This window comes from Stegostoma tigrinum, chromosome 34 (assembly GCF_030684315.1).
Source record: "Stegostoma tigrinum isolate sSteTig4 chromosome 34, sSteTig4.hap1, whole genome shotgun sequence".
NCBI classification, from domain to species: Eukaryota; Metazoa; Chordata; class Chondrichthyes; order Orectolobiformes; family Stegostomatidae; genus Stegostoma; species Stegostoma tigrinum.
Window position 1 is genome coordinate 29,472,872 of NC_081387.1, and position 69,492 is coordinate 29,542,363.

Sequence of the window (69,492 nt, forward strand, 5' to 3'; positions counted from 1 at the left end):
GGGGCTGAAACAGAGGGCGGGAAACAGAGGGCGAGAAACAGAGGGCGAGAAAGAGTGGGGCTGAAACAGAGGGGCTGAAACAGAGGGGCTGAAACAGAGGGGGTGAAACAGAGGGGCTGAAACAGAGGAGCTGAAACAGAGGGCGAGAAACAGAGGGGCTGAAACAGAGGAGCTGGAACAGAGGGGCTGAAACAGAGGGCGAGAATCAGAGGGGCTGAAACAGAGGGGGTGAAACAGAGGGGCTGAAACAGAGGGGCTGAAACAGAGGGGCTGAAACAGAGGGCGAGAAACAGAGGGCGAGAAACAGAGGGCGAGAAACAGAGGGCGAGAAACAGAGGGGCTGAAAAAGAGGGGGTGAAACAGAGGGGCTGAAACAGAGGGCGAGAAACAGCGGGCGAGAAACAGAGGGCGAGAAACAGAGAGCTAGAAACAGAGGGCGAGAAACAGAGGGCGAGAAACAGAGGGGCTGAAACAGAGGGGCTGAAACAGAGGCGCTGAAACAGAGGGGCTGAAACAGAGGGGCTGAAACAGAGGGGCTGAAACAGAGGGGCAGAAACAGAGGGCGAGAAACAGAGGGGCTGAAACAGAGGGGCTGAAACAGAGGGCGAGAAACAAAGGGGCTGAAACAGAGGGGCTGAAACAGAGGGGCTGAAACAGAGGGCGAGAAACAGAGGGGCTGAAACAGTGGGCGAGAAACAGAGGGGCTGAAACAGAGGGCGAGAAACAGAGAGCGAGAAATAGAGGGCGAGAAACAGAGGGGCTGAAACAGAGGGGCTGAAACAGAGTGGCTGAAAAAGAGGGGCTGAAACAGAGGGGCTGAAACAGAGGGGCTGAAACAGAGGGGCAGAAACAGAGGGCGAGAAACAGAGGGCGAGAAACAGAGGGGCTGAAACAGAGGGCGAGAAACAGAGGGGCTTAAACAGTGGGGCTGAAACAGACGGGCTGAAACAGAGGGGCTGAAACAGAGGGGCTGAATCAGAGTGGCTGAAACAGAGGGCGAGAAACAGAGGGCGAGAAACAGAGTGCGAGAAACAGAGGGGCTGAAACAGTGGAGCTGAAACAGAGGGGCTGAAACAGAGGGGCTGAAACAAAGGGGCTGAAACAGAGGGGCTGAAACAGAGGGGCTGAAACAGAGGGCGACAAACAGAGGGCGAGCAACAGAGAGCGAGAAAGAGTGGGGCTGAAACAGAGGGGCTGAAACAGAGGGGCTGAAACAGAGGGGGTGAAACAGAGGGGCTGAAACAGAGGGGCTGAAACAGAGGGCGAGAAACAGAGGGCGAGAAACAGAGGGCGAGAAACAGAGGGCGAGAAACAGAGGGGCTGAAACAGAGGGGGTGAAACAGAGGGGCTGAAACAGAGGGCGAGAAACAGCGGGCGAGAAACAGAGGGCGAGAAACAGAGAGCTAGAAACAGAGGGCGAGAAACAGAGGGCGAGAAACAGAGGGGCTGAAACAGAGGGGCTGAAACAGAGGGGCTGAAACAGAGGGGCTGAAACAGAGGGGCTGAAACAGAGGGGCTGAAACAGAGGGGCTGAAACAGAGGGGCAGAAACAGAGGGCGAGAAACAGAGGGGCTGAAACAGAGGGGCTGAAACAGAGGGCGAGAAACAAAGGGGCTGAAACAGAGGGGCTGAAACAGAGGGGCTGAAACAGAGGGCGAGAAACAGAGGGGCTGAAACAGTGGGCGAGAAACAGAGGGGCTGAAACAGAGGGCGAGAAACAGAGAGCGAGAAATAGAGGGCGAGAAACAGAGGGGCTGAAACAGAGGGGGTGAAACAGAGGGCGAGAAACAGAGGGGCTGAAACAGATGGGCTGAAACAGAGGGGCTGAAACAGAGGGGCTGAAACAGAGGGGCAGAAACAGAGGGCGAGAAACAGAGGGGCTGAAACAGAGGGGCTGAAACAGAGGGGGTGAAACAGAGGGGCTGAAACAGAGGGGCTGAAACAGAGGGCGAGAAACAGAGGGGCTGAAACAGAGGAGCTGATACAGAGGGGCTGAAACAGAGGGCGAGAAACAGAGGGGCTGAAACTGAGGGGTTGAAACAGAGGGGCTGAAACAGTGGGGCTGAAACAGAGGGGCTGAAACAGAGGGGCTGAAACAGAGGGCGAGAAACTGAGGGCGAGAAACAGAGGGCGAGAAACAGAGGGGCTGAAACAGAGGGGGTGAAACAGAGGGGCTGAAACAGAGGGCGAGAAACAGAGGGCGAGAAACAGAGGGCGTGAAACAGAGAGCGAGTAACAGAGGGCGAGAAACAGAGGGCGAGAAACAGAGGGGCTGAAACAGAGGGGCTGAAACAGAGGGGTTGAAACAGAGGGGCTGAAACAGAGGGGCTGAAACAGAGGGCGAGAAACAGAGGGCGAGAAACAGAGGGGCTGAAACAGAGGGGCTGAAACAGAGGGGCTGAAACAGAGGGGCTGAAACAGAGGGGCAGAAACAGAGGGCGAGAAACAGAGGGGCTGAAACAGAGGGGCTGAAAAGAGGGCGAGAAACAGTGGGGCTGAAACAGAGGGGCTGAAACAGAGGGGCTGAAACAGAGGGCGAGAAACAGAGGGGCTGAAACAGTGGGCGAGAAACAGAGGGGCTGAAACAGAGGGCGAGAAACAGAGAGCGAGAAACAGAGAGCGAGAAACAGAGGGGCTGAAACAGAGGGGCTGAAACAGAGTGGCTGAAAAAGAGGGGCTGAAACAGAGGGGCTGAAACAGAGGGGCTGAAACAGAGGGGCTGAAACAGAGGGCGAGAAACAGAGGGCGAGAAACAGAGGGGCTGAAACGGAGGGCGAGAAACAGAGGGGCTTAAACAGTGGGGCTGAAACAGAGGGGCTGAAACAGAGGGGCTGAAACAGAGGGGCTGAATCAGAGTGGCTGAAACAGAGGGCGAGAAACAGAGGGCGAGAAACAGAGTGCGAGAAACAGAGGGGCTGATACAGTGGGGCTGAAACAGCGGGGCTGAAACAGAGGGCGAGAAACAGAGGGGCTGGAACAGAGGGGCTGAAACAGAGGGGCTGAAACAGAGGGGCTGAAACAATTGGGCTGAGAGAGAGGGGCTGAAACAGAGGGCGAGAAACAGAGGGGCTGAAACAGATGGGCTGAAACAGAGGGGCTGAAACAGAGGGGCTGAAACAGAGTTCGAGAAACAGAGGGGCTGAAACAGAGGGCGAGAAACAGTGGGGCTGAAACAGAGGGGCTGAAACAGAGGGGCTGAAAAATAGGAGCTGAAACAGAGGGGCTGAAACAGAGGGGCTGAAACAGAGGGCGAGAAACAGAGGCCGAGAAACAGAGGGGTGAAACAGATGGGCTGAAACAGAGGGGCTGAAACAGAGGGCGAGAAACAAAGGGGCTGAAACAGAGGGGCTGAAACAGAGGGGCTGAAACAGAGGGTCTGAAACAGAGGGGATGAAACAGAGGGGCTGAAACAGAGGGCGGGAAACAGAGGGCGAGAAACAGAGGGCGAGAAAGAGTGGGGCTGAAACAGAGGGGCTGAAACAGAGGGGCTGAAACAGAGGGGGTGAAACAGAGGGGCTGAAACAGAGGAGCTGAAACAGAGGGCGAGAAACAGAGGGGCTGAAACAGAGGAGCTGGAACAGAGGGGCTGAAACAGAGGGCGAGAAACAGAGGGGCTGAAACAGAGGGGGTGAAACAGAGGGGCTGAAACAGAGGGGCTGAAACAGAGGGGCTGAAACAGAGGGCGAGAAACAGAGGGCGAGAAACAGAGGGCGAGAAACAGAGGGCGAGAAACAGAGGGGCTGAAACAGAGGGGGTGAAACAGAGGGGCTGAAACAGAGGGCGAGAAACAGCGGGCGAGAAACAGAGGGCGAGAAACAGAGAGCTAGAAACAGAGGGCGAGAAACAGAGGGCGAGAAACAGAGGGGCTGAAACAGAGGGGCTGAAACAGAGGGGCTGAAACAGAGGGGCTGAAACAGAGGGGCTGAAACAGAGGGGCTGAAACAGAGGGGCAGAAACAGAGGGCGAGAAACAGAGGGGCTGAAACAGAGGGGCTGAAACAGAGGGCGAGAAACAAAGGGGCTGAAACAGAGGGGCTGAAACAGAGGGGCTGAAACAGAGGGCGAGAAACAGAGGGGCTGAAACAGTGGGCGAGAAACAGAGGGGCTGAAACAGAGGGCGAGAAACAGAGAGCGAGAAATAGAGGGCGAGAAACAGAGGGGCTGAAACAGAGGGGCTGAAACAGAGTGGCTGAAAAAGAGGGGCTGAAACAGAGGGGCTGAAACAGAGGGGCTGAAACAGAGGGGCAGAAACAGAGGGCGAGAAACAGAGGGCGAGAAACAGAGGGGCTGAAACAGAGGGCGAGAAACAGAGGGGATTAAACAGTGGGGCTGAAACAGACGGGCTGAAACAGAGGGGCTGAAACAGAGGGGCTGAATCAGAGTGGCTGAAACAGAGGGCGAGAAACAGAGGGCGAGAAACAGAGTGCGAGAAACAGAGGGGCTGAAACAGTGGAGCTGAAACAGAGGGGCTGAAACAGAGGGGCTGAAACAAAGGGGCTGAAACAGAGGGGCTGAAACAGAGGGGCTGAAACAGAGGGCGACAAACAGAGGGCGAGCAACAGAGAGCGAGAAAGAGTGGGGCTGAAACAGAGGGGCTGAAACAGAGGGGCTGAAACAGAGGGGGTGAAACAGAGGGGCTGAAACAGAGGGGCTGAAACAGAGGGGCTGAAACAGAGGGCGAGAAACAGAGGGCGAGAAACAGAGGGCGAGAAACAGAGGGCGAGAAACAGAGGGGCTGAAACAGAGGGGGTGAAACAGAGGGGCTGAAACAGAGGGCGAGAAACAGCGGGCGAGAAACAGAGGGCGAGAAACAGAGAGCTAGAAACAGAGGGCGAGAAACAGAGGGCGAGAAACAGAGGGGCTGAAACAGAGGGGCTGAAACAGAGGGGCTGAAACAGAGGGGCTGAAACAGAGGGGCTGAAACAGAGGGGCTGAAACAGAGGGGCTGAAACAGAGGGGCAGAAACAGAGGGCGAGAAACAGAGGGGCTGAAACAGAGGGGCTGAAACAGAGGGCGAGAAACAAAGGGGCTGAAACAGAGGTGCTGAAACAGAGGGGCTGAAACAGAGGGCGAGAAACAGAGGGGCTGAAACAGTGGGCGAGAAACAGAGGGGCTGAAACAGAGGGCGAGAAACAGAGAGCGAGAAATAGAGGGCGAGAAACAGAGGGGCTGAAACAGAGGGGGTGAAACAGAGGGCGAGAAACAGAGGGGCTGAAACAGATGGGCTGAAACAGAGGGGCTGAAACAGAGGGGCTGAAACAGAGTTCGAGAAACAGAGGGGCTGAAACAGAGGGCGAGAAACAGTGGGGCTGAAACAGAGGGGCTGAAACAGAGGGGCTGAAAAAGAGGGGTGAAACAGAGGGGCTGAAACAGAGGGGCTGAAACAGAGGGGCTGAAACAGAGGGCGAGAAACAGAGGCCGAGAAACAGAGGGGTGAAACAGATGGGCTGAAACAGAGGGGCTGAAACAGAGGGCGAGAAACAGAGGGGCTGAAACAGAGGGGCTGAAACAGAGGGGCTGAAACAGAGGGTCTGAAACAGAGGGGATGAAACAGAGGGGCTGAAACAGAGGGCGTGAAACAGAGGGCGAGAAACAGAGGGCGAGAAAGAGTGGGGCTGAAACAGAGGGGCTGAAACAGAGGGGCTGAAACAGAGGGGCTGAAACAGAGGGCGAGAAACAGAGGGGCTGAAACAGAGGAGCTGGAACAGAGGGGCTGAAACAGAGGGCGAGAAACAGAGGGGCTGAAACAGAGGGGGTGAAACAGAGGGGCTGAAACAGAGGGGCTGAAACAGAGGGGCTGAAACAGAGGGCGAGAAACAGAGGGCGAGAAACAGAGGGCGAGAAACAGAGGGCGAGAAACAGAGGGGCTGAAACAGAGGGGGTGAAACAGAGGGGCTGAAACAGAGGGCGAGAAACAGAGGGCGAGAAACAGAGGGCGAGAAACAGAGAGCTAGAAACAGAGGGCGAGAAACAGAGGGCGAGAAACAGAGGGGCTGAAACAGAGGGGCTGAAACAGAGGGGCTGAAACAGAGGGGCTGAAACAGAGGGGCTGAAACAGAGGGCGAGAAACAGAGAGCGAGAAACAGAGGGGCTGAAACAGAGGGGCTGAAACAGAGGGGCTGAAACAGAGGGGCTGAAACAGAGGGGCAGAAACAGTGGGCGAGAAACAGAGGGGCTGAAACAGAGGGGCTGAAACAGAGGGGGTGAAACAGAGGGGCTGAAACAGAGGGGCTGAAACAGAGGGCGAGAAACAGAGGGGCTGAAACAGAGGAGCTGAAACAGAGGGGCTGAAACAGAGGGCGAGAAACAGAGGGGCTGAAACTGAGGGGTTGAAACAGAGGGGCTGAAACAGTGGGGCTGAAACAGAGGGGCTGAAACAGAGGGGCTGAAACAGAGGGCGAGAAACAGAGGGCGAGAAACAGAGGGCGAGAAACAGAGGGGCTGAAACAGAGGGGGTGAAACAGAGGGGCTGAAACAGAGGGCGAGAAACAGAGGGCGAGAAACAGAGGGCGTGAAACTGAGAGCGAGAAACAGAGGGCGAGAAACAGAGGGCGAGAAACAGAGGGGCTGAAACAGAGGGGCTGAAACAGAGGGGTTGAAACAGAGGGGCTGAAACAGAGGGGCTGAAACAGAGGGCGAGAAACAGAGGGCGAGAAACAGAGGGGCGGAAACAGAGGGGCTGAAACAGAGGGGCTGAAACAGAGGGGCTGAAACAGAGGGGCAGAAACAGAGGGCGAGAAACAGAGGGGCTGAAACAGAGGGGCTGAAAAGAGGGCGAGAAACAGTGGGGCTGAAACAGAGGGGCTGAAACAGAGGGGCTGAAACAGAGGGCGAGAAACAGAGGGGCTGAAACAGTGGGCGAGAAACAGAGGGGCTGAAACAGAGGGCGAGAAACAGAGAGCGAGAAACAGAGGGCGAGAAACAGAGGGGCTGAAACAGAGGGGCTGAAACAGAGTGGCTGAAAAAGAGGGGCTGAAACAGGGGCTGAAACAGAGGGGCTGAAACAGAGGGGCTGAAACAGAGGGCGAGAAACAGAGGGCGAGAAACAGAGGGGCTGAAACGGAGGGCGAGAAACAGAGGGGCTTAAACAGTGGGGCTGAAATAGAGGGGCTGAAACAGAGGGGCTGAAACAGAGGGGCTGAATCAGAGTGGCTGAAACAGAGGGCGAGAAACAGAGGGCGAAAAACAGAGTGCGAGAAACAGAGGGGCTGATACAGAGGGGCTGAAACAGCGGGGCTGAAACAGAGGGCGAGAAACAGAGGGGCTGGAACAGAGGGGCTGAAACAGAGGGGCTGAAACAGAGGGGCTGAAACAATTGGGCTGAGAGAGAGGGGCTGAAACAGAGGGCGAGTAACAGAGGGGCTGAAACAGATGGGCTGAAACAGAGGGGCTGAAACAGAGGGGCTGAAACAGAGTTCGAGAAACAGACGGGCTGAAACAGAGGGCGAGAAACAGTGGGGCTGAAACAGAGGGGCTGAAACAGACGGGCTGAAAAATAGGGGCTGAAACAGAGGGGCTGAAACAGAGGGGCTGAAACAGAGGGGCTGAAACAGAGGGCGAGAAACAGAGGCCGAGAAACAGAGGGGTGAAACAGATGGGCTGAAACAGAGGGGCTGAAACAGAGGGCGAGAAACAGAGGGGCTGAAACAGAGGGGCTGAAACAGAGGGGCTGAAACAGAGGGTCTGAAACAGAGGGGATGAAACAGAGGGGCTGAAACAGAGGGCGAGAAACAGAGGGCGAGAAACAGAGGCCGAGAAAGAAGTGGGCTGAAACAGAGGGGCTGAAACAGAGGGGCTGAAACAGAGGGGGTGAAACAGAGGGGCTGAAACAGAGGAGCTGAAACAGAGGGCGAGAAACAGAGGGGCTGAAACAGAGGAGCTGGAACAGAGGGGCTGAAACAGAGGGCGAGAAACAGAGGGGCTGAAACAGAGGGGGTGAAACAGAGGGGCTGAAACAGAGGGGCTGAAACAGAGGGGCTGAAACAGAGGGCGAGAAACAGAGGGCGAGAAACAGAGGGCGAGAAACAGAGGGCGAGAAACAGAGGGGCTGAAACAGAGGGGGTGAAACAGAGGGGCTGAAACAGAGGGCGAGAAACAGCGGGCGAGAAACAGAGGGCGAGAAACAGAGAGCTAGAAACAGAGGGCGAGAAACAGAGGGCGAGAAACAGAGGGGCTGAAACAGAGGGGCTGAAACAGAGGGGCTGAAACAGAGGGGCTGAAACAGAGGGGCAGAAACAGAGGGCGAGAAACAGAGGGGCTGAAACAGAGGGGCTGAAACAGAGGGCGAGAAACAAAGGGGCTGAAACAGAGGGGCTGAAACAGAGGGGCTGAAACAGAGGGCGAGAAACAGAGGGGCTGAAACAGTGGGCGAGAAACAGAGGGGCTGAAACAGAGGGCGAGAAACAGAGAGCGAGAAATAGAGGGCGAGAAACAGAGGGGCTGAAACAGAGGGGCTGAAACAGAGTGGCTGAAAAAGAGGGGCTGAAACAGAGGGGCTGAAACAGAGGGGCTGAAACAGAGGGGCAGAAACAGAGGGCGAGAAACAGAGGGCGAGAAACAGAGGGGCTGAAACAGAGGGCGAGAAACAGAGGGGCTTAAACAGTGGGGCTGAAACAGAGGGGCTGAAACAGAGGGGCTGAAACAGAGGGGCTGAATCAGAGTGGCTGAAACAGAGGGCGAGAAACAGAGGGCGAGAAACAGAGTGCGAGAAACAGAGGGGCTGAAACAGTGGAGCTGAAACAGAGGGGCTGAAACAGAGGGGCTGAAACAGAGGGGCTGAAACAGAGGGGCTGAAACAGAGGGGCTGAAACAGAGGGCGACAAACAGAGGGCGAGAAACAGAGAGCGAGAAAGAGTGGGGCTGAAACAGAGGGGCTGAAACAGAGGGGCTGAAACAGAGGGGGTGAAACAGAGGGGCTGAAACAGAGGGGCTGAAACAGAGGGCGAGAAACAGATGGGGTGAAACAGAGGAGCTGAAACAGAGGGGCTGAAACAGAGGGCGAGAAACAGAGGGGCTGAAACAGAGGGGGTGAAACAGAGGGGCTGAACCAGAGGGTCTGAAACAGAGGGGCTGAAACAGAGGGGCTGAAACAGAGGGCGAGAAACAGAGGGCGAGAAACAGAGGGCGAGAAACAGAGGGGCTGAAACAGAGGGGGTGAAAAAGAGGGGCTGAAACAGAGGGCGAGAAACAGAGGGCGAGAAACAGAGGGCGTGAAACAGAGAGCGAGAAACAGAGGGCGAGAAACAGAGGGCGAGAAACAGAGGGGCTGAAACAGAGGGGCTGAAACAGAGGGGCTGAAACAGAGGGGCTGAAACAGAGGGGCTGAAACAGAGGGCGAGAAACAGAGGGGCTGAAACAGAGGGGCTGAAAAGAGGGCGAGAAACAATGGGGCTGAAACAGAGGGGCTGAAACAGAGGGGCTGAAACAGAGGGCGAGAAACAGAGGGGCTGAAACAGAGGGCGAGAAACAGAGGAGCTGAAACAGAGGGCGAGAAACAGAGAGCGAGAAACAGAGGGCGAGAAACAGAGGGACTGAAACAGAGCGGCTGAAACAGAGTGGCTGAAAAAGAGGGGCTGAAACAGAGGGGCTGAAACAGAGGGGCTGAAACAGAGTGGCTGAAACAGAGGGCGAGAAACAGAGGGCGAGAAACAGAGGGGCTGAAACAGAGGGCGAGAAACAGAGGGGCTTAAACAGTGGGGCTGAAACAGAGGGGCTGAAACAGAGGGGCTGAAACAGAGGGGCTGAATCAGAGTGGCTGAAACGGAGGGCGAGAAACAGAGGGCGAGAAACAGAGTGCGAGAAACAGCGGGTCTGAAACAGAGGGGCTGAAACAGCGGGGCTAAAACAGAGGGCGAGAAACAGAGGGGCTGGAACAGAGGGGCTGAAACAGAGGGGCTGAAACAGAGGGGCTGAAACAGAGGGGCTGAAACAGAGGGCGAGAAACAGAGGGGCTGAAACAGATGGGCTGAAACAGAGGGGCTGAAACAGAGGGGCTGAAACAGAGGGCGAGAAACAGAGGGGCTGAAACAGACGGCGAGAAACAGAGGGGCTGAAACAGAGGGGCTGAAACAGAGGGGCTGAAAAAGAGGGGCTGAAACAGAGGGGCTGAAACAGAGGGGCTGAAACAGAGGGGCTGAAACAGAGGGCGAGAAACAGAGGGGCTGAAACAGATGGGCTGAAACAGAGGGGCTGAAACAGAGGGGCTGAAACAGAGGGCGAGAAACAGAGGGAGAGAAACAGAGGGCGAGAAACAGAGGGGCTGAAACAGTGGAGCTGAAACAGAGGGGCTGAAACAGAGGGGCTGAAACAGAGGAGCTGAAACAGAGGGGCTGAAACAGAGGGCGAGAAACAGAGGAGCTGAAACAGAGGGGCTGAAACAGAGGGGCTGAAACAGAGGGGCGAGAAACAGAGGGCGAGAAACAGAGGGCGAGAAACAGAGGGCGAGAAACAGAGTGGCTGAAACAGAGGGGCTGAAACAGAGGGGCTGAAACAGAGGGGCTGAAACAGAGGGCGAGAAACAGAGGGGCTGAAACAGAGGCTGAGAAACAGAGTGGCTGAAACAGAGGGGCTGAAACAGAGGACGAGAAACAGAGGGCGAGAAACAGTGGGGCTGAAACAGAGGGGCTGAAACAGAGGGGCTGAAACAGAGGGGATGAAACAGAGGGCGAGAAACAGAGGAGCTGAAACAGAGGGGCTGAAACAGAGGGGCTGAAACAGAGGGGCTGAAACAGAGGGCGAGAAACAGAGGGCGAGAAACAGAGGGCGAGAAACAGAGGGGCTGAAACAGAGGGGGTGAAACAGAGGGGCTGAAACAGAGGGCGAGAAACAGAGGGCGAGAAAGAGAGGGCGTGAAACAGAGAGCGAGAAACAGAGGGCGAGAAACAGAGGGCGAGAAACAGAGGGGCTGAAACAGAGGGGCTGAAACAGAGGGCGAGAAACAGAGGGGCTGAAACAGAGGGCGAGAAACAGAGGGGCAGAAACAGAGGGGCTGAATCAAAGGGGCTGAAACAGAGGGGCTGAAACAGAGGGGCTGAAACAGAGGGCGACAAACAGAGGGCGAGAAACAGAGAGCGAGAAAGAGTGGGGCTGAAACAGAGGGGCTGAAACAGAGGGGCTGAAACAGAGGGGGTGAAACAGAGGGGCTGAAACAGAGGGGCTGAAACAGAGGGCGAGAAACAGAGGGGGCGAAACAGAGGAGCTGAAACAGAGGGGCTGAAACAGAGGGCGAGAAACAGAGGGGCTGAAACAGAGGGGGTGAAACAGAGGGGCTGAAACAGAGGGTCTGAAACAGAGGGGCTGAAACAGAGGGGCTGAAACAGAGGGCGAGAAACAGAGGGCGAGAAACAGAGGGCGAGAAACAGAGGGGCCGAAACAGAGGGGGTGAAACAGAGGGGCTGAAACAGAGGGCGAGAAACAGAGGGCGAGAAACAGAGGGCGTGAAACAGAGAGCGAGAAACAGAGGGCGAGAAACAGAGTGCGAGAAACAGAGGGGCTGAAACAGAGGGGCTGAAACAGAGGGGCTGAAACAGAGGGGCTGAAACAGAGGGCGAGAAACAGAGGGGCTGAAACAGAGGGGCTGAAAAGAGGGCGAGAAACAATGGGGCTGAAACAGAGGGGCTGAAACAGAGGGGCTGAAACAGAGGGCGAGAAACAGAGGGGCTGAAACAGAGGGCGAGAAACAGAGGGGCTGAAACAGAGGGCGAGAAACAGAGAGCGAGAAACAGAGGGCGAGAAACAGAGGGACTGAAACAGAGCGGCTGAAACAGAGTGGCTGAAAAAGAGGGGCTGAAACAGAGGGGCTGAAACAGAGGGGCTGAAACAGAGTGGCTGAAACAGAGGGCGAGAAACAGAGGGCGAGAAACAGAGGGGCTGAAACAGAGGGCGAGAAACAGAGGGGCTTAAACAGTGGGGCTGAAACAGAGGGGCTGAAACAGAGGGGCTGAAACAGAGGGGCTGAATCAGAGTGGCTGAAACGGAGGGCGAGAAACAGAGGGCGAGAAACAGAGTGCGAGAAACAGCGGGGCTGAAACAGAGGGGCTGAAACAGCGGGGCTAAAAAAGAGGGCGAGAAACAGAGGGGCTGAAACAGAGGGGCTGAAACAGAGGGCGAGAAACAGAGGGGCTGAAACAGATGGGCTGAAACAGAGGGGCTGAAACAGAGGGGCTGAAACAGAGGGCGAGAAACAGAGGGGCTGAAACAGACGGCGAGAAACAGAGGGGCTGAAACAGAGGGGCTGAAACAGAGGGGCTGAAAAAGAGGGGCTGAAACAGAGGGGCTGAAACAGAGGGGCTGAAACAGAGGGGCTGAAACAGAGGGCGAGAAACAGAGGGGCTGAAACAGATGGGCTGAAACAGAGGGGCTGAAACAGAGGGGCTGAAACAGAGGGCGAGAAACAGAGGGAGAGAAACAGAGGGCGAGAAACAGAGGGGCTGAAACAGTGGAGCTGAAACAGAGGGGCTGAAACAGAGGGGCTGAAACAGAGGGGCTGAAACAGAGGGGCTGAAACAGAGGGCGAGAAACAGAGGAGCTGAAACAGAGGGGCTGAAACAGAGGGGCTGAAACAGAGGGGCGAGAAACAGAGGGCGAGAAACAGAGGGCGAGAAACAGAGTGGCTGAAACAGAGGGGCTGAAACAGAGGGGCTGAAACAGAGGGGCTGAAACAGAGGGCGAGAAACAGAGGGGCTGAAACAGAGGCTGAGAAACAGAGTGGCTGAAACAGAGGGGCTGAAACAGAGGACGAGAAACAGAGGGCGAGAAACAGTGGGGCTGAAACAGAGGGGCTGAAACAGAGGGGCTGAAACAGAGGGGCTGAAACAGAGGGGCTGAAACAGAGGGCGAGAAACAGAGGAGCTGAAACAGAGGGGCTGAAACAGAGGGGCTGAAACAGAGGGGCTGAAACAGAGGGCGAGAAACAGAGGGCGAGAAACAGAGGGCGAGAAACAGAGGGGCTGAAACAGAGGGGGTGAAACAGAGTGGCTGAAACAGAGGGCGAGAAACAGAGGGCGAGAAAGAGAGGGCGTGAAACAGAGAGCGAGAAACAGAGGGCGAGAAACAGAGGGCGAGAAACAGAGGGGCTGAAACAGAGGGGCTGAAACAGAGGGGCTGAAACAGAGGGTCTGAAACAGAGGGGATGAAACAGAGGGGCTGAAACAGAGGGCGAGAAACAGAGGGCGAGAAACAGAGGGCGAGAAAGAGTGGGGCTGAAACAGAGGGGCTGAAACAGAGGGGCTGAAACAGAGGGGGTGAAACAGAGGGGCTGAAACAGAGGAGCTGAAACAGAGGGCGAGAGACAGAGGGGCTGAAACAGAGGAGCTGGAACAGAGGGGCTGAAACAGAGGGGCTGAAACAGAGGGGCTGAAACAGAGGGCGAGAAACAGAGGGCGAGAAACAGAGGGCGAGAAACAGAGGGCGAGAAACAGAGGGGCTGAAACAGAGGGGGTGAAACAGAGGGGCTGAAACAGAGGGCGAGAAACAGCGGGCGAGAAACAGAGGGCGAGAAACAGAGAGCTAGAAACAGAGGGCGAGAAACAGAGGGCGAGAAACAGAGGGGCTGAAACAGAAGGGCTGAAACAGAGGGGCTGAAACAGAGGGGCTGAAACAGAGGGGCTGAAACAGAGGGGCTGAAACAGAGGGGCAGAAACAGAGGGCGAGAAACAGAGGGGCTGAAACAGAGGGGCTGAAACAGAGGGCGAGAAACAAAGGGGCTGAAACAGAGGGGCTGAAACAGAGGGGCTGAAACAGAGGGCGAGAAACAGAGGGGCTGAAACAGTGGGCGAGAAACAGAGGGGCTGAAACAGAGGGCGAGAAACAGAGAGCGAGAAATAGAGGGCGAGAAACAGAGGGGCTGAAACAGAGGGGCTGAAACAGAGTGGCTGAAAAAGAGGGGCTGAAACAGAGGGGCTGAAACAGAGGGGCTGAAACAGAGGGGCAGAAACAGAGGGCGAGAAACAGAGGGCGAGAAACAGAGGGGCTGAAACAGAGGGCGAGAAACAGAGGGGCTTAAACAGTGGGGCTGAAACAGAGGGGCTGAAACAGAGGGGCTGAAACAGAGGGGCTGAATCAGAGTGGCTGAAACAGAGGGCGAGAAACAGAGGGGCTGAAACAGAGGGGCTGAAACAGAGGGGCTGAAAAAGAGGGGCTGAAACAGAGGGGCTGAAACAGAGGGGCTGAAACAGAGGGGCTGAAACAGAGGGCGAGAAACAGAGGGGCTGAAACAGATGGGCTGAAACAGAGGGGCTGAAACAGAGGGGCTGAAACAGAGGGCGAGAAACAGAGGGAGAGAAACAGAGGGCGAGAAACAGAGGGGCTGAAACAGTGGAGCTGAAACAGAGGGGCTGAAACAGAGGGGCTGAAACAGAGGGGCTGAAACAGAGGGGCTGAAACAGAGGGCGAGAAACAGAGGAGCTGAAACAGAGGGGCTGAAACAGAGGGGCTGAAACAGAGGGGCGAGAAACAGAGGGCGAGAAACAGAGGGCGAGAAACAGAGTGGCTGAAACAGAGGGGCTGAAACAGAGGGGCTGAAACAGAGGGGCTGAAACAGAGGGCGAGAAACAGAGGGGCTGAAACAGAGGCTGAGAAACAGAGTGGCTGAAACAGAGGGGCTGAAACAGAGGACGAGAAACAGAGGGCGAGAAACAGTGGGGCTGAAACAGAGGGGCTGAAACAGAGGGGCTGAAACAGAGGGGCTGAAACAGAGGGGCTGAAACAGAGGGCGAGAAACAGAGGAGCTGAAACAGAGGGGCTGAAACAGAGGGGCTGAAACAGAGGGGCTGAAACAGAGGGCGAGAAACAGAGGGCGAGAAACAGAGGGCGAGAAACAGAGGGGCTGAAACAGAGGGGGTGAAACAGAGTGGCTGAAACAGAGGGCGAGAAACAGAGGGCGAGAAAGAGAGGGCGTGAAACAGAGAGCGAGAAACAGAGGGCGAGAAACAGAGGGCGAGAAACAGAGGGGCTGAAACAGAGGGGCTGAAACAGAGGGGCTGAAACAGAGGGTCTGAAACAGAGGGGATGAAACAGAGGGGCTGAAACAGAGGGCGAGAAACAGAGGGCGAGAAACAGAGGGCGAGAAAGAGTGGGGCTGAAACAGAGGGGCTGAAACAGAGGGGCTGAAACAGAGGGGGTGAAACAGAGGGGCTGAAACAGAGGAGCTGAAACAGAGGGCGAGAAACAGAGGGGCTGAAACAGAGGAGCTGGAACAGAGGGGCTGAAACAGAGGGGCTGAAACAGAGGGGCTGAAACAGAGGGCGAGAAACAGAGGGCGAGAAACAGAGGGCGAGAAACAGAGGGCGAGAAACAGAGGGGCTGAAACAGAGGGGGTGAAACAGAGGGGCTGAAACAGAGGGCGAGAAACAGCGGGCGAGAAACAGAGGGCGAGAAACAGAGAGCTAGAAACAGAGGGCGAGAAACAGAGGGCGAGAAACAGAGGGGCTGAAACAGAAGGGCTGAAACAGAGGGGCTGAAACAGAGGGGCTGAAACAGAGGGGCTGAAACAGAGGGGCTGAAACAGAGGGGCTGAAACAGAGGGGCAGAAACAGAGGGCGAGAAACAGAGGGGCTGAAACAGAGGGGCTGAAACAGAGGGCGAGAAACAAAGGGGCTGAAACAGAGGGGCTGAAACAGAGGGGCTGAAACAGAGGGCGAGAAACAGAGGGGCTGAAACAGTGGGCGAGAAACAGAGGGGCTGAAACAGAGGGCGAGAAACAGAGAGCGAGAAATAGAGGGCGAGAAACAGAGGGGCTGAAACAGAGGGGCTGAAACAGAGTGGCTGAAAAAGAGGGGCTGAAACAGAGGGGCTGAAACAGAGGGGCTGAAACAGAGGGGCAGAAACAGAGGGCGAGAAACAGAGGGCGAGAAACAGAGGGGCTGAAACAGAGGGCGAGAAACAGAGGGGCTTAAACAGTGGGGCTGAAACAGAGGGGCTGAAACAGAGGGGCTGAAACAGAGGGGCTGAATCAGAGTGGCTGAAACAGAGGGCGAGAAACAGAGGGCGAGAAACAGAGTGCGAGAAACAGAGGGGCTGAAACAGTGGAGCTGAAACAGAGGGGCTGAAACAGAGGGGCTGAAACAAAGGGGCTGAAACAGAGGGGCTGAAACAGAGGGGCTGAAACAGAGGGCGACAAACAGAGGGCGAGAAACAGAGAGCGAGAAAGAGTGGGGCTGAAACAGAGGGGCTGAAACAGAGGGGCTGAAACAGAGGGGGTGAAACAGAGGGGCTGAAACAGAGGGGCTGAAACAGAGGGCGAGAAACAGAGGGGGTGAAACAGAGGAGCTGAAACAGAGGGGCTGAAACAGAGGGCGAGAAACAGAGGGGCTGAAACAGAGGGGGTGAAACAGAGGGGCTGAAACAGAGGGTCTGAAACAGAGGGGCTGAAACAGAGGGGCTGAAACAGAGGGCGAGAAACAGAGGGCGAGAAACAGAGGGCGAGAAACAGAGGGGCTGAAACAGAGGGGGTGAAACAGAGGGGCTGAAACAGAGGGCGAGAAACAGAGGGCGAGAAACAGAGGGCGTGAAACAGAGAGCAAGAAACAGAGGGCGAGAAACAGAGGGCGAGAAACAGAGGGGCTGAAACAGAGGGGCTGAAACAGAGGGGCTGAAACAGAGGGGCTGAAACAGAGGGGCTGAAACAGAGGGCGAGAAACAGAGGGGCTGAAACAGAGGGGCTGAAAAGAGGGCGAGAAACAATGGGGCTGAAACAGAGGGGCTGAAACAGAGGGGCTGAAACAGAGGGCGAGAAACAGAGGGGCTGAAACAGAGGGCGAGAAACAGAGGGGCTGAAACAGAGGGCGAGAAACAGAGAGCGAGAAACAGAGGGCGAGAAACAGAGGGACTGAAACAGAGCGGCTGAAACAGAGTGGCTGAAAAAGAGGGGCTGAAACAGAGGGGCTGAAACAGAGGGGCTGAAACAGAGTGGCTGAAACAGAGGGCGAGAAACAGAGGGCGAGAAACAGAGGGGCTGAAACAGAGGGCGAGAAACAGAGGGGCTTAAACAGTGGGGCTGAAACAGAGGGGCTGAAACAGAGGGGCTGAAACAGAGGGGCTGAATCAGAGTGGCTGAAACGGAGGGCGAGAAACAGAGGGCGAGAAACAGAGGGCGAGAAACAGAGGGGCTGAAAGAGAGGGCGAGAAACAGAGGGGCTGAAACAGAGGGCGAGAAACAGAGAGCGAGAAACAGAGGGCGAGAAACAGAGGGACTGAAACAGAGCGGCTGAAACAGAGTGGCTGAAAAAGAGGGGCTGAAACAGAGGGGCTGAAACAGAGGGGCTGAAACAAAGTGGCTGAAACAGAGGGCGAGAAACAGAGGGCGAGAAACAGAGGGGCTGAAACAGAGGGCGAGAAACAGAGGGGCTTAAACAGTGGGGCTGAAACAGAGGGGCTGAAACAGAGGGGCTGAAACAGAGGGGCTGAATCAGAGTGGCTGAAACGGAGGGCGAGAAACAGAGGGCGAGAAACAGAGTGCGAGAAACAGCGGGTCTGAAACAGAGGGGCTGAAACAGCGGGGCTAAAACAGAGGGCGAGAAACAGAGGGGCTGGAAAAGAGGGGCTGAAACAGAGGGGCTGAAACAGAGGGGCTGAAACAGAGGGGCTGAAACAGAGGGCGAGAAACAGAGGGGCTGAAACAGATGGGCTGAAACAGAGGGGCTGAAACAGAGGGGCTGAAACAGAGGGCGAGAAACAGAGGGGCTGAAACAGACGGCGAGAAACAGAGGGGCTGAAACAGAGGGGCTGAAACAGAGGGGCTGAAAAAGCGGGGCTGAAACAGAGGGGCTGAAACAGAGGGGCTGAAACAGAGGGGCTGAAACAGAGGGCGAGAAACAGAGGGGCTGAAACAGATGGGCTGAAACAGAGGGGCTGAATCAGAGGGGCTGAAACAGAGGGCGAGAAACAGAGGGAGAGAAACAGAGGGCGAGAAACAGAGGGGCTGAAACAGTGGAGCTGAAACAGAGGGGCTGAAACAGAGGGGCTGAAACAGAGGGGCTGAAACAGAGGGGCTGAAACAGAGGGCGAGAAACAGAGGAGCTGAAACAGAGGGGCTGAAACAGAGGGGCTGAAACAGAGGGGCGAGAAACAGAGGGCGAGAAACAGAGGGCGAGAAACAGAGGGCGAGAAACAGAGTGGCTGAAACAGAGGGGCTGAAACAGAGGGGCTGAAACAGAGGGGCTGAAACAGAGGGCGAGAAACAGAGGGGCTGAAACAGAGGCTGAGAAACAGAGTGGCTGAAACAGAGGGGCTGAAACAGAGGACGAGAAACAGAGGGCGAGAAACAGTGGGGCTGAAACACTGGGGCTGAAACAGAGGGGCTGAAACAGAGGGGCTGAAACAGAGGGGCTGAAACAGAGGGGCTGAAACAGAGGGGCTGAAACAGAGGGCGAGAAACAGAGGGCGAGAAACAGAGGGCGAGAAACAGAGGGGCTGAAACAGAGGGGGTGAAACAGAGGGGCTGAAACAGAGGGCGAGAAACAGAGGGCGAGAAAGAGAGGGCGTGAAACAGAGAGCGAGAAACAGAGGGCGAGAAACAGAGGGCGAGAAACAGAGGGGCTGAAACAGAGGGGCTGAAACAGAGGGCGAGAAACAGAGGGGCTGAAACAGAGGGCGAGAAACAGAGGGGCAGAAACAGAGGGGCTGAATCAAAGGGGCTGAAACAGAGGGGCTGAAACAGAGGGGCTGAAACAGAGGGCGACAAACAGAGGGCGAGAAACAGAGAGCGAGAAAGAGTGGGGCTGAAACAGAGGGGCTGAAACAGAGGGGCTGAAACAGAGGGGGTGAAACAGAGGGGCTGAAACAGAGGGGCTGAAACAGAGGGCGAGAAACAGAGGGGGTGAAACAGAGGGGCTGAAACAGAGGGGCTGAAACAGAGGGGGTGAAACAGAGGGGCTGAAACAGAGGGGCTGAAACAGAGGGCGAGAAACAGAGGGGCTGAAACAGAGGGGGTGAAACAGAGGGGCTGAAACAGAGGGTCTGAAACAGAGGGGCTGAAACAGAGGGGCTGAAACAGAGGGCGAGAAACAGAGGGCGAGAAACAGAGGGCGAGAAACAGAGGGGCTGAAACAGAGGGGGTGAAACAGAAGGGCTGAAACAGAGGGCGAGAAACAGAGGGCGAGAAACAGAGGGCGTGAAACAGAGAGCGAGAAACAGAGGGCGAGAAACAGAGTGCGAGAAACAGAGGGGCTGAAACAGAGGGGCTGAAACAGAGGGGCTGAAACAGAGGGGCTGAAAAGAGGGCGAGAAACAATGGGGCTGAAACAGAGGGGCTGAAACAGAGGGGCTGAAACAGAGGGCGAGAAACAGAGGGGCTGAAACAGAGGGCGAGAAACAGAGGGGCTGAAACAGAGGGCGAGAAACAGAGAGCGAGAAACAGAGGGCGAGAAACAGAGGGACTGAAACAGAGCGGCTGAAACAGAGTGGCTGAAAAAGAGGGGCTGAAACAGAGGGGCTGAAACAGAGGGGCTGAAACAGAGTGGCTGAAACAGAGGGCGAGAAACAGAGGGCAAGAAACAGAGGGGCTGAAACAGAGGGCGAGAAACAGAGGGGCTTAAACAGTGGGGCTGAAACAGAGGGGCTGAAACAGAGGGGCTGAAACAGAGGGGCTGAATCAGAGTGGCTGAAACGGAGGGCGAGAAACAGAGGGCGAGAAACAGAGGGCGAGAAACAGAGGGGCTGAAAGAGAGGGCGAGAAACAGAGGGGCTGAAACAGAGGGCGAGAAACAGAGAGCGAGAAACAGAGGGCGAGAAACAGAGGGACTGAAACAGAGCGGCTGAAACAGAGTGGCTGAAAAAGAGGGGCTGAAACAGAGGGGCTGAAACAGAGGGGCTGAAACAGAGTGGCTGAAACAGAGGGCGAGAAACAGAGGGCGAGAAACAGAGGGGCTGAAACAGAGGGCGAGAAACAGAGGGGCTTAAACAGTGGGGCTGAAACAGAGGAGCTGAAACAGAGGGGCTGAAACAGAGGGGCTGAATCAGAGTGGCTGAAACGGAGGGCGAGAAACAGAGGGCGAGAAACAGAGTGCGAGAAACAGCGGGGCTGAAACAGAGGGGCTGAAACAGCGGGGCTAAAACAGAGGGCGAGAAACAGAGGGGCTGAAACAGAGGGGCTGAAACAGAGGGCGAGAAACAGAGGGGCTGAAACAGATGGGCTGAAACAGAGGGGCTGAAACAGAGGGGCTGAAACAGAGGGCGAGAAACAGAGGGGCTGAAACAGACGGCGAGAAACAGAGGGGCTGAAACAGAGGGGCTGAAACAGAGGGGCTGAAAAAGAGGGGCTGAAACAGAGGGGCTGAAACAGAGGGGCTGAAACAGAGGGGCTGAAACAGAGGGCGAGAAACAGAGGGGCTGAAACAGATGGGCTGAAACAGAGGGGCTGAAACAGAGGGGCTGAAACAGAGGGCGAGAAACAGAGGGAGAGAAACAGAGGGCGAGAAACAGAGGGGCTGAAACAGTGGAGCTGAAACAGAGGGGCTGAAACAGAGGGGCTGAAACAGAGGGGCTGAAACAGAGGGGCTGAAACAGAGGGCGAGAAACAGAGGAGCTGAAACAGAGGGGCTGAAACAGAGGGGCTGAAACAGAGGGGCGAGAAACAGAGGGCGAGAAACAGAGGGCGAGAAACAGAGGGCGAGAAACAGAGTGGCTGAAACAGAGGGGCTGAAACAGAGGGGCTGAAACAGAGGGGCTGAAACAGAGGGCGAGAAACAGAGGGGCTGAAACAGAGGCTGAGAAACAGAGTGGCTGAAACAGAGGGGCTGAAACAGAGGACGAGAAACAGAGGGCGAGAAACAGTGGGGCTGAAACAGAGGGGCTGAAACAGAGGGGCTGAAACAGAGGGGCTGAAACAGAGGGGCTGAAACAGAGGGCGAGAAACAGAGGAGCTGAAACAGAGGGGCTGAAATAGAGGGGCTGAAACAGAGGGGCTGAAACAGAGGGCGAGAAACAGAGGGCGAGAAACAGAGGGCGAGAAACAGAGGGGCTGAAACAGAGGGGGTGAAACAGAGTGGCTGAAACAGAGGGCGAGAAACAGAGGGCGAGAAACAGAGGGCGTGAAACAGAGAGCGAGAAACAGAGGGCGAGAAACAGAGGGCGAGAAACAGAGGGGCTGAAACAGAGGGGCTGAAACAGAGGGGCTGAAACAGAGGGTCTGAAACAGAGGGGATGAAACAGAGGGGCTGAAACAGAGGGCGAGAAACAGAGGGCGAGAAACAGAGGGCGAGAAAGAGTGGGGCTGAAACAGAGGGGCTGAAACAGAGGGGCTGAAACAGAGGGGGTGAAACAGAGGGGCTGAAACAGAGGAGCTGAAACAGAGGGCGAGAAACAGAGGGGCTGAAACAGAGGAGCTGGAACAGAGGGGCTGAAACAGAGGGGCTGAAACAGAGGGGCTGAAACAGAGGGCGAGAAACAGAGGGCGAGAAACAGAGGGCGAGAAACAGAGGGCGAGAAACAGAGGGGCTGAAACAGAGGGGGTGAAACAGAGGGGCTGAAACAGAGGGCGAGAAACAGCGGGCGAGAAACAGAGGGCGAGAAACAGAGAGCTAGAAACAGAGGGCGAGAAACAGAGGGCGAGAAACAGAGGGGCTGAAACAGAAGGGCTGAAACAGAGGGGCTGAAACAGAGGGGCTGAAACAGAGGGGCTGAAACAGAGGGGCTGAAACAGAGGGGCAGAAACAGAGGGCGAGAAACAGAGGGGCTGAAACAGAGGGGCTGAAACAGAGGGCGAGAAACAAAGGGGCTGAAACAGAGGGGCTGAAACAGAGGGGCTGAAACAGAGGGCGAGAAACAGAGGGGCTGAAACAGTGGGCGAGAAACAGAGGGGCTGAAACAGAGGGCGAGAAACAGAGAGCGAGAAATAGAGGGCGAGAAACAGAGGGGCTGAAACAGAGGGGCTGAAACAGAGTGGCTGAAAAAGAGGGGCTGAAACAGAGGGGCTGAAACAGAGGGGCTGAAACAGAGGGGCAGAAACAGAGGGCGAGAAACAGAGGGCGAGAAACAGAGGGGCTGAAACAGAGGGCGAGAAACAGAGGGGCTTAAACAGTGGGGCTGAAACAGAGGGGCTGAAACAGAGGGGCTGAAACAGAGGGGCTGAATCAGAGTGGCTGAAACAGAGGGCGAGAAACAGAGGGCGAGAAACAGAGTGCGAGAAACAGAGGGGCTGAAACAGTGGAGCTGAAACAGAGGGGCTGAAACAGAGGGGCTGAAACAAAGGGGCTGAAACAGAGGGGCTGAAACAGAGGGGCTGAAACAGAGGGCGACAAACAGAGGGCGAGAAACAGAGAGCGAGAAAGAGTGGGGCTGAAACAGAGGGGCTGAAACAGAGGGGCTGAAACAGAGGGGGTGAAACAGAGGGGCTGAAACAGAGGGGCTGAAACAGAGGGCGAGAAACAGAGGGGGTGAAACAGAGGAGCTGAAACAGAGGGGCTGAAACAGAGGGCGAGAAACAGAGGGGCTGAAACAGAGGGGGTGAAACAGAGGGGCTGAAACAGAGGGTCTGAAACAGAGGGGCTGAAACAGAGGGGCTGAAACAGAGGGCGAGAAACAGAGGGCGAGAAACAGAGGGCGAGAAACAGAGGGGCTGAAACAGAGGGGGTGAAACAGAGGGGCTGAAACAGAGGGCGAGAAACAGAGGGCGAGAAACAGAGGGCGTGAAACAGAGAGCAAGAAACAGAGGGCGAGAAACAGAGGGCGAGAAACAGAGGGGCTGAAACAGAGGGGCTGAAACAGAGGGGCTGAAACAGAGGGGCTGAAACAGAGGGGCTGAAACAGAGGGCGAGAAACAGAGGGGCTGAAACAGAGGGGCTGAAAAGAGGGCGAGAAACAATGGGGCTGAAACAGAGGGGCTGAAACAGAGGGGCTGAAACAGAGGGCGAGAAACAGAGGGGCTGAAACAGAGGGCGAGAAACAGAGGGGCTGAAACAGAGGGCGAGAAACAGAGAGCGAGAAACAGAGGGCGAGAAACAGAGGGACTGAAACAGAGCGGCTGAAACAGAGTGGCTGAAAAAGAGGGGCTGAAACAGAGGGGCTGAAACAGAGGGGCTGAAACAGAGTGGCTGAAACAGAGGGCGAGAAACAGAGGGCGAGAAACAGAGGGGCTGAAACAGAGGGCGAGAAACAGAGGGGCTTAAACAGTGGGGCTGAAACAGAGGGGCTGAAACAGAGGGGCTGAAACAGAGGGGCTGAATCAGAGTGGCTGAAACGGAGGGCGAGAAACAGAGGGCGAGAAACAGAGGGCGAGAAACAGAGGGGCTGAAACAGAGGGCGAGAAACAGAGGGGCTGAAACAGAGGGCGAGAAACAGAGAGCGAGAAACAGAGGGCGAGAAACAGAGGGACTGAAACAGAGCGGCTGAAACAGAGTGGCTGAAAAAGAGGGGCTGAAACAGAGGGGCTGAAACAGAGGGGCTGAAACAGAGTGGCTGAAACAGAGGGCGAGAAACAGAGGGCGAGAAACAGAGGGGCTGAAACAGAGGGCGAGAAACAGAGGGGCTTAAACAGTGGGGATGAAACAGAGGGGCTGAAACAGAGGGGCTGAAACAGAGGGGCTGAATCAGAGTGGCTGAAACGGAGGGCGAGAAACAGAGGGCGAGAAACAGAGTGCGAGAAACAGCGGGTCTGAAACAGAGGGGCTGAAACAGCGGGGCTAAAACAGAGGGCGAGAAACAGAGGGGCTGGAACAGAGGGGCTGAAACAGAGGGGCTGAAACAGAGGGGCTGAAACAGAGGGCGAGAAACAGAGGGGCTGAAACAGATGGGCTGAAACAGAGGGGCTGAAACAGAGGGGCTGAAACAGAGGGCGAGAAACAGAGGGGCTGAAACAGACGGCGAGAAACAGAGGGGCTGAAACAGAGGGGCTGAAACAGAGGGGCTGAAAAAGAGGGGCTGAAACAGAGGGGCTGAAACAGAGGGGCTGAAACAGAGGGGCTGAAACAGAGGGCGAGAAACAGAGGGGCTGAAACAGATGGGCTGAAACAGAGGGGCTGAATCAGAGGGGCTGAAACAGAGGGCGAGAAACAGAGGGAGAGAAACAGAGGGCGAGAAACAGAGGGGCTGAAACAGTGGAGCTGAAACAGAGGGGCTGAAACAGAGGGGCTGAAACAGAGGGGCTGAAACAGAGGGGCTGAAACAGAGGGCGAGAAACAGAGGAGCTGAAACAGAGGGGCTGAAACAGAGGGGCTGAAACAGAGGGGCGAGAAACAGAGGGCGAGAAACAGAGGGCGAGAAACAGAGGGCGAGAAACAGAGTGGCTGAAACAGAGGGGCTGAAACAGAGGGGCTGAAACAGAGGGGCTGAAACAGAGGGCGAGAAACAGAGGGGCTGAAACAGAGGCTGAGAAACAGAGTGGCTGAAACAGAGGGGCTGAAACAGAGGACGAGAAACAGAGGGCGAGAAACAGTGGGGCTGAAACAGAGGGGCTGAAACAGAGGGGCTGAAACAGAGGGGCTGAAACAGAGGGCGAGAAACAGAGGAGCTGAAACAGAGGGGCTGAAACAGAGGGGCTGAAACAGAGGGGCTGAAACAGAGGGCGAGAAACAGAGGGCGAGAAACAGAGGGCGAGAAACAGAGGGGCTGAAACAGAGGGGGTGAAACAGAGGGGCTGAAACAGAGGGCGAGAAACAGAGGGCGAGAAAAGGAGGGCGTGAAACAGAGAGCGAGAAACAGAGGGCGAGAAACAGAGGGCGAGAAACAGAGGGGCTGAAACAGAGGGCGAGAAACAGAGGGCGAGAAACAGAGGGGCTGAAACAGAGGGCGAGAAACAGAGGGGCAGAAACAGAGGGGCTGAATCAAAGGGGCTGAAACAGAGGGGCTGAAACAGAGGGGCTGAAACAGAGGGCGACAAACAGAGGGCGAGAAACAGAGAGCGAGAAAGAGTGGGGCTGAAACAGAGGGGCTGAAACAGAGGGGCTGAAACAGAGGGGGTGAAACAGAGGGGCTGAAACAGAGGGGCTGAAACAGAGGGCGAGAAACAGAGGGGGTGAAACAGAGGAGCTGAAACAGAGGGGCTGAAACAGAGGGCGAGAAACAGAGGGGCTGAAACAGAGGGGGTGAAACAGAGGGGCTGAAACAGAGGGTCTGAAACAGAGGGGCTGAAACAGAGGGGCTGAAACAGAGGGCGAGAAACAGAGGGGCTGAAACAGAGGGGCTGAAACAGAGGGGCTGAAACAGAGGGTCTGAAACAGAGGGGATGAAACAGAGGGGCTGAAACAGAGGGCGAGAAACAGTGGGGCTTAAACAGTGGGGCTGAAACAGAGGGGCTGAAACAGAGGGGCTGAAACAGAGGGGCTGAATCAGAGTGGCTGAAACAGAGGGCGAGAAACAGAGGGCGAGAAACAGAGTGCGAGAAACAGAGGGGCTGAAACAGTGGAGCTGAAACAGAGGGGCTGAAACAGAGGGGCTGAAACAAAGGGGCTGAAACAGAGGGGCTGAAACAGAGGGGCTGAAACAGAGGGCGACAAACAGAGGGCGAGAAACAGAGAGCGAGAAAGAGTGGGGCTGAAACAGAGGGGCTGAAACAGAGGGGCTGAAACAGAGGGGGTGAAACAGAGGGGCTGAAACAGAGGGGCTGAAACAGAGGGCGAGAAACAGAGGGGGTGAAACAGAGGAGCTGAAACAGAGGGGCTGAAACAGAGGGCGAGAAACAGAGGGGCTGAAACAGAGGGGGTGAAACAGAGGGGCTGAAACAGAGGGTCTGAAACAGAGGGGCTGAAACAGAGGGGCTGAAACAGAGGGCGAGAAACAGAGGGCGAGAAACAGAGGGCGACAAACAGAGGGGCTGAAACAGAGGGGGTGAAACAGAGGGGCTGAAACAGAGGGCGAGAAACAGAGGGCGAGAAACAGAGGGCGTGAAACAGAGAGCTAGAAACAGAGGGCGAGAAACAGAGGGGCTGAAACAGAGGGGCTGAAACAGAGGGGCTGAAACAGAGGGGCTGAAACAGAGGGGCTGAAACAGAGGGGCTGAAACAGAGGGCGAGAAACAGAGGGGCTGAAACAGAGGGGCTGAAAAGAGGGCGAGAAACAATGGGGCTGAAACAGAGGGGCTGAAACAGAGGGGCTGAAACAGAGGGCGAGAAACAGAGGGGCTGAAACAGAGGGCGAGAAACAGAGGGGCTGAAACAGAGGGCGAGAAACAGAGAGCGAGAAACAGAGGGCGAGAAACAGAGGGACTGAAACAGAGGGGCTGAAACAGAGGGGCTGAAACAGAGGGGCTGAAACAGAGGGCGAGAAACAGAGGGGCTGAAACAGAGGCTGAGAAACAGAGTGGCTGAAACAGAGGGGGTGAAACAGAGGGGCTGAAACAGAGGGGCTGAAACAGAGGGGCTGAATCAGAGTGGCTGAAACGGAGGGCGAGAAACAGAGGGCGAGAAACAGAGGGCGAGAAACAGAGGGGCTGAAACAGAGGGCGAGAAACAGAGGGGCTGAAACAGAGGGCGAGAAACAGAGAGCGAGAAACAGAGGGCGAGAAACAGAGGGACTGAAACAGAGCGGCTGAAACAGAGTGGCTGAAAAAGAGGGGCTGAAACAGAGGGGCTGAAACAGAGGGGCTGAAACAGAGTGGCTGAAACAGAGGGCGAGAAACAGAGGGCGAGAAACAGAGGGGCTGAAACAGAGGGCGAGAAACAGAGGGGCTTAAACAGTGGGGCTGAAACAGAGGGGCTGAAACAGAGGGGCTGAAACAGAGGGGCTGAATCAGAGTGGCTGAAACGGAGGGCGAGAAACAGAGGGCGAGAAACAGAGTGCGAGAAACAGCGGGTCTGAAACAGAGGGGCTGAAACAGCGGGGCTAAAACAGAGGGCGAGAAACAGAGGGGCTGGAACAGAGGGGCTGAAACAGAGGGGCTGAAACAGAGGGGCTGAAACAGAGGGGCTGAAACAGAGGGCGAGAAACAGAGGGGCTGAAACAGATGGGCTGAAACAGAGGGGCTGAAACAGAGGGGCTGAAACAGAGGGCGAGAAACAGAGGGGCTGAAACAGACGGCGAGAAACAGAGGGGCTGAAACAGAGGGGCTGAAACAGAGGGGCTGAAAAAGAGGGGCTGAAACAGAGGGGCTGAAACAGAGGGGCTGAAACAGAGGGGCTGAAACAGAGGGCGAGAAACAGAGGGGCTGAAACAGATGGGCTGAAACAGAGGGGCTGAATCAGAGGGGCTGAAACAGAGGGCGAGAAACAGAGGGAGAGAAACAGAGGGCGAGAAACAGAGGGGCTGAAACAGTGGAGCTGAAACAGAGGGGCTGAAACAGAGGGGCTGAAACAGAGGGGCTGAAACAGAGGGGCTGAAACAGAGGGCGAGAAACAGATGAGCTGAAACAGAGGGGCTGAAACAGAGGGGCTGAAACAGAGGGGCGAGAAACAGAGGGCGAGAAACAGAGGGCGAGAAACAGAGGGCGAGAAACAGAGTGGCTGAAACAGAGGGGCTGAAACAGAGGGGCTGAAACAGAGGGGCTGAAACAGAGGGCGAGAAACAGAGGGGCTGAAACAGAGGCTGAGAAACAGAGTGGCTGAAACAGAGGGGGTGAAACAGAGGGGCTGAAACAGATGGGCTGAAACAGAGGGGCTGAATCAGAGGGGCTGAAACAGAGGGCGAGAAACAGAGGGAGAGAAACAGAGGGCGAGAAACAGAGGGGCTGAAACAGTGGAGCTGAAACAGAGGGGCTGAAACAGAGGGGCTGAAACAGAGGGGCTGAAACAGAGGGGCTGAAACAGAGGGCGAGAAACAGATGAGCTGAAACAGAGGGGCTGAAACAGAGGGGCTGAAACAGAGGGGCGAGAAACAGAGGGCGAGAAACAGAGGGCGAGAAACAGAGGGCGAGAAACAGAGTGGCTGAAACAGAGGGGCTGAAACAGAGGGGCTGAAACAGAGGGGCTGAAACAGAGGGCGAGAAACAGAGGGCGAGAAACAGAGGGCGAGAAACAGAGGGGCTGAAACAGAGGGGGTGAAACAGAGGGGCTGAAACAGAGGGCGAGAAACAGAGGGCGAGAAAGAGAGGGCGTGAAACAGAGAGCGAGAAACAGAGGGCGAGAAACAGAGGGCGAGAAACAGAGGGGCTGAAACAGAGGGGCTGAAACAGAGGGCGAGAAACAGAGGGGCTGAAACAGAGGGCGAGAAACAGAGGGGCAGAAACAGAGGGGCTGAATCAAAGGGGCTGAAACAGAGGGGCTGAAACAGAGGGGCTGAAACAGAGGGCGACAAACAGAGGGCGAGAAACAGAGAGCGAGAAAGAGTGGGGCTGAAACAGAGGGGCTGAAACAGAGGGGCTGAAACAGAGGGGGTGAAACAGAGGGGCTGAAACAGAGGGGCTGAAACAGAGGGCGAGAAACAGAGGGGGTGAAACAGAGGAGCTGAAACAGAGGGGCTGAAACAGAGGGCGAGAAACAGAGGGGCTGAAACAGAGGGGGTGAAACAGAGGGGCTGAAACAGAGGGTCTGAAACAGAGGGGCTGAAACAGAGGGGCTGAAACAGAGGGCGAGAAACAGAGGGCGAGAAACAGAGGGCGAGAAACAGAGGGGCTGAAACAGAGGGGGTGAAACAGAGGGGCTGAAACAGAGGGCGAGAAACAGAGGGCGAGAAACAGAGGGCGTGAAACAGAGAGCGAGAAACAGAGGGCGAGAAACAGAGTGCGAGAAACAGAGGGGCTGAAACAGAGGGGCTGAAACAGAGGGGCTGAAACAGAGGGGCTGAAACAGAGGGCGAGAAACAGAGGGGCTGAAACAGAGGGGCTGAAAAGAGGGCGAGAAACAATGGGGCTGAAACAGAGGGGCTGAAACAGAGGGGCTGAAACAGAGGGCGAGAAACAGAGGGGCTGAAACAGAGGGCGAGAAACAGAGGGGCTGAAACAGAGGGCGAGAAACAGAGAGCGAGAAACAGAGGGCGAGAAACAGAGGGACTGAAACAGAGCGGCTGAAACAGAGTGGCTGAAAAAGAGGGGCTGAAACAGAGGGGCTGAAACAGAGGGGCTGAAACAGAGTGGCTGAAACAGAGGGCGAGAAACAGAGGGCGAGAAACAGAGGGGCTGAAACAGAGGGCGAGAAACAGAGGGGCTTAAACAGTGGGGCTGAAACAGAGGGGCTGAAACAGAGGGGCTGAAACAGAGGGGCTGAATCAGAGTGGCTGAAACGGAGGGCGAGAAACAGAGGGCGAGAAACAGAGTGCGAGAAACAGCGGGGCTGAAACAGAGGGGCTGAAACAGCGGGGCTAAAACAGAGGGCGAGAAACAGAGGGGCTGAAACAGAGGGGCTGAAACAGAGGGCGAGAAACAGAGGGGCTGAAACAGATGGGCTGAAACAGAGGGGCTGAAACAGAGGGGCTGAAACAGAGGGCGAGAAACAGAGGGGCTGAAACAGACGGCGAGAAACAGAGGGGCTGAAACAGAGGGTCTGAAAAAGAGGGGCTGAAACAGAGGGGCTGAAACAGAGGGGCTGAAACAGAGGGGCTGAAACAGAGGGCGAGAAACAGAGGGGCTGAAACAGATGGGCTGAAACAGAGGGGCTGAAACAGAGGGGCTGAAACAGAGGGCGAGAAACAGAGGGAGAGAAACAGAGGGCGAGAAACAGAGGGGCTGAAACAGTGGAGCTGAAACAGAGGGGCTGAAACAGAGGGGCTGAAACAGAGGGGCTGAAACAGAGGGGCTGAAACAGAGGGCGAGAAACAGAGGAGCTGAAACAGAGGGGCTGAAACAGAGGGGCTGAAACAGAGGGGCGAGAAACAGAGGGCGAGAAACAGACGGCGAGAAACAGAGGGCGAGAAACAGAGTGGCTGAAACAGAGGGGCTGAAACAGAGGGGCTGAAACAGAGGGGCTGAAACAGAGGGCGAGAAACAGAGGGGCTGAAACAGAGGCTGAGAAACAGAGTGGCTGAAACAGAGGGGCTGAAACAGAGGACGAGAAACAGAGGGCGAGAAACAGTGGGGCTGAAACAGAGGGGCTGAAACAGAGGGGCTGAAACAGAGGGGCTGAAACAGAGGAGCTGAAACAGAGGGCGAGAAACAGAGGAGCTGAAACAGAGGGGCTGAAACAGAGGGGCTGAAACAGAGGGGCTGAAACAGAGGGCGAGAAACAGAGGGCGAGAAACAGAGGGCGAGAAACAGAGGGGCTGAAACAGAGGGGGTGAAACAGAGTGGCTGAAACAGAGGGCGAGAAACAGAGGGCGAGAAAGAGAGGGCGTGAAACAGAGAGCGAGAAACAGAGGGCGAGAAACAGATGGCGAGAAACAGAGGGGCTGAAACAGAGGGGCTGAAACAGAGGGGCTGAAACAGAGGGTCTGAAACAGAGGGGATGAAACAGAGGGGCTGAAACAGAGGGCGAGAAACAGAGGGCGAGAAACAGAGGGCGACAAAGAGTGGGGCTGAAACAGAGGGGCTGAAACAGAGGGGCTGAAACAGAGGAGCTGAAACAGAGGGCGAGAAACAGAGGGGCTGAAACAGAGGAGCTGGAACAGAGGGGCTGAAACAGAGGGGCTGAAACAGAGGGGCTGAAACAGAGGGCGAGAAACAGAGGGCGAGAAACAGAGGGCGAGAAACAGAGGGCGAGAAACAGAGGGGCTGAAACAGAGGGGGTGAAACAGAGGGGCTGAAACAGAGGGCGAGAAACAGCGGGCGAGAAACAGAGGGCGAGAAACAGAGAGCTAGAAACAGAGGGCGAGAAACAGAGGGCGAGAAACAGAGGGGCTGAAACAGAAGGGCTGAAACAGAGGGGCTGAAACAGAGGGGCTGAAACAGAGGGGCTGAAACAGAGGGGCTGAAACAGAGGGGCAGAAACAGAGGGCGAGAAACAGAGGGGCTGAAACAGAGGGGCTGAAACAGAGGGCGAGAAACAAAGGGGCTGAAACAGAGGGGCTGAAACAGAGGGGCTGAAACAGAGGGCGAGAAACAGAGGGGCTGAAACAGTGGGCGAGAAACAGAGGGGCTGAAACAGAGGGCGAGAAACAGAGAGCGAGAAATAGAGGGCGAGAAACAGAGGGGCTGAAACAGAGGGGCTGAAACAGAGTGGCTGAAAAAGAGGGGCTGAAACAGAGCGGCTGAAACAGAGGGGCTGAAACAGAGGGGCAGAAACAGAGGGCGAGAAACAGAGGGCGAGAAACAGAGGGGCTGAAACAGAGGGCGAGAAACAGAGGGGCTTAAACAGTGGGGCTGAAACAGAGGGGCTGAAACAGAGGGGCTGAAACAGAGGGGCTGAATCAGAGTGGCTGAAACAGAGGGCGAGAAACAGAGGGCGAGAAACAGAGTGCGAGAAACAGAGGGGCTGAAACAGTGGAGCTGAAACAGAGGGGCTGAAACAGAGGGGCTGAAACAAAGGGGCTGAAACAGAGGGGCTGAAACAGAGGGGCTGAAACAGAGGGCGACAAACAGAGGGCGAGAAACAGAGAGCGAGAAAGAGTGGGGCTGAAACAGAGGGGCTGAAACAGAGGGGCTGAAACAGAGGGGGTGAAACAGAGGGGCTGAAACAGAGGGGCTGAAACAGAGGGCGAGAAACAGAGGGGGTGAAACAGAGGAGCTGAAACAGAGGGGCTGAAACAGAGGGCGAGAAACAGAGGGGCTGAAACAGAGGGGGTGAAACAGAGGGGCTGAAACAGAGGGTCTGAAACAGAGGGGCTGAAACAGAGGGGCTGAAACAGAGGGCGAGAAACCGAGGGCGAGAAACAGAGGGCGAGAAACAGAGGGGCTGAAACAGAGGGGGTGAAACAGAGGGGCTGAAACAGAGGGCGAGAAACAGAGGGCGAGAAACAGAGGGCGTGAAACAGAGAGCGAGAAACAGAGGGCGAGAAACAGAGGGCGAGAAACAGAGGGGCTGAAACAGAGGGGCTGAAACAGAGGGGCTGAAACAGAGGGGCTGAAACAGAGGGGCTGAAACAGAGGGCGAGAAACAGAGGGGCTGAAACAGAGGGGCTGAAAAGAGGGCGAGAAACAATGGGGCTGAAACAGAGGGGCTGAAACAGAGGGGCTGAAACAGAGGGGCTGAAACAGAGGGGCTGAATCAGAGTGGCTGAAACGGAGGGCGAGAAACAGAGGGCGAGAAACAGAGGGCGAGAAACAGAGGGGCTGAAACAGAGGGCGAGAAACAGAGGGGCTGAAACAGAGGGCGAGAAACAGAGAGCGAGAAACAGAGGGCGAGAAACAGAGGGACTGAAACAGAGCGGCTGAAACAGAGTGGCTGAAAAAGAGGGGCTGAAACAGAGGGGCTGAAACAGAGGGGCTGAAACAGAGTGGCTGAAACAGAGGGCCAGAAACAGAGGGCGAGAAACAGAGGGGCTGAAACAGAGGGCGTGAAACAGAGGGGCTTAAACAGTGGGGCTGAAACAGAGGGGCTGAAACAGAGGGGCTGAAACAGAGGGGCTGAATCAGAGTGGCTGAAACGGAGGGCGAGAAACAGAGGGCGAGAAACAGAGTGCGAGAAACAGCGGGTCTGAAACAGAGGGGCTGAAACAGCGGGGCTAAAACAGAGGGCGAGAAACAGAGGGGCTGGAACAGAGGGGCTGAAACAGAGGGGCTGAAACAGAGGGGCTGAAACAGAGGGGCTGAAACAGAGGGCGAGAAACAGAGGGGCTGAAACAGATGGGCTGAAACAGAGGGGCTGAAACAGAGGGGCTGAAACAGAGGGCGAGAAACAGAGGGGCTGAAACAGACGGCGAGAAACAGAGGGGCTGAAACAGAGGGGCTGAAACAGAGGGGCTGAAAAAGAGGGGCTGAAACAGAGGGGCTGAAACAGAGGGGCTGAAACAGAGGGGCTGAAACAGAGGGCGAGAAACAGAGGGGCTGAAACAGATGGGCTGAAACAGAGGGGCTGAAACAGAGGGGCTGAAACAGAGGGCGAGAAACAGAGGGAGAGAAACAGAGGGCGAGAAACAGAGGGGCTGAAACAGTGGAGCTGAAACAGAGGGGCTGAAACAGAGGGGCGGAAACAGAGGGGCTGAAACAGAGGGGCTGAAACAGAGGGCGAGAAACAGATGAGCTGAAACAGAGGGGCTGAAACAGAGGGGCTGAAACAGAGGGGCGAGAAACAGAGGGCGAGAAACAGAGGGCGAGAAACAGAGGGCGAGAAACAGAGTGGCTGAAACAGAGGGGCTGAAACAGAGGAGCTGAAACAGAGGGGCTGAAACAGAGGGCGAGAAACAGAGGGGCTGAAACAGAGGCTGAGAAACAGAGTGGCTGAAACAGAGGGGCTGAAACAGAGGACGAGAAACAGAGGGCGAGAAACAGTGGGGCTGAAACAGAGGGGCTGAAACAGAGGGGCTGAAACAGAGGGGCTGAAACAGAGGGCGAGAAACAGAGGAGCTGAAACAGAGGGGCTGAAACAGAGGGGCTGAAACAGAGGGGCTGAAACAGAGGTCGAGAAACAGAGTGCGAGAAACAGAGGGCGAGAAACAGAGGGGCTGAAACAGAGGGGGTGAAACAGAGGGGCTGAAACAGAGGGCGAGAAACAGAGGGCGAGAAAGAGAGGGCGTGAAACAGAGAGCGAGAAACAGAGGGCGAGAAACAGAGGGCGAGAAACAGAGGGGCTGAAACAGAGGGGCTGAAACAGAGGGCGAGAAACAGAGGGGCTGAAACAGAGGGCGAGAAACAGAGGGGCAGAAACAGAGGGGCTGAATCAAAGGGGCTGAAACAGAGGGGCTGAAACAGAGGGGCTGAAACAGAGGGCGACAAACAGAGGGCGAGAAACAGAGAGCGAGAAAGAGTGGGGCTGAAACAGAGGGGCTGAAACAGAGGGGCTGAAACAGAGGGGGTGAAACAGAGGGGCTGAAACAGAGGGGCTGAAACAGAGGGCGAGAAACAGAGGGGGTGAAACAGAGGAGCTGAAACAGAGGGGCTGAAACAGAGGGCGAGAAACAGAGGGGCTGAAACAGAGGGGGTGAAACAGAGGGGCTGAAACAGAGGGTCTGAAACAGAGGGGCTGAAACAGAGGGGCTGAAACAGAGGGCGAGAAACAGAGGGCGAGAAACAGAGGGCGAGAAACAGAGGGGCTGAAACAGAGGGGGTGAAACAGAGGGGCTGAAACAGAGGGCGAGAAACAGAGGGCGAGAAACAGAGGGCGTGAAACAGAGAGCGAGAAACAGAGGGCGAGAAACAGAGTGCGAGAAACAGAGGGGCTGAAACAGAGGGGCTGAAACAGAGGGGCTGAAACAGAGGGGCTGAAACAGAGGGCGAGAAACAGAGGGGCTGAAACAGAGGGGCTGAAAAGAGGGCGAGAAACAATGGGGCTGAAACAGAGGGGCTGAAACAGAGGGGCTGAAACAGAGGGCGAGAAACAGAGGGGCTGAAACAGAGGGCGAGAAACAGAGGGGCTGAAACAGAGGGCGAGAAACAGAGAGCGAGAAACAGAGGGCGAGAAACAGAGGGACTGAAACAGAGCGACTGAAACAGAGTGGCTGAAAAAGAGGGGCTGAAACATAGGGGCTGAAACAGAGGGGCTGAAACAGAGTGGCTGAAACAGAGGGCGAGAAACAGAGCGCGAGAAACAGAGGGGCTGAAACAGAGGGCGAGAAACAGAGGGGCTTAAACAGTGGGGCTGAAACAGAGGGGCTGAAACAGAGGGGCTGAAACAGAGGGGCTGAATCAGAGTGGCTGAAACGGAGGGCGAGAAACAGAGAGCGAGAAACAGAGTGCGAGAAACAGCGGGGCTGAAACAGAGGGGCTGAAACAGCGGGGCTAAAACAGAGGGCGAGAAACAGAGGGGCTGAAACAGAGGGGCTGAAACAGAGGGCGAGAAACAGAGGGGCTGAAACAGATGGGCTGAAACAGAGGGGCTGAAACAGAGGGGCTGAAACAGAGGGCGAGAAACAGAGGGGCTGAAACAGACGGCGAGAAACAGAGGGGCTGAAACAGAGGGGCTGAAACAGAGGGGCTGAAAAAGAGGGGCTGAAACAGAGGGGCTGAAACAGAGGGGCTGAAACAGAGGGGCTGAAACAGAGGACGAGAAACAGAGGGCGAGAAACAGTGGGGCTGAAACAGAGGGGCTGAAACAGAGGGGCTGAAACAGAGGGGCTGAAACAGAGGGCGAGAAACAGAGGAGCTGAAACAGAGGGGCTGAAACAGAGGGGCTGAAACAGAGGGGCTGAAACAGAGGGCGAGAAACAGAGGGCGAGAAACAGAGGGCGAGTAACAGAGGGGCTGAAACAGAGGGGGTGAAACAGAGGGGCTGAAACAGAGGGCGAGAAACAGAGGGCGAGAAAGAGAGGGCGTGAAACAGAGAGCGAGAAACAGAGGGCGAGAAACAGAGGGCGAGAAACAGAGGGGCTGAAACAGAGGGGCTGAAACAGAGGGCGAGAAACAGAGGGGCTGAAACAGAGGGCGAGAAACAGAGGGGCAGAAACAGAGGGGCTGAATCAAAGGGGCTGAAACAGAGGGGCTGAAACAGAGGGGCTGAAACAGAGGGCGACAAACAGAGGGCGAGAAACAGAGAGCGAGAAAGAGTGGGGCTGAAACAGAGGGGCTGAAACAGAGGGGCTGAAACAGAGGGGGTGAAACAGAGGGGCTGAAACAGAGGGGCTGAAACAGAGGGCGAGAAACAGAGGGGGTGAAACAGAGGAGCTGAAACAGAGGGGCTGAAACAGAGGGCGAGAAACAGAGGGGCTGAAACAGAGGGGGTGAAACAGAGGGGCTGAAACAGAGGGTCTGAAACAGAGGGGCTGAAACAGAGGGGCTGAAACAGAGGGCGAGAAACAGAGGGCGAGAAACAGAGGGCGAGAAACAGAGGGGCTGAAACAGAGGGGGTGAAACAGAGGGGCTGAAACAGAGGGCGATGAACAGAGGGCGAGAAACAGAGGGCGTGAAACAGAGAGCGAGAAACAGAGGGCGAGAAACAGAGTGCGAGAAACAGAGGGGCTGAAACAGAGGGGCTGAAACAGAGGGGCTGAAACAGAGGGGCTGAAACAGAGGGCGAGAAACAGAGGGGCTGAAACAGAGGGGCTGAAAAGAGGGCGAGAAACAATGGGGCTGAAACAGAGGGGCTGAAACAGAGGGGCTGAAACAGAGGGCGAGAAACAGAGGGGCTGAAACAGAGGGCGAGAAACAGAGGGGCTGAAACAGAGGGCGAGAAACAGAGAGCGAGAAACAGAGGGCGAGAAACAGAGGGACTGAAACAGAGCGGCTGAAACAGAGTGGCTGAAAAAGAGGGGCTGAAACAGAGGGGCTGAAACAGAGGGGCTGAAACAGAGTGGCTGAAACAGAGGGCGAGAAACAGAGGGCGAGAAACAGAGGGGCTGAAACAGAGGGCGAGAAACAGAGGGGCTTAAACAGTGGGGCTGAAACAGAGGGGCTGAAACAGAGGGGCTGAAACAGAGGGGCTGAATCAGAGTGGCTGAAACGGAGGGCGAGAAACAGAGGGCGAGAAACAGAGTGCGAGAAACAGCGGGGCTGAAACAGAGGGGCTGAAACAGCGGGGCTAAAACAGAGGGCGAGAAACAGAGGGGCTGAAACAGAGGGGCTGAAACAGAGGGCGAGAAACAGAGGGGCTGAAACAGATGGGCTGAAACAGAGGGGCTGAAACAGAGGGGCTGAAACAGAGGGCGAGAAACAGAGGGGCTGAAACAGACGGCGAGAAACAGAGGGGCTGAAACAGAGGGGCTGAAACAGAGGGGCTGAAAAAGAGGGGCTGAAACAGAGGGGCTGAAACAGAGGGGCTGAAACAGAGGGGCTGAAACAGAGGGCGAGAAACAGAGGGGCTGAAACAGATGGGCTGAAACAGAGGGGCTGAAACAGAGGGGCTGAAACAGAGGGCGAGAAACAGAGGGAGAGAAACAGAGGGCGAGAAACAGAGGGGCTGAAACAGTGGAGCTGAAACAGAGGGGCTGAAACAGAGGGGCTGAAACAGAGGGGCTGAAACAGAGGGGCTGAAACAGAGGGCGAGAAACAGAGGAGCTGAAACAGAGGGGCTGAAACAGAGGGGCTGAAACAGAGGGGCGAGAAACAGAGGGCGAGAAACAGAGGGCGAGAAACAGAGGGCGAGAAACAGAGTGGCTGAAACAGAGGGGCTGAAACAGAGGGGCTGAAACAGAGGGGCTGAAACAGAGGGCGAGAAACAGAGGGGCTGAAACAGAGGCTGAGAAACAGAGTGGCTGAAACAGAGGGGCTGAAACAGAGGACGAGAAACAGAGGGCGAGAAACAGTGGGGCTGAAACAGAGGGGCTGAAACAGAGGGGCTGAAACAGAGGGGCTGAAACAGAGGGGCTGAAACAGAGGGCGAGAAACAGAGGAGCTGAAACAGAGGGGCTGAAACAGAGGGGCTGAAACAGAGGGGCTGAAACAGAGGGCGAGAAACAGAGGGCGAGAAACAGAGGGCGAGAAACAGAGGGGCTGAAACAGAGGAGCTGAAACAGAGGGCGAGAAACAGAGGGGCTGAAACAGAGGAGCTGGAACAGAGGGGCTGAAACAGAGGGGCTGAAACAGAGGGGCTGAAACAGAGGGCGAGAAACAGAGGGCGAGAAACAGAGGGCGAGAAACAGAGGGCGAGAAACAGAGGGGCTGAAACAGAGGGGGTGAAACAGAGGGGCTGAAACAGAGGGCGAGAAACAGCGGGCGAGAAACAGAGGGCGAGAAACAGAGAGCTAGAAACAGAGGGCGAGAAACAGAGGGCGAGAAACAGAGGGGCTGAAACAGAAGGGCTGAAACAGAGGGGCTGAAACAGAGGGGCTGAAACAGAGGGGCTGAAACAGAGGGGCTGAAACAGAGGGGCTGAAACAGAGGGGCAGAAACAGAGGGCGAGAAACAGAGGGGCTGAAACAGAGGGGCTGAAACAGAGGGCGAGAAACAAAGGGGCTGAAACAGAGGGGCTGAAACAGAGGGGCTGAAACAGAGGGCGAGAAACAGAGGGGCTGAAACAGTGGGCGAGAAACAGAGGGGCTGAAACAGAGGGCGAGAAACAGAGAGCGAGAAATAGAGGGCGAGAAACAGAGGGGCTGAAACAGAGGGGCTGAAACAGAGTGGCTGAAAAAGAGGTGCTGAAACAGAGGGGCTGAAACAGAGGGGCTGAAACAGAGGGGCAGAAACAGAGGGCGAGAAACAGAGGGCGAGAAACAGAGGGGCTGAAACAGAGGGCGAGAAACAGAGGGGCTTAAACAGTGGGGCTGAAACAGAGGGGCTGAAACAGAGGGGCTGAAACAGAGGGGCTGAATCAGAGTGGCTGAAACAGAGGGCGAGAAACAGAGGGCGAGAAACAGAGTGCGAGAAACAGAGGGGCTGAAACAGTGGAGCTGAAACAGAGGGGCTGAAACAGAGGGGCTGAAACAAAGGGGCTGAAACAGAGGGGCTGAAACAGAGGGGCTGAAACAGAGGGCGACAAACAGAGGGCGAGAAACAGAGAGCGAGAAAGAGTGGGGCTGAAACAGAGGGGCTGAAACAGAGGGGCTGAAACAGAGGGGGTGAAACAGAGGGGCTGAAACAGAGGGGCTGAAACAGAGGGCGAGAAACAGAGGGGGTGAAACAGAGGAGCTGAAACAGAGGGGCTGAAACAGAGGGCGAGAAACAGAGGGGCTGATACAGAGGGGCTGAAACAGAGTTGCTGAAACAGAGGGTCTGAAACAGAGGGGCTGAAACAGAGGGGCTGAAACAGAGGGCGAGAAACAGAGGGCGAGAAACAGAGGGCGAGAAACAGAGGGGCTGAAACAGAGGGGGTGAAACAGAGGGGCTGAAACAGAGGGCGAGAAACAGAGGGAGAGAAACAGAGGGCGTGAAACAGAGAGCGAGAAACAGAGGGCGAGAAACAGAGGGCGAGAAACAGAGGGGCTGAAACAGAGGGGCTGAAACAGAGGGGCTGAAACAGAGGGGCTGAAACAGAGGGGCTGAAACACAGGGCGAGAAACAGAGGGGCTGAAACAGAGGGGCTGAAAAGAGGGCGAGAAACAATGGGGCTGAAACAGAGGGGCTGAAACAGAGGGGCTGAAACAGAGGGCGAGAAACAGAGGGGCTGAAACAGAGGGCGAGAAACAGAGGGGCTGAAACAGAGGGCGAGAAACAGAGAGCGAGAAACAGAGGGCGAGAAACAGAGGGACTGAAACAGAGCGGCTGAAACAGAGTGGCTGAAAAAGAGGGGCTGAAACAGAGGGGCTGAAACAGAGGGGCTGAAACAGAGTGGCTGAAACAGAGGGCGAGAAACAGAGGGCGAGAAACAGAGGGGCTGAAACAGAGGGCGAGAAACAGAGGGGCTTAAACAGTGGGGCTGAAACAGAGGGGCTGAAACAGAGTTGCTGAAACAGAGGGGCTGAATCAGAGTGGCTGAAACGGAGGGCGAGAAACAGAGGGCGAGAAACAGAGTGCGAGAAACAGCGGGTCTGAAACAGTGGGGCTGAAACAGCGGGGCTAAAACAGAGGGCGAGAAACAGAGGGGCTGGAACAGAGGGGCTGAAACAGAGGGGCTGAAACAGAGGGGCTGAAACAGAGGGGCTGAAACAGAGGGCGAGAAACAGAGGGGCTGAAACAGATGGGCTGAAACAGAGGGGCTGAAACAGAGGGGCTGAAACAGAGGGCGAGAAACAGAGGGGCTGAAACAGACGGCGAGAAACAGAGGGGCTGAAACAGAGGGGCTGAAACAGAGGGGCTGAAAAAGAGGGGCTGAAACAGAGGGGCTGAAACAGAGGGGCTGAAACAGAGGGCGAGAAACAGAGGGGCTGAAACAGATGGGCTGAAACAGAGGGGCTGAAACAGAGGGGCTGAAACAGAGGGCGAGAAACAGAGGGAGAGAAACAGAGGGCGAGAAACAGAGGGGCTGAAACAGTGGAGCTGAAACAGAGGGGCTGAAACAGAGGGGCTGAAACAGAGGGGCTGAAACAGAGGGGCTGAAACAGAGGGCGAGAAACAGAGGAGCTGAAACAGAGGGGCTGAAACAGAGGGGCTGAAACAGAGGGGCGAGAAACAGAGGGCGAGAAACAGAGGGCGAGAAACAGAGGGCGAGAAACAGAGTGGCTGAAACAGAGGGGCTGAAACAGAGGGGCTGAAACAGAGGGGCTGAAACAGAGGGCGAGAAACAGAGGGGCTGAAACAGAGGCTGAGAAACAGAGTGGCTGAAACAGAGGGGCTGAAACAGAGGACGAGAAACAGAGGGCGAGAAACAGTGGGGCTGAAACAGAGGGGCTGAAACAGAGGGGCTGAAACAGAGGGGCTGAAACAGAGGGGCTGAAACAGAGGGCGAGAAACAGAGGAGCTGAAACAGAGGGGCTGAAACAGAGGGGCTGAAACAGAGGGGCTGAAACAGAGGGCGAGAAACAGAGGGCGAGAAACAGAGGGCGAGAAACAGAGGGGCTGAAACAGAGGGGGTGAAACAGAGGGGCTGAAACAGAGGGCGAGAAACAGAGGGCGAGAAAGAGAGGGCGTGAAACAGAGAGCGAGAAACAGAGGGCGAGAAACAGAGGGCGAGAAACAGAGGGGCTGAAACAGAGGGGCTGAAACAGAGGGCGAGAAACAGAGGGGCTGAAACAGAGGGCGAGAAACAGAGGGGCAGAAACAGAGGGGCTGAATCAAAGAGGCTGAAACAGAGGGGCTGAAACAGAGGGGCTGAAACAGAGGGCGAGAAACAGAGGGCGAGAAACAGAGAGCGAGAAAGAGTGGGGCTGAAACAGAGGGGCTGAAACAGAGGGGCTGAAACAGAGGGGGTGAAACAGAGGGGCTGAAACGGAGGGGCTGAAACAGAGGGCGAGAAACAGAGGGGGTGAAACAGAGGAGCTGAAACAGAGGGGCTGAAACAGAGGGCGAGAAACAGAGGGGCTGAAACAGAGGGGGTGAAGCAGAGGGGCTGAAACAGAGGGTCTGAAACAGAGGGGCTGAAACAGAGGGGCTGAAACAGAGGGCGAGAAACAGAGGGCGAGAAACAGAGGGCGAGAAACAGAGGGGCTGAAACAGAGGGGCTGAAACAGAGGGCGAGAAACAGAGGGCGAGAAAAAGAGGGCGTGAAACAGAGAGCGAGAAACAGAGGGCGAGAAACAGAGGGCGAGAAACAGAGGGGCTGAAACAGAGGGGCTGAAACAGAGGGGCTGAAACAGAGGGGCTGAAACAGAGGGCGAGAAACAGAGGGGCTGAAACAGAGGGGCTGAAAAGAGGGCGAGAAACAATGGGGCTGAAACAGAGGGGCAGAAACAGAGGGCGAGAAACAGTGGGGCTGAAACAGAGGGCGAGAAACAGAGAGCGAGAAACAGAGGGCGAGAAACAGAGGGACTGAAACAGAGCGGCTGAAACAGAGTGGCTGAAAAAGAGGGGCTGAAACAGAGGGGCTGAAACAGAGGGGCTGAAACAGAGTGGCTGAAACAGAGGGCGAGAAACAGAGGGCGAGAAACAGAGGGGCTGAAACAGAGGGCGAGAAACAGAGGGGCTTAAACAGTGGGGCTGAAACAGAGGGGCTGAAACAGAGGGGCTGAAACAGAGGGGCTGAATCAGAGTGGCTGAAACGGAGGGCGAGAAACAGAGGGCGAGAAACAGAGTGCGAGAAACAGCGGGGCTGAAACAGAGGGGCTGAAACAGCGGGGCTAAAACAGAGGGCGAGAAACAGAGGGGCTGAAACAGAGGGGCTGAAACAGAGGGCGAGAAACAGAGGGGCTGAAACAGATGGGCTGAAACAGAGGGGCTGAAACAGAGGGGCTGAAACAGAGGGCGAGAAACAGAGGGGCTGAAACAGACGGCGAGAAACAGAGGGGCTGAAACAGAGGGGCTGAAACAGAGGGGCTGAAAAAGAGGGGCTGAAACAGAGGGGCTGAAACAGAGGGGCTGAAACAGAGGGGCTGAAACAGAGGGCGAGAAACAGAGGGGCTGAAACAGATGGGCTGAAACAGAGGGGCTGAAACAGAGGGGCTGAAACAGAGGGCGAGAAACAGAGGGAGAGAAACAGAGGGCGAGAAACAGAGGGGCTGAAACAGTGGAGCTGAAACAGAGGGGCTGAAACAGAGGGGCTGAAACAGTGGGCGAGAAACAGAGGGGCTGAAACAGAGGGCGAGAAACAGAGAGTGAGAAATAGAGGGCGAGAAACAGAGGGGCTGAAACAGAGGGGCTGAAACAGAGTGGCTGAAAAAGAGGGGCTGAAACAGAGGGGCTGAAACAGAGGGGCTGAAACAGAGGGACAGAAACAGAGGGCGAGAAACAGAGGGCGAGAAACAGAGGGGCTGAAACAGAGGGCGAGAAACAGAGGGGCTTAAACAGTGGGGCTGAAACAGAGGGGCTGAAACAGAGGGGCTGAAACAGAGGGGCTGAATCAGAGTGGCTGAAACAGAGGGCGAGAAACAGAGGGCGAGAAACAGAGTGCGAGAAACAGAGGGGCTGAAACAGTGGAGCTGAAACAGAGGGGCTGAAACAGAGGGGCTGAAACAAAGGGGCTGAAACAGAGGGGCTGAAACAGAGGGGCTGAAACAGAGGGCGACAAACAGAGGGCGAGAAACAGAGAGCGAGAAAGAGTGGGGCTGAAACAGAGGGGCTGAAACAGAGGGGCTGAAACAGAGGGGGTGAAACAGAGGGGCTGAAACAGAGGGGCTGAAACAGAGGGCGAGAAACAGAGGGGGTGAAACAGAGGAGCTGAAACAGAGGGGCTGAAACAGAGGGCGAGAAACAGAGGGGCTGAAACAGAGGGGGTGAAACAGAGGGGCTGAAACAGAGGGTCTGAAACAGAGGGGCTGAAACAGAGGGGCTGAAACAGAGGGCGAGAAACAGAGGGCGAGAAACAGAGGGCGAGAAACAGAGGGGCTGAAACAGAGGGGGTGAAACAGAGGGGCTGAAACAGAGGGCGAGAAACAGAGGGCGAGAAACAGAGGGCGTGAAACAGAGAGCGAGAAACAGAGGGCGAGAAACAGAGGGCGAGAAACAGAGGGGCTGAAACAGAGGGGCTGAAACAGAGGGGCTGAAACAGAGGGGCTGAAACAGAGGGGCTGAAACAGAGGGCGAGAAACAGAGGGGCTGAAACAGAGGGGCTGAAAAGAGGGCGAGAAACAATGGGGCTGAAACAGAGGGGCTGAAACAGAGGGGCTGAAACAGAGGGCGAGAAACAGAGGGGCTGAAACAGGGGGCGAGAAACAGAGGGGCTGAAACAGAGGGCGAGAAACAGAGAGCGAGAAACAGAGGGCGAGAAACAGAGGGACTGAAACAGAGCGGCTGAAACAGAGTGGCTGAAAAAGAGGGGCTGAAACAGAGGGGCTGAAACAGAGTGGCTGAAACAGAGTGGCTGAAACAGAGGGCGAGAAACAGAGGGCGAGAAACAGAGGGGCTGAAACAGAGGGCGAGAAACAGAGGGGCTTAAACAGTGGGGCTGAAACAGAGGGGCTGAAACAGAGGGGCTGAAACAGAGGGGCTGAATCAGAGTGGCTGAAACGGAGGGCGAGAAACAGAGGGCGAGAAACAGAGTGCGAGAAACAGCGGGTCTGAAACAGTGGGGCTGAAACAGCGGGGCTAAAACAGAGGGCGAGAAACAGAGGGGCTGGAACAGAGGGGCTGAAACAGAGGGGCTGAAACAGAGGGGCTGAAACAGAGGGGCTGAAACAGAGGGCGAGAAACAGAGGGGCTGAAACAGATGGGCTGAAACAGAGGGGCTGAAACAGAGGGGCTGAAACAGAGGGCGAGAAACAGAGGGGCTGAAACAGACGGCGAGAAACAGAGGGGCTGAAACAGAGGGGCTGAAACAGAGGGGCTGAAAAAGAGGGGCTGAAACAGAGGGGCTGAAACAGAGGGGCTGAAACAGAGGGCGAGAAACAGAGGGGCTGAAACAGAGGGGCTGAAACAGAGGGGCTGAAACAGAGGGGCTGAAACAGAGGGCGAGAAACAGAGGGAGAGAAACAGAGGGCGAGAAAACGAGGGGCTGAAACAGTGGAGCTGAAACAGAGGGGCTGAAACAGAGGGGCTGAAACAGAGGGGCTGAAACAGAGGGGCTGAAACAGAGGGCGAGAAACAGCGGAGCTGAAACAGAGGGGCTGAAACAGAGGGGCTGAAACAGAGGGGCGAGAAACAGAGGGCGAGAAACAGAGGGCGAGAAACAGAGGGCGAGAAACAGAGTGGCTGAAACAGAGGGGCTGAAACAGAGGGGCTGAAACAGAGGGGCTGAAACAGAGGGCGAGAAACAGAGGGGCTGAAACAGAGGCTGAGAAACAGAGTGGCTGAAACAGAGGGGCTGAAACAGAGGACGAGAAACAGAGGGCGAGAAACAGTGGGGCTGAAACAGAGGGGCTGAAACAGAGGGGCTGAAACAGAGGGGCTGAAACAGAGGGGCTGAAACAGAGGGCGAGAAACAGAGGAGCTGAAACAGAGGGGCTGAAACAGAGGGGCTGAAACAGAGGGGCTGAAACAGAGGGCGAGAAACAGAGGGCGAGAAACAGAGGGCGAGAAACAGAGGGGCTGAAACAGAGGGGGTGAAACAGAGGGGCTGAAACAGAGGGCGAGAAACAGAGGGCGAGAAAGAGAGGGCGTGAAACAGAGAGCGAGAAACAGAGGGCGAGAAACAGAGGGCGAGAAACAGAGGGGCTGAAACAGAGGGGCTGAAACAGAGGGGCTGAAACAGAGGGGCTGAAACAGAGGGCGAGAAACAGAGGGGCAGAAACAGAGGGGCTGAATCAAAGAGGCTGAAACAGAGGGGCTGAAACAGAGGGGCTGAAACAGAGGGCGAGAAACAGAGGGCGAGAAACAGAGAGCGAGAAAGAGTGGGGCTGAAACAGAGGGGCTGAAACAGAGGGGCTGAAACAGAGGGGGTGAAACAGAGGGGCTGAAACAGAGGGGCTGAAACAGAGGGCGAGAAACAGAGGGGGTGAAACAGAGGAGCTGAAACAGAGGGGCTGAAACAGAGGGCGAGAAACAGAGGGGCTGAAACAGAGGGGGTGAAGCAGAGGGGCTGAAACAGAGGGTCTGAAACAGAGGGGCTGAAACAGAGGGGCTGAAACAGAGGGCGAGAAACAGAGGGCGAGAAACAGAGGGCGAGAAACAGAGGGGCTGAAACAGAGGGGCTGAAACAGAGGGCGAGAAACAGAGGGCGAGAAACAGAGGGCGTGAAACAGAGAGCGAGAAACAGAGGGCGAGAAACAGAGGGCGAGAAACAGAGGGGCTGAAACAGAGGGGCTGAAACAGAGGGGCTGAAACAGAGGGGCTGAAACAGAGGGCGAGAAACAGAGGGGCTGAAACAGAGGGGCTGAAAAGAGGGCGAGAAACAATGGGGCTGAAACAGAGGGGCTGAAACAGAGGGGCTGAAACAGAGGGCGAGAAACAGTGGGGCTGAAACAGAGGGCGAGAAACAGAGAGCGAGAAACAGAGGGCGAGAAACAGAGGGACTGAAACAGAGCGGCTGAAACAGAGTGGCTGAAAAAGAGGGGCTGAAACAGAGGGGCTGAAACAGAGGGGCTGAAACAGAGTGGCTGAAACAGAGGGCGAGAAACAGGGGGCGAGAAACAGAGGGGCTGAAACAGAGGGCGAGAAATAGAGGGGATAAAACAGTGGGGCTGAAACAGAGGGGCTGAAACAGAGGGGCTGAAACAGAGGGGCTGAATCAGAGTGGCTGAAACGGAGGGCGAGAAACAGAGGGCGAGAAACAGAGTGCGAGAAACAGCGGGGCTGAAACAGAGGGGCTGAAACAGCGGGGCTAAAACAGAGGGCGAGAAACAGAGGGGCTGAAACAGAGGGGCTGAAACAGAGGGCGAGAAACAGAGGGGCTGAAACAGATGGGCTGAAACAGAGGGGCTGAAACAGAGGGGCTGAAACAGAGGGCGAGAAACAGAGGGGCTGAAACAGACGGCGAGAAACAGAGGGGCTGAAACAGAGGGGCTGAAACAGAGGGGCTGAAAAAGAGGGGCTGAAACAGAGGGGCTGAAACAGAGGGGCTGAAACAGAGGGGCTGAAACAGAGGGCGAGAAACAGAGGGGCTGAAACAGATGGGCTGAAACAGAGGGGCTGAAACAGAGGGGCTGAAACAGAGGGCGAGAAACAGAGGGAGAGAAACAGAGGGCGAGAAACAGAGGGGCTGAAACAGTGGAGCTGAAACAGAGGGGCTGAAACAGAGGGGCTGAAACAGAGGGGCTGAAACAGAGGGGCTGAAACAGAGGGCGAGAAACAGAGGAGCTGAAACAGAGGGGCTGAAACAGAGGGGCTGAAACAGAGGGGCGAGAAACAGAGGGCGAGAAACAGAGGGCGAGAAACAGAGGGCGAGAAACAGAGTGGCTGAAACAGAGGGGCTGAAACAGAGGGGCTGAAACAGAGGGGCTGAAACAGAGGGCGAGAAACAGAGGGGCTGAAACAGAGGCTGAGAAACAGAGTGGCTGAAACAGAGGGGCTGAAACAGAGGACGAGAAACAGAGGGCGAGAAACAGAGTGCGAGAAACAGCGGGGCTGAAACAGAGGGGCTGAAACAGCGGGGCTAAATCAGAGGGCGAGAAACAGAGGGGCTGAAACAGAGGGGCTGAAACAGAGGGCGAGAAACAGAGGGGCTGAAACAGATGGGCTGAAACAGAGGGGCTGAAACAGAGGGGCTGAAACAGAGGGCGAGAAACAGAGGGGCTGAAACAGACGGCGAGAAACAGAGGGGCTGAAACAGAGGGGCTGAAACAGAGGGGCTGAAAAAGAGGGGCTGAAACAGAGGGGCTGAAACAGAGGGGCTTAAACAGAGGGGCTGAAACAGAGGGCGAGAAACAGAGGGGCTGAAACAGATGGGCTGAAACAGAGGGGCTGAAACAGAGGGGCTGAAACAGAGGGCGAGAAACAGAGGGAGAGAAACAGAGGGCGAGAAACAGAGGGGCTGAAACAGTGGAGCTGAAACAGAGGGGCTGAAACAGAGGGGCTGAAACAGAGGGGCTGAAACAGAGGGGCTGAAACAGAGGGCGAGAAACAGAGGAGCTGAAACAGAGGGGCTGAAACAGAGGGGCTGAAACAGAGGGGCGAGAAACAGAGGGCGAGAAACAGAGGGCGAGAAACAGAGGGCGAGAAACAGAGTGGCTGAAACAGAGGGGCTGAAACAGAGGGGCTGAAACAGAGGGGCTGAAACAGAGCGCGAGAAACAGTGGGGCTGAAACAGAGGCTGAGAAACAGAGTGGCTGAAACAGAGGGGCTGAAACAGAGGACGAGAAACAGAGGGCGAGAAACAGTGGGGCTGAAACAGAGGGGCTGAAACAGAGGGGCTGAAACAGAGGGGCTGAAACAGAGGGGCTGAAACAGAGGGCGAGAAACAGAGGAGCTGAAACAGAGGGGCTGAAACAGAGGGGCTGAAACAGAGGGGCTGAAACAGAGGGCGAGAAACAGAGGGCGAGAAACAGAGGGCGAGAAACAGAGGGGCTGAAACAGAGGGGGTGAAACAGAGGGGCTGAAACAGAGGGCGAGAAACAGAGGGCGAGAAAGAGAGGGCGTGAAACAGAGAGCGAGAAACAGAGGGCGAGAAACAGAGGGCGAGAAACAGAGGGGCTGAAACAGAGGGGCTGAAACAGAGGGGCTGAAACAGAGGGGCTGAAACAGAGGGGCTGAAACAGAGGGCGAGAAACAGAGGGGCTGAAACAGAGGGGCTGAAAAGAGGGCGAGAAACAATGGGGCTGAAACAGAGGGGCTGAAACAGAGGGGCTTAAACAGAGGGCGAGAAACAGAGGGGCTGAAACAGAGGGCGAGAAACAGAGGGGCTGAAACAGAGGGCGAGAAACAGAGAGCGAGAAACAGAGGGCGAGAAACAGAGGGGCTGAAACAGAGCGGCTGAAACAGAGTGGCTGAAAAAGAGGGGCTGAAACAGAGGGGCTGAAACAGATGGGCTGAAACAGAGTGGCTGAAACAGAGGGCGAGAAACAGAGGGCGAGAAACAGAGGGGCTGAAACAGAGGGCGAGAAACAGAGGGGCTTAAACAGTGGGGCTGAAACAGAGGGGCTGAAACAGAGGGGCTGAAACAGAGGGGCTGAATCAGAGTGGCTGAAACGGAGGGCGAGAAACAGAGAGCGAGAAACAGAGTGCGAGAAACAGAGGGGCTGAAACAGAGGGGCTGAAACAGCGGGGCTAAAACAGAGGGCGAGAAACAGAGGGGCTGGAACAGAGGGGCTGAAACAGAGGGGCTGAAACAGAGGGGCTGAAACAGAGGGCGAGAAACAGAGGGGCTGAAACAGAGGGGCTGAAACAGAGGGGCTGAAACAGAGGGCGAGAAACAGAGGGGCTGAAACAGACGGCGAGAAACAGAGGGGCTGAAACAGAGTGGCTGAAACAGAGCGGCTTAAAAAGAGGGGCTGAAACAGAGGGGCTGAAACAGAGGGGCTGAAACAGAGGGGCTGAAACAGAGGGTGAGAAACAGAGGGGCTGAAACAGATGGGCTGAAACAGAGCGGCTGAAACAGAGGGGCTGAAACAGAGGGCGAGAAACAGAGGGAGAGAAACAGAGGGGCTGAAACAGAGGGCGAGAAACAGAGGGGCTTAAACAGTGGGGCTGAAACAGAGGGGCTGAAATAGAGGGGATGAAACAGAGGGCGAGAAACAGAGGGGCTGAAACAGAGGGCGAGAAACAGAGGGGCTGAAACAGAGGGCGAGAAACAGAGAGCGAGAAACAGAGGGCGAGAAACAGAGGGGCTGAAACAGAGCGGCTGAAACAGAGTGGCTGAAAAAGAGGGGCTGAAACAGAGGGGCTGAAACAGAGGGGCTGAAACAGAGTGGCTGAAACAGAGGGCGAGAAACAGAGGGCGAGAAACAGAGGGGCTGAAACAGAGGGCGAGAAACAGAGGGGCTTAAACAGTGGGGCTGAAACAGAGGGGCTGAAACAGAGGGGCTGAAACAGAGGGGCTGAATCAGAGTGGCTGAAACGGAGGGCGAGAAACAGAGGGCGAGAAACAGAGTGCGAGAAACAGAGGGGCTGAAACAGAGGGGCTGAAACAGCGGGGCTAAAACCGAGGGCGAGAAACAGAGGGGCTGGAACAGAGGGGCTGAAACAGAGGGGCTGAAACAGAGGGGCTGAAACAGAGGGGCTGAAACAGAGGGCGAGAAACAGAGGGGCTGAAACAGATGGGCTGAAACAGAGCGGCTGAAACAGAGGGGCTGAAACAGAGGGCGAGAAACAGAGGGAGAGAAACAGAGGGGCTGAAACAGAGGGCGAGAAACAGAGGGGCTTAAACAGTGGGGCTGAAACAGAGGGGCTGAAATAGAGGGGCTGAAACAGAGGGCGAGAAACAGAGGGGCTGAAACAGAGGGCGAGAAACAGAGGGGCTGAAACAGAGGGCGAGAAACAGAGAGCGAGAAACAGAGGGCGAGAAACAGAGGCGCTGAAACAGAGCGGCTGAAACAGAGTGGCTGAAAAAGAGGGGCTGAAACAGAGGGGCTGAAACAGAGGGGCTGAAACAGAGTGGCTGAAACAGAGGGCGAGAAACAGAGGGCGAGAAACAGAGGGGCTGAAACAGAGGGCGAGAAACAGAGGGGCTTAAACAGTGGGGCTGAAACAGAGGGGCTGAAACAGAGGGGCTGAAACAGAGGGGCTGAATCAGAGTGGCTGAAACGGAGGGCGAGAAACAGAGGGCGAGAAACAGAGTGCGAGAAACAGAGGGGCTGAAACAGAGGGGCTGAAACAGAGGGGCTAAAACAGAGGGCGAGAAACAGAGGGGCTGGAACAGAGGGGCTGAAACAGAGGGGCTGAAACAGAGGGGCTGAAACAGAGGGGCTGAAACAGAGGGCGAGAAACAGAGGGGCTGAAACAGACGGCGAGAAACAGAGGGGCTGAAACAGAGGGGCTGAAACAGAGGGGCTGAAAAAGAGGGGCTGAAACAGAGGGGCTGAAACAGAGGGGCTGAAACAGAGGGCGAGAAACAGAGGGGCTGAAACAGATGGGCTGAAACAGAGGGGCTGAAACAGAGGGGCTGAAACAGAGGGCGAGAAACAGAGGGAGAGAAACAGAGGGCGAGAAAACGAGGGGCTGAAACAGTGGAGCTGAAACAGAGGGGCTGAAACAGAGGGGCTGAAACAGAGGGGCTGAAACAGAGGGGCTGAAACAGAGGGCGAGAAACAGCGGAGCTGAAACAGAGGGGCTGAAACAGAGGGGCTGAAACAGAGGGGCGAGAAACAGAGGGCGAGAAACAGAGAGCGAGAAACAGAGGGCGAGAAACAGAGTGGCTGAAACAGAGGGGCTGAAACAGAGGGGCTGAAACAGAGGGGCTGAAACAGAGGGCGAGAAACAGAGGGGCTGAAACAGAGGCTGAGAAACAGAGTGGCTGAAACAGAGGGGCTGAAACAGAGGACGAGAAACAGAGGGCGAGAAACAGTGGGGCTGAAACAGAGGGGCTGAAACAGAGGGGCTGAAACAGAGGTGCTGAAACAGAGGGGCTGAAACAGAGGGCGAGAAACAGAGGAGCTGAAACAGAGGGGCTGAAACAGAGGGGCTGAAACAGAGGGGCTGAAACAGAGGGCGAGAAACAGAGGGCGAGAAACAGAGGGCGAGAAACAGAGGGGCTGAAACAGAGGGGGTGAAACAGAGGGGCTGAAACAGAGGGCGAGAAACAGAGGGCGAGAAACAGAGGGCGTGAAACAGAGAGCGAGAAACAGAGGGCGAGAAACAGAGGGCGAGAAACAGAGGGGCTGAAACAGAGGGGCTGAAACAGAGGGGCTGAAACAGAGGGGCTGAAACAGAGGGCGAGAAACAGAGGGGCAGAAACAGAGGGGCTGAATCAAAGAGGCTGAAACAGAGGGGCTGAAACAGAGGGGCTGAAACAGAGGGCGAGAAACAGAGGGCGAGAAACAGAGAGCGAGAAAGAGTGGGGCTGAAACAGAGGGGCTGAAACAGAGGGGCTGAAACAGAGGGGGTGAAACAGAGGGGCTGAAACAGAGGGGCTGAAACAGAGGGCGAGAAACAGAGGGGGTGAAACAGAGGAGCTGAAACAGAGGGGCTGAAACAGAGGGCGAGAAACAGAGGGGCTGAAACAGAGGGGGTGAAGCAGAGGGGCTGAAACAGAGGGTCTGAAACAGAGGGGCTGAAACAGAGGGGCTGAAACAGAGGGCGAGAAACAGAGGGCGAGAAACAGAGGGCGAGAAACAGAGGGGCTGAATCAGAGGGGCTGAAACAGAGGGCGAGAAACAGAGGGCGAGAAACAGAGGGCGTGAAACAGAGAGCGAGAAACAGAGGGCGAGAAACAGAGGGCGAGAAACAGAGGGGCTGAAACAGAGGGGCTGAAACAGAGGGGCTGAAACAGAGGGGCTGAAACAGAGGGCGAGAAACAGAGGGGCTGAAACAGAGGGGCTGAAAAGAGGGCGAGAAACAATGGGGCTGAAACAGAGGGGCTGAAACAGAGGGGCTGAAACAGAGGGCGAGAAACAGTGGGGCTGAAACAGAGGGCGAGAAACAGAGAGCGAGAAACAGAGGGCGAGAAACAGAGGGACTGAAACAGAGCGGCTGAAACAGAGTGGCTGAAAAAGAGGGGCTGAAACAGAGGGGCTGAAACAGAGGGGCTGAAACAGAGTGGCTGAAACAGAGGGCGAGAAACAGGGGGCGAGAAACAGAGGGGCTGAAACAGAGGGCGAGAAATAGAGGGGATAAAACAGTGGGGCTGAAACAGAGGGGCTGAAACAGAGGGGCTGAAACAGAGGGGCTGAATCAGAGTGGCTGAAACGGAGGGCGAGAAACAGAGGGCGAGAAACAGAGTGCGAGAAACAGCGGGGCTGAAACAGAGGGGCTGAAACAGCGGGGCTAAAACAGAGGGCGAGAAACAGAGGGGCTGAAACAGAGGGGCTGAAACAGAGGGCGAGAAACAGAGGGGCTGAAACAGATGGGCTGAAACAGAGGGGCTGAAACAGAGGGGCTGAAACAGAGGGCGAGAAACAGAGGGGCTGAAACAGACGGCGAGAAACAGAGGGGCTGAAACAGAGGGGCTGAAACAGAGGGGCTGAAAAAGAGGGGCTGAAACAGAGGGGCTGAAACAGAGGGGCTGAAACAGAGGGGCTGAAACAGAGGGCGAGAAACAGAGGGGCTGAAACAGATGGGCTGAAACAGAGGGGCTGAAACAGAGGGGCTGAAACAGAGGGCGAGAAACAGAGGGAGAGAAACAGAGGGCGAGAAACAGAGGGGCTGAAACAGTGGAGCTGAAACAGAGGGGCTGAAACAGAGGGGCTGAAACAGAGGGGCTGAAACAGAGGGGCTGAAACAGAGGGCGAGAAACAGAGGAGCTGAAACAGAGGGGCTGAAACAGAGGGGCTGAAACAGAGGGGCGAGAAACAGAGGGCGAGAAACAGAGGGCGAGAAACAGAGGGCGAGAAACACAGTGGCTGAAACAGAGGGGCTGAAACAGAGGGGCTGAAACAGAGGGGCTGAAACAGAGGGCGAGAAACAGAGGGGCTGAAACAGAGGCTGAGAAACAGAGTGGCTGAAACAGAGGGGCTGAAACAGAGGACGAGAAACAGAGGGCGAGAAACAGAGTGCGAGAAACAGCGGGGCTGAAACAGAGGGGCTGAAACAGCGGGGCTAAATCAGAGGGCGAGAAACAGAGGGGCTGAAACAGAGGGGCTGAAACAGAGGGCGAGAAACAGAGGGGCTGAAACAGATGGGCTGAAACAGAGGGGCTGAAACAGAGGGGCTGAAACAGAGGGCGAGAAACAGAGGGGCTGAAACAGACGGCGAGAAACAGAGGGGCTGAAACAGAGGGGCTGAAACAGAGGGGCTGAAAAAGAGGGGCTGAAACAGAGGGGCTGAAACAGAGGGGCTTAAACAGAGGGGCTGAAACAGAGGGCGAGAAACAGAGGGGCTGAAACAGATGGGCTGAAACAGAGGGGCTGAAACAGAGGGGCTGAAACAGAGGGCGAGAAACAGAGGGAGAGAAACAGAGGGCGAGAAACAGAGGGGCTGAAACAGTGGAGCTGAAACAGAGGGGCTGAAACAGAGGGGCTGAAACAGAGGGGCTGAAACAGAGGGGCTGAAACAGAGGGCGAGAAACAGAGGAGCTGAAACAGAGGGGCTGAAACAGAGGGGCTGAAACAGAGGGGCGAGAAACAGAGGGCGAGAAACAGAGGGCGAGAAACAGAGGGCGAGAAACAGAGTGGCTGAAACAGAGGGGCTGAAACAGAGGGGCTGAAACAGAGGGGCTGAAACAGAGGGCGAGAAACAGTGGGGCTGAAACAGAGGCTGAGAAACAGAGTGGCTGAAACAGAGGGGCTGAAACAGAGGACGAGAAACAGAGGGCGAGAAACAGTGGGGCTGAAACAGAGGGGCTGAAACAGAGGGGCTGAAACAGAGGGGCTGAAACAGAGGGGCTGAAACAGAGGGCGAGAAACAGAGGAGCTGAAACAGAGGGGCTGAAACAGAGGGGCTGAAACAGAGGGGCTGAAACAGAGGGCGAGAAACAGAGGGCGAGAAACAGAGGGCGAGAAACAGAGGGGCTGAAACAGAGGGGGTGAAAGAGAGGGGCTGAAACAGAGGGCGAGAAACAGAGGGCGAGAAAGAGAGGGCGTGAAACAGAGAGCGAGAAACAGAGGGCGAGAAACAGAGGGCGAGAAACAGAGGGGCTGAAACAGAGGGGCTGAAACAGAGGGGCTGAAACAGAGGGGCTGAAACAGAGGGGCTGAAACAGAGGGCGAGAAACAGAGGGGCTGAAACAGAGGGGCTGAAAAGAGGGCGAGAAACAATGGGGCTGAAACAGAGGGGCTGAAACAGAGGGGCTTAAACAGAGGGCGAGAAACAGAGGGGCTGAAACAGAGGGCGAGAAACAGAGGGGCTGAAACAGAGGGCGAGAAACAGAGAGCGAGAAACAGAGGGCGAGAAACAGAGGGGCTGAAACAGAGCGGCTGAAACAGAGTGGCTGAAAAAGAGGGGCTGAAACAGAGGGGCTGAAACAGATGGGCTGAAACAGAGTGGCTGAAACAGAGGGCGAGAAACAGAGGGCGAGAAACAGAGGGGCTGAAACAGAGGGCGAGAAACAGAGGGGCTTAAACAGTGGGGCTGAAACAGAGGGGCTGAAACAGAGGGGCTGAAACAGAGGGGCTGAATCAGAGTGGCTGAAACGGAGGGCGAGAAACAGAGGGCGAGAAACAGAGTGCGAGAAACAGAGGGGCTGAAACAGAGGGGCTGAAACAGCGGGGCTAAAACAGAGGGCGAGAAACAGAGGGGCTGGAACAGAGGGGCTGAAACAGAGGGGCTGAAACAGAGGGGCTGAAACAGAGGGGCTGAAACAGAGGGCGAGAAACAGAGGGGCTGAAACAGATGGGCTGAAACAGAGGGGCTGAAACAGAGGGGCTGAAACAGAGGGCGAGAAACAGAGGGGCTGAAACAGACGGCGAGAAACAGAGGGGCTGAAACAGAGTGGCTGAAACAGAGCGGCTTAAAAAGAGGGGCTGAAACAGAGGGGCTGAAACAGAGGGGCTGAAACAGAGGGGCTGAAACAGAGGGCGAGAAACAGAGGGGCTGAAACAGATGGGCTGAAACAGAGCGGCTGAAACAGAGGGGCTGAAACAGAGGGCGAGAAACAGAGGGAGAGAAACAGAGGGGCTGAAACAGAGGGCGAGAAACAGAGGGGCTTAAACAGTGGGGCTGAAACAGAGGGGCTGAAATAGAGGGGATGAAACAGAGGGCGAGAAACAGAGGGGCTGAAACAGAGGGCGAGAAACAGAGGGGCTGAAACAGAGGGCGAGAAACAGAGAGCGAGAAACAGAGGGCGAGAAACACAGGGGCTGAAACAGAGCGGCTGAAACAGAGTGGCTGAAAAAGAGGGGCTGAAACAGAGGGGCTGAAACAGAGGGGCTGAAACAGAGTGGCTGAAACAGAGGGCGAGAAACAGAGGGCGAGAAACAGAGGGGCTGAAACAGAGGGCGAGAAACAGAGGGGCTTAAACAGTGGGGCTGAAACAGAGGGGCTGAAACAGAGGGGCTGAAACAGAGGGGCTGAATCAGAGTGGCTGAAACGGAGGGCGAGAAACAGAGGGCGAGAAACAGAGTGCGAGAAACAGAGGGGCTGAAACAGAGGGGCTGAAACAGCGGGGCTAAAACAGAGGGCGAGAAACAGAGGGGCTGGAACAGAGGGGCTGAAACAGAGGGGCTGAAACAGAGGGGCTGAAACAGAGGGGCTGAAACAGAGGGCGAGAAACAGAGGGGCTGAAACAGATGGGCTGAAACAGAGCGGCTGAAACAGAGGGGCTGAAACAGAGGGTGAGAAACAGAGGGAGAGAAACAGAGGGGCTGAAACAGAGGGCGTGAAACAGAGGGGCTTAAACAGTGGGGCTGAAACAGAGGGGCTGAAATAGAGGGGCTGAAACAGAGGGCGAGAAACAGAGGGGCTGAAACAGAGGGCGAGAAACAGAGGGGCTGAAACAGAGGGCGAGAAACAGAGAGCGAGAAACAGAGGGCGAGAAACAGAGGGGCTGAAACAGAGCGGCTGAAACAGAGTGGCTGAAAAAGAGGGGCTGAAACAGAGGGGCTGAAACAGAGGGGCTGAAACAGAGTGGCTGAAACAGAGGGCGAGAAACAGAGGGCGAGAAACAGAGGGGCTGAAACAGAGGGCGAGAAACAGAGGGGCTTAAACAGTGGGGCTGAAACAGAGGGGCTGAAACAGAGGGGCTGAAACAGAGGGGCTGAATCAGAGTGGCTGAAACGGAGGGCGAGAAACAGAGGGCGAGAAACAGAGTGCGAGAAACAGAGGGGCTGAAACAGAGGGGCTGAAACAGCGGGGCTAAAACAGAGGGCGAGAAACAGAGGGGCTGGAACAGAGGGGCTGAAACAGAGGGGCTGAAACAGAGGGGCTGAAACAGAGGGTCTGAAACAGAGGGGCTGAAACAGAGGGGCTGAAACAGAGGGCGAGAAACAGAGGGCGAGAAACAGAGGGCGAGAAACAGAGGGGCTGAAACAGAGGGGCTGAAACAGAGGGCGAGAAACAGAGGGCGAGAAACAGAGGGCGTGAAACAGAGAGCGAGAAACAGAGGGCGAGAAACAGAGGGCGAGAAACAGAGGGGCTGAAACAGAGGGGCTGAAACAGAGGGGCTGAAACAGAGGGGCTGAAACAGAGGGCGAGAAACAGAGGGGCTGAAACAGAGGGGCTGAAAAGAGGGCGAGAAACAATGGGGCTGAAACAGAGGGGCTGAAACAGAGGGGCTGAAACAGAGGGCGAGAAACAGTGGGGCTGAAACAGAGGGCGAGAAACAGAGAGCGAGAAACAGAGGGCGAGAAACAGAGGGACTGAAACAGAGCGGCTGAAACAGAGTGGCTGAAAAAGAGGGGCTGAAACAGAGGGGCTGAAACAGAGGGGCTGAAACAGAGTGGCTGAAACAGAGGGCGAGAAACAGGGGGCGAGAAACAGAGGGGCTGAAACAGAGGGCGAGAAATAGAGGGGATAAAACAGTGGGGCTGAAACAGAGGGACTGAAACAGAGGGGCTGAAACAGAGGGGCTGAATCAGAGTGGCTGAAACGGAGGGCGAGAAACAGAGGGCGAGAAACAGAGTGCGAGAAACAGCGGGGCTGAAACAGAGGGGCTGAAACAGCGGGGCTAAAACAGAGGGCGAGAAACAGAGGGGCTGAAACAGAGGGGCTGAAACAGAGGGCGAGAAACAGAGGGGCTGAAACAGATGGGCTGAAACAGAGGGGCTGAAACAGAGGGGCTGAAACAGAGGGCGAGAAACAGAGGGGCTGAAACAGACGGCGAGAAACAGAGGGGCTGAAACAGAGGGGCTGAAACAGAGGGGCTGAAAAAGAGGGGCTGAAACAGAGGGGCTGAAACAGAGGGGCTGAAACAGAGGGGCTGAAACAGAGGGCGAGAAACAGAGGGGCTGAAACAGATGGGCTGAAACAGAGGGGCTGAAACAGAGGGGCTGAAACAGAGGGCGAGAAACAGAGGGAGAGAAACAGAGGGCGAGAAACAGAGGGGCTGAAACAGTGGAGCTGAAACAGAGGGGCTGAAACAGAGGGGCTGAAACAGAGGGGCTGAAACAGAGGGGCTGAAACAGAGGGCGAGAAACAGAGGAGCTGAAACAGAGGGGCTGAAACAGAGGGGCTGAAACAGAGGGGCGAGAAACAGAGGGCGAGAAACAGAGGGCGAGAAACAGAGGGCGAGAAACAGAGTGGCTGAAACAGAGGGGCTGAAACAGAGGGGCTGAAACAGAGGGGCTGAAACAGAGGGCGAGAAACAGAGGGGCTGAAACAGAGGCTGAGAAACAGAGTGGCTGAAACAGAGGGGCTGAAACAGAGGACGAGAAACAGAGGGCGAGAAACAGAGTGCGAGAAACAGCGGGGCTGAAACAGAGGGGCTGAAACAGCGGGGCTAAATCAGAGGGCGAGAAACAGAGGGGCTGAAACAGAGGGGCTGAAACAGAGGGCGAGAAACAGAGGGGCTGAAACAGATGGGCTGAAACAGAGGGGCTGAAACAGAGGGGCTGAAACAGAGGGCGAGAAACAGAGGGGCTGAAACTGACGGCGAGAAAGAGAGGGGCTGAAACAGAGGGGCTGAAACAGAGGGGCTGAAAAAGAGGGGCTGAAACAGAGGGGCTGAAACAGAGGGGCTTAAACAGAGGGGCTGAAACAGAGGGCGAGAAACAGAGGGGCTGAAACAGATGGGCTGAAACAGAGGGGCTGAAACAGAGGGGCTGAAACAGAGGGCGAGAAACAGAGGGAGAGAAACAGAGGGCGAGAAACAGAGGGGCTGAAACAGTGGAGCTGAAACAGAGGGGCTGAAACAGAGGGGCTGAAACAGAGGGGCTGAAACAGAGGGGCTGAAACAGAGGGCGAGAAACAGAGGAGCTGAAACAGAGGGGCTGAAACAGAGGGGCTGAAACAGAGGGGCGAGAAACAGAGGGCGAGAAACAGAGGGCGAGAAACAGAGGGCGAGAAACAGAGTGGCTGAAACAGAGGGGCTGAAACAGAGGGGCTGAAACAGAGGGGCTGAAACAGAGGGCGAGAAACAGTGGGGCTGAAACAGAGGCTGAGAAACAGAGTGGCTGAAACAGAGGGGCTGAAACAGAGGACGAGAAACAGAGGGCGAGAAACAGTGGGGCTGAAACAGAGGGGCTGAAACAGAGGGGCTGAAACAGAGGGGCTGAAACAGAGGGGCTGAAACAGAGGGCGAGAAACAGAGGAGCTGAAACAGAGGGGCTGAAACAGAGGGGCTGAAACAGAGGGGCTGAAACAGAGGGCGAGAAACAGAGGGCGAGAAACAGAGGGCGAGAAACAGAGGGGCTGAAACAGAGGGGGTGAAAGAGAGGGGCTGAAACAGAGGGCGAGAAACAGAGGGCGAGAAAGAGAGGGCGTGAAACAGAGAGCGAGAAACAGAGGGCGAGAAACAGAGGGCGAGAAACAGAGGGGCTGAAACAGAGGGGCTGAAACAGAGGGGCTGAAACAGAGGGGCTGAAACAGAGGGGCTGAAACAGAGGGCGAGAAACAGAGGGGCTGAAACAGAGGGGCTGAAAAGAGGGCGAGAAACAATGGGGCTGAAACAGAGGGGCTGAAACAGAGGGGCTTAAACAGAGGGCGAGAAACAGAGGGGCTGAAACAGAGGGCGAGAAACAGAGGGGCTGAAACAGAGGGCGAGAAACAGAGAGCGAGAAACAGAGGGCGAGAAACAGAGGGGCTGAAACAGAGCGGCTGAAACAGAGTGGCTGAAAAAGAGGGGCTGAAACAGAGGGGCTGAAACAGATGGGCTGAAACAGAGTGGCTGAAACAGAGGGCGAGAAACAGAGGGCGAGAAACAGAGGGGCTGAAACAGAGGGCGAGAAACAGAGGGGCTTAAACAGTGGGGCTGAAACAGAGGGGCTGAAACAGAGGGGCTGAAACAGAGGGGCTGAATCAGAGTGGCTGAAACGGAGGGCGAGAAACAGAGGGCGAGAAACAGAGTGCGAGAAACAGAGGGGCTGAAACAGAGGGGCTGAAACAGCGGGGCTAAAACAGAGGGCGAGAAACAGAGTGGCTGGAACAGAGGGGCTGAAACAGAGGGGCTGAAACAGAGGGGCTGAAACAGAGGGGCTGAAACAGAGGGCGAGAAACAGAGGGGCTGAAACAGATGGGCTGAAACAGAGGGGCTGAAACAGAGGGGCTGAAACAGAGGGCGAGAAACAGAGGGGCTGAAACAGACGGCGAGAAACAGAGGGGCTGAAACAGAGTGGCTGAAACAGAGCGGCTTAAAAAGAGGGGCTGAAACAGAGGGGCTGAAACAGAGGGGCTGAAACAGAGGGGCTGAAACAGAGGGCGAGAAACAGAGGGGCTGAAACAGATGGGCTGAAACAGAGCGGCTGAAACAGAGGGGCTGAAACAGAGGGCGAGAAACAGAGGGAGAGAAACAGAGGGGCTGAAACAGAGGGCGAGAAACAGAGGGGCTTAAACAGTGGGGCTGAAACAGAGGGGCTGAAATAGAGGGGATGAAACAGAGGGCGAGAAACAGAGGGGCTGAAACAGAGGGCGAGAAACAGAGGGGCTGAAACAGAGGGCGAGAAACAGAGAGCGAGAAACAGAGGGCGAGAAACACAGGGGCTGAAACAGAGCGGCTGAAACAGAGTGGCTGAAAAAGAGGGGCTGAAACAGAGGGGCTGAAACAGAGGGGCTGAAACAGAGTGGCTGAAACAGAGGGCGAGAAACAGAGGGCGAGAAACAGAGGGGCTGAAACAGAGGGCGAGAAACAGAGGGGCTTAAACAGTGGGGCTGAAACAGAGGGGCTGAAACAGAGGGGCTGAAACAGAGGGGCTGAATCAGAGTGGCTGAAACGGAGGGCGAGAAACAGAGGGCGAGAAACAGAGTGCGAGAAACAGAGGGGCTGAAACAGAGGGGCTGAAACAGCGGGGCTAAAACAGAGGGCGAGAAACAGAGGGGCTGGAACAGAGGGGCTGAAACAGAGGGGCTGAAACAGAGGGGCTGAAACAGAGGGGCTGAAACAGAGGGCGAGAAACAGAGGGGCTGAAACAGATGGGCTGAAACAGAGCGGCTGAAACAGAGGGGCTGAAACAGAGGGCGAGAAACAGAGGGAGAGAAACAGAGGGGCTGAAACAGAGGGCGAGAAACAGAGGGGCTTAAACAGTGGGGCTGAAACAGAGGGGCTGAAATAGAGGGGCTGAAACAGAGGGCGAGAAACAGAGGGGCTGAAACAGAGGGCGAGAAACAGAGGGGCTGAAACAGAGGGCGAGAAACAGAGAGCGAGAAACAGAGGGCGAGAAACAGAGGGGCTGAAACAGAGCGGCTGAAACAGAGTGGCTGAAAAAGAGGGGCTGAAACAGAGGGGCTGAAACAGAGGGGCTGAAACAGAGTGGCTGAAACAGAGGGCGAGAAACAGAGGGCGAGAAACAGAGGGGCTGAAACAGAGGGCGAGAAACAGAGGGGCTTAAACAGTGGGGCTGAAACAGAGGGGCTGAAACAGAGGGGCTGAAACAGAGGGGCTGAATCAGAGTGGCTGAAACGGAGGGCGAGAAACAGAGGGCGAGAAACAGAGTGCGAGAAACAGAGGGGCTGAAACAGAGGGGCTGAAACAGCGGGGCTAAAACAGAGGGCGAGAAACAGAGGGGCTGGAACAGAGGGGCTGAAACAGAGGGGCTGAAACAGAGGGGCTGAAACAGAGGGTCTGAAACAGAGGGGCTGAAACAGAGGGGCTGAAACAGAGGGCGAGAAACAGAGGGCGAGAAACAGAGGGCGAGAAACAGAGGGGCTGAAACAGAGGGGCTGAAACAGAGGGCGAGAAACAGAGGGCGAGAAACAGAGGGCGTGAAACAGAGAGCGAGAAACAGAGGGCGAGAAACAGAGGGCGAGAAACAGAGGGGCTGAAACAGAGGGGCTGAAACAGAGGGGCTGAAACAGAGGGGCTGAAACAGAGGGCGAGAAACAGAGGGGCTGAAACAGAGGGGCTGAAAAGAGGGCGAGAAACAATGGGGCTGAAACAGAGGGGCTGAAACAGAGGGGCTGAAACAGAGGGCGAGAAACAGTGGGGCTGAAACAGAGGGCGAGAAACAGAGAGCGAGAAACAGAGGGCGAGAAACAGAGGGACTGAAACAGAGCGGCTGAAACAGAGTGGCTGAAAAAGAGGGGCTGAAACAGAGGGGCTGAAACAGAGGGGCTGAAACAGAGTGGCTGAAACAGAGGGCGAGAAACAGGGGGCGAGAAACAGAGGGGCTGAAACAGAGGGCGAGAAATAGAGGGGATAAAACAGTGGGGCTGAAACAGAGGGGCTGAAACAGAGGGGCTGAAACAGAGGGGCTGAATCAGAGTGGCTGAAACGGAGGGCGAGAAACAGAGGGCGAGAAACAGAGTGCGAGAAACAGCGGGGCTGAAACAGAGGGGCTGAAACAGCGGGGCTAAAACAGAGGGCGAGAAACAGAGGGGCTGAAACAGAGGGGCTGAAACAGAGGGCGAGAAACAGAGGGGCTGAAACAGATGGGCTGAAACAGAGGGGCTGAAACAGAGGGGCTGAAACAGAGGGCGAGAAACAGAGGGGCTGAAACAGACGGCGAGAAACAGAGGGGCTGAAACAGAGGGGCTGAAACAGAGGGGCTGAAAAAGAGGGGCTGAAACAGAGGGGCTGAAACAGAGGGGCTGAAACAGAGGGGCTGAAACAGAGGGCGAGAAACAGAGGGGCTGAAACAGATGGGCTGAAACAGAGGGGCTGAAACAGAGGGGCTGAAACAGAGGGCGAGAAACAGAGGGAGAGAAACAGAGGGCGAGAAACAGAGGGGCTGAAACAGTGGAGCTGAAACAGAGGGGCTGAAACAGAGGGGCTGAAACAGAGGGGCTGAAACAGAGGGGCTGAAACAGAGGGCGAGAAACAGAGGAGCTGAAACAGAGGGGCTGAAACAGAGGGGCTGAAACAGAGGGGCGAGAAACAGAGGGCGAGAAACAGAGGGCGAGAAACAGAGGGCGAGAAACAGAGTGGCTGAAACAGAGGGGCTGAAACAGAGGGGCTGAAACAGAGGGGCTGAAACAGAGGGCGAGAAACAGAGGGGCTGAAACAGAGGCTGAGAAACAGAGTGGCTGAAACAGAGGGGCTGAAACAGAGGACGAGAAACAGAGGGCGAGAAACAGAGTGCGAGAAACAGCGGGGCTGAAACAGAGGGGCTGAAACAGCGGGGCTAAATCAGAGGGCGAGAAACAGAGGGGCTGAAACAGAGGGGCTGAAACAGAGGGCGAGAAACAGAGGGGCTGAAACAGATGGGCTGAAACAGAGGGGCTGAAACAGAGGGGCTGAAACAGAGGGCGAGAAACAGAGGGGCTGAAACAGACGGCGAGAAACAGAGGGGCTGAAACAGAGGGGCTGAAACAGAGGGGCTGAAAAAGAGGGGTTGAAACAGAGGGGCTGAAACAGAGGGGCTTAAACAGAGGGGCTGAAACAGAGGGCGAGAAACAGAGGGGCTGAAACAGATGGGCTGAAACAGAGGGGCTGAAACAGAGGGGCTGAAACAGAGGGCGAGAAACAGAGGGAGAGAAACAGAGGGCGAGAAACAGAGGGGCTGAAACAGTGGAGCTGAAACAGAGGGGCTGAAACAGAGGGGCTGAAACAGAGGGGCTGAAACAGAGGGGCTGAAACAGAGGGCGAGAAACAGAGGAGCTGAAACAGAGGGGCTGAAACAGAGGGGCTGAAACAGAGGGGCGAGAAACAGAGGGCGAGAAACAGAGGGCGAGAAACAGAGGGCGAGAAACAGAGTGGCTGAAACAGAGGGGCTGAAACAGAGGGGCTGAAACAGAGGGGCTGAAACAGAGGGCGAGAAACAGTGGGGCTGAAACAGAGGCTGAGAAACAGAGTTGCTGAAACAGAGGGGCTGAAACAGAGGACGAGAAACAGAGGGCGAGAAACAGTGGGGCTGAAACAGAGGGGCTGAAACAGAGGGGCTGAAACAGAGGGGCTGAAACAGAGGGGCTGAAACAGAGGGCGAGAAACAGAGGAGCTGAAACAGAGGGGCTGAAACAGAGGGGCTGAAACAGAGGGGCTGAAACAGAGGGCGAGAAACAGAGGGCGAGAAACAGAGGGCGAGAAACAGAGGGGCTGAAACAGAGGGGGTGAAAGAGAGGGGCTGAAACAGAGGGCGAGAAAAAGAGGGCGAGAAAGAGAGGGCGTGAAACAGAGAGCGAGAAACAGAGGGCGAGAAACAGAGGGCGAGAAACAGAGGGGCTGAAACAGAGGGGCTGAAACAGAGGGGCTGAAACAGAGGGGCTGAAACAGAGGGGCTGAAACAGAGGGCGAGAAACAGAGGGGCTGAAACAGAGGGGCTGAAAAGAGGGCGAGAAACAATGGGGCTGAAACAGAGGGGCTGAAACAGAGGGGCTTAAACAGAGGGCGAGAAACAGAGGGGCTGAAACAGAGGGCGAGAAACAGAGGGGCTGAAACAGAGGGCGAGAAACAGAGAGCGAGAAACAGAGGGCGAGAAACAGAGGGGCTGAAACAGAGCGGCTGAAACAGAGTGGCTGAAAAAGAGGGGCTGAAACAGAGGGGCTGAAACAGATGGGCTGAAACAGAGTGGCTGAAACAGAGGGCGAGAAACAGAGGGCGAGAAACAGAGGGGCTGAAACAGAGGGCGAGAAACAGAGGGGCTTAAACAGTGGGGCTGAAACAGAGGGGCTGAAACAGAGGGGCTGAAACAGAGGGGCTGAATCAGAGTGGCTGAAACGGAGGGCGAGAAACAGAGGGCGAGAAACAGAGTGCGAGAAACAGAGGGGCTGAAACAGAGGGGCTGAAACAGCGGGGCTAAAACAGAGGGCGAGAAACAGAGGGGCTGGAACAGAGGGGCTGAAACAGAGGGGCTGAAACAGAGGGGCTGAAACAGAGGGGCTGAAACAGAGGGCGAGAAACAGAGGGGCTGAAACAGATGGGCTGAAACAGAGGGGCTGAAACAGAGGGGCTGAAACAGAGGGCGAGAAACAGAGGGGCTGAAACAGACGGCGAGAAACAGAGGGGCTGAAACAGAGTGGCTGAAACAGAGCGGCTTAAAAAGAGGGGCTGAAACAGAGGGGCTGAAACAGAGGGGCTGAAACAGAGGGCGAGAAACAGAGGGGCTGAAACAGATGGGCTGAAACAGAGCGGCTGAAACAGAGGGGCTGAAACAGAGGGCGAGAAACAGAGGGAGAGAAACAGAGGGGCTGAAACAGAGGGCGAGAAACAGAGGGGCTTAAACAGTGGGGCTGAAACAGAGGGGCTGAAATAGAGGGGATGAAACAGAGGGCGAGAAACAGAGGGGCTGAAACAGAGGGCGAGAAACAGAGGGGCTGAAACAGAGGGCGAGAAACAGAGAGCGAGAAACAGAGGGCGAGAAACAGAGGGGCTGAAACAGAGCGGCTGAAACAGAGTGGCTGAAAAAGAGGGGCTGAAACAGAGGGGCTGAAACAGAGGGGCTGAAACAGAGTGGCTGAAACAGAGGGCGAGAAACAGAGGGCGAGAAACAGAGGGGCTGAAACAGAGGGCGAGAAACAGAGGGGCTTAAACAGTGGGGCTGAAACAGAGGGGCTGAAACAGAGGGGCTGAAACAGAGGGGCTGAATCAGAGTGGCTGAAACGGAGGGCGAGAAACAGAGGGCGAGAAACAGAGTGCGAGAAACAGAGGGGCTGAAACAGAGGGGCTGAAACAGCGGGGCTAAAACAGAGGGCGAGAAACAGAGGGGCTGGAACAGAGGGGCTGAAACAGAGGGGCTGAAACAGAGGGGCTGAAACAGAGGGGCTGAAACAGAGGGCGAGAAACAGAGGGGCTGAAACAGATGGGCTGAAACAGAGCGGCTGAAACAGAGGGGCTGAAACAGAGGGCGAGAAACAGAGGGAGAGAAACAGAGGGGCTGAAACAGAGGGCGAGAAACAGAGGGGCTTAAACAGTGGGGCTGAAACAGAGGGGCTGAAATAGAGGGGCTGAAACAGAGGGCGAGAAACAGAGGGGCTGAAACAGAGGGCGAGAAACAGAGGGGCTGAAACAGAGGGCGAGAAACAGAGAGCGAGAAACAGAGGGCGAGAAACAGAGGGGCTGAAACAGAGCGGCTGAAACAGAGTGGCTGAAAAAGAGGGGCTGAAACAGAGGGGCTGAAACAGAGGGGCTGAAACAGAGTGGCTGAAACAGAGGGCGAGAAACAGAGGGCGAGAAACAGAGGGGCTGAAACAGAGGGCGAGAAACAGAGGGGCTTAAACAGTGGGGCTGAAACAGAGGGGCTGAAACAGAGGGGCTGAAACAGAGGGGCTGAATCAGAGTGGCTGAAACGGAGGGCGAGAAACAGAGGGCGAGAAACAGAGTGCGAGAAACAGAGGGGCTGAAACAGAGGGGCTGAAACAGCGGGGCTAAAACAGAGGGCGAGAAACAGAGGGGCTGGAACAGAGGGGCTGAAACAGAGGGGCTGAAACAGAGGGGCTGAAACAGAGGGGCTGAAACAGAGGGCGAGAAACAGAGGGGCTGAAACAGCTGGGCTGAAACAGAGGGGCTGAAACAGAGGGGCTGAAACAGAGGGCGAGAAACAGAGGGGCTGAAACAGACGGCGAGAAACAGAGGGGCTGAAACAGAGGGGCTGAAACAGAGGGGCTGAAAAAGAGGGGCTGAAACAGAGGGGCTGAAACAGAGGGGCTGAAACAGAGGGGCTGAAACAGAGGGCGAGAAACAGATGGGCTGAAACTGATGGGCTGAAACAGAGGGGCTGAAACAGAGGGGCTGAAACAGAGGGCGAGAAACAGAGGGAGAGAAACAGAGGGCGAGAAACAGAGGGGCTGAAACAGTGGAGCTGAAACAGAGGGGCTGAAACAGAGGGGCTGAAACAGAGGGGCTGAAACAGAGGGGCTGAAACAGAGGGCGAGAAACAGAGGAGCTGAAACAGAGGGGCTGAAACAGAGGGGCTGAAACAGAGGGGCGAGAAACAGAGGGCGAGAAACAGAGGGCGAGAAACAGAGGGCGAGAAACAGAGTGGCTGAAACAGAGGGGCTGAAACAGAGGGGCTGAAACAGAGGGGCTGAAACAGAGGGGCTGAAACAGAGGGCGAGAAACAGAGGGTGAGAAACAGAGGGCGAGAAACAGAGGGGCTGAAACAGAGGGGGTGAAACAGAGGGGTTGAAACAGAGGGCGAGAAACAGAGGGCGAGAAAGAGAGGGCGTGAAACAGAGAGCGAGAAACAGAGGGCGAGAAACAGAGGTTGAGAAACAGAGGGGCTGAAACAGAGGGGCTGAAACAGAGGGGCTGAAACAGAGGGGCTGAAACAGAGGGGCTGAAACAGAGGGCGTGAAACAGAGGGGCTGAAACAGAGGGGCTGAAAAGAGGGCGAGAAACAATGGGGCTGAAACAGAGGGGCTGAAACAGAGGGGCTGAAACAGAGGGCGAGAAACAGAGGGGCTGAAACAGAGGGCGAGAAACAGAGGGGCTGAAACAGAGGGCGAGAAACAGAGAGCGAGAAACAGAGGGCGAGAAACAGAGGGGCTGAAACAGAGGGGGTGAAACAGAGGGGCTGAAACAGAGGGCGAGAAACAGAGGGCGAGAAAGAGAGGGCGTGAAACAGAGAGCGAGAAACAGAGGGCGAGAAACAGAGGGCGAGAAACAGAGGGGCTGAAACAGAGGGGCTGAAACAGAGGCGCTGAAACAGAGGGGCTGAAACAGAGGGGCTGAAACAGAGGGCGAGAAACAGAGGGGCTGAAACAGAGGGGCTGAAAAGAGGGCGAGAAACAATGGGGCTGAAACAGAGGGGCTGAAACAGAGGGGCTGAAACAGAGGGCGAGAAACAGAGGGGCTGAAACAGAGGGCGAGAAACAGAGGGGCTGAAACAGAGGGCGAGAAACAGAGAGCGAGAAACAGAGGGCGAGAAACAGAGGGGCTGAAACAGAGCGGCTGAAACAGAGTGGCTGAAAAAGAGGGGCTGAAACAGAGGGGCTGAAACAGATGGGCTGAAACAGAGTGGCTGAAACAGAGGGCGAGAAACAGAGGGCGAGAAACAGAGGGGCTGAAACAGAGGGCGAGAAACAGAGGGGCTTAAACAGTGGGGCTGAAACAGAGGGGCTGAAACAGAGGGGCTGAAACAGAGGGGCTGAATCAGAGTGGCTGAAACGGAGGGCGAGAAACAGAGGGCGAGAAACAGAGTGCGAGAAACAGAGGGTCTGAAACAGAGGGGCTGAAACAGCGGGGCTAAAACAGAGGGCGAGAAACAGAGGGGCTGGAACAGAGGGGCTGAAACAGAGGGGCTGAAACAGAGGGGCTGAAACAGAGGGGCTGAAACAGAGGGCGAGAAACAGAGGGGCTGAAACAGATGGGCTGAAACAGAGGGGCTGAAACAGAGGGGCTGAAACAGAGGGCGAGAAACAGAGGGGCTGAAACAGACGGCGAGAAACAGAGGGGCTGAAACAGAGTGGCTGAAACAGAGCGGCTTAAAAAGAGGGGCTGAAACAGAGGGGCTGAAACAGAGGGGCTGAAACAGAGGGGCTGAAACAGAGGGCGAGAAACAGAGGGGCTGAAACAGATGGGCTGAAACAGAGCGGCTGAAACAGAGGGGCTGAAACAGAGGGCGAGAAACAGAGGGAGAGAAACAGAGGGGCTGAAACAGAGGGCGAGAAACAGAGGGGCTTAAACAGTGGGGCTGAAACAGAGGGGCTGAAATAGAGGGGATGAAACAGAAGGCGAGAAACAGAGGGGCTGAAACAGAGGGCGAGAAACAGAGGGGCTGAAACAGAGGGCGAGAAACAGAGAGCGAGAAACAGAGTGCGAGAAACAGAGGGGCTGAAACAGAGCGGCTGAAACAGAGTGGCTGAAAAAGAGGGGCTGAAACAGAGGGGCTGAAACAGAGGGGCTGAAACAGAGTGGCTGAAACAGAGGGCGAGAAACAGAGGGCGAGAAACAGAGGGGCTGAAACAGAGGGCGAGAAACAGAGGGGCTTAAACAGTGGGGCTGAAACAGAGGGGCTGAAACAGAGGGGCTGAAACAGAGGGGCTGAATCAGAGTGGCTGAAACGGAGGGCGAGAAACAGAGGGCGAGAAACAGAGTGCGAGAAACAGAGGGGCTGAAACAGAGGGGCTGAAACAGCGGGGCTAAAACAGAGGGCGAGAAACAGAGGGGCTGGAACAGAGGGGCTGAAACAGAGGGGCTGAAACAGAGGGGCTGAAACAGAGGGGCTGAAACAGAGGGCGAGAAACAGAGGGGCTGAAACAGATGGGCTGAAACAGAGCGGCTGAAACAGAGGGGCTGAAACAGAGGGCGAGAAACAGAGGGAGAGAAACAGAGGGGCTGAAACAGAGGTCGAGAAACAGAGGGGCTTAAACAGTGGGGCTGAAACAGAGGGGCTGAAATAGAGGGGCTGAAACAGAGGGCGAGAAACAGAGGGGCTGAAACAGAGGGCGAGAAACAGAGGGGCTGAAACAGAGGGCGAGAAACAGAGAGCGAGAAACAGAGGGCGAGAAACAGAGGGGCTGAAACAGAGCGGCTGAAACAGAGTGGCTGAAAAAGAGGGGCTGAAACAGAGGGGCTGAAACAGAGGGGCTGAAACAGAGTGGCTGAAACAGAGGGCGAGAAACAGAGGGCGAGAAACAGAGAGGCTGAAACAGAGGGCGAGAAACAGAGGGGCTTAAACAGTGGGGCTGAAACAGAGGGGCTGAAACAGAGGTGCTGAAACAGAGGGGCTGAATCAGAGTGGCTGAAACGGAGGGCGAGAAACAGAGGGCGAGAAACAGAGTGCGAGAAACAGAGGGGCTGAAACAGAGGGGCTGAAACAGCGGGGCTAAAACAGAGGGCGAGAAACAGAGGGGCTGGAACAGAGGGGCTGAAACAGAGGGGCTGAAACAGAGGGGCTGAAACAGAGGGGCTGAAACAGAGGGCGAGAAACAGAGGGGCTGAAACAGCTGGGCTGAAACAGAGGGGCTGAAACAGAGGGGCTGAAACAGAGGGCGAGAAACAGAGGGGCTGAAACAGACGGCGAGAAACAGAGGGGCTGAAACAGAGGGGCTGAAACAGAGGGGCTGAAAAAGAGGGGCTGAAACAGAGGGGCTGAAACAGAGGGGCTGAAACAGAGGGGCTGAAACAGAGGGCGAGAAACAGATGGGCTGAAACTGATGGGCTGAAACAGAGGGGCTGAAACAGAGGGGCTGAAACAGAGGGCGAGAAACAGAGGGAGAGAAACAGAGGGCGAGAAACAGAGGGGCTGAAACAGTGGAGCTGAAACAGAGGGGCTGAAACAGAGGGGCTGAAACAGAGGGGCTGAAACAGAGGGGCTGAAACAGAGGGCGAGAAACAGAGGAGCTGAAACAGAGGGGCTGAAACAGACGGCGAGAAACAGAGGGGCTGAAACAGAGGGGCTGAAACAGAGGGGCTGAAAAAGAGGGGCTGAAACAGAGGGGCTGAAACAGAGGGGCTGAAACAGAGGGGCTGAAACAGAGGGCGAGAAACAGATGGGCTGAAACTGATGGGCTGAAACAGAGGGGCTGAAACAGAGGGGCTGAAACAGAGGGCGAGAAACAGAGGGAGAGAAACAGAGGGCGAGAAACAGAGGGGCTGAAACAGTGGAGCTGAAACAGAGGGGCTGAAACAGAGGGGCTGAAACAGAGGGGCTGAAACAGAGGGGCTGAAACAGAGGGCGAGAAACAGAGGAGCTGAAACAGAGGGGCTGAAACAGAGGGGCTGAAACAGAGGGGCGAGAAACAGAGGGCGAGACACAGAGGGCGAGAAACAGAGGGCGAGAAACAGAGTGGCTGAAACAGAGGGGCTGAAACAGAGGGGCTGAAACAGAGGGGCTGAAACAGAGGGGCTGAAACAGAGGGCGAGAAACAGAGGGCGAGAAACAGAGGGCTAGAAACAGAGGG